This window comes from Anolis sagrei, chromosome 2 (genome assembly GCF_037176765.1).
Source record: "Anolis sagrei isolate rAnoSag1 chromosome 2, rAnoSag1.mat, whole genome shotgun sequence".
Lineage (NCBI taxonomy): Eukaryota > Metazoa > Chordata > Lepidosauria > Squamata > Dactyloidae > Anolis > Anolis sagrei.
This window is the reverse complement of record NC_090022.1, coordinates 19,207,794-19,279,882: the sequence shown is the minus strand read 5'-3', so window position 1 is coordinate 19,279,882 and position 72,089 is coordinate 19,207,794. Positions and strand designations below refer to the sequence as shown.

The 72,089-nt window shown below is 41.9% G+C and overlaps 2 protein-coding genes across 2 annotated transcripts; both read left to right on the top strand.

The window, feature by feature from the left end:
• The first annotated feature begins 12,141 nt into the window (after positions 1-12,141).
• On the top strand, positions 12,142-41,405 carry LOC132766769 (von Willebrand factor A domain-containing protein 7-like). The gene is made up of 18 exons (XM_060761076.2): positions 12,142-12,391; positions 13,587-13,709; positions 15,074-15,253; positions 16,728-16,803; positions 17,186-17,277; positions 17,825-17,989; positions 20,204-20,413; positions 24,335-24,473; positions 25,784-25,920; positions 28,477-28,743; positions 28,882-29,097; positions 30,501-30,673; positions 33,768-33,882; positions 35,045-35,249; positions 35,555-35,636; positions 36,979-37,199; positions 39,738-39,856; positions 41,245-41,405. Exons 1-17 carry the CDS (start codon positions 12,142-12,144, stop codon positions 39,841-39,843), a joined length of 2,757 nt encoding a protein of 918 aa, XP_060617059.2. The 3' UTR covers positions 39,844-39,856; positions 41,245-41,405.
• An 8,609-nt stretch (positions 41,406-50,014) lies between these two features.
• On the top strand, positions 50,015-67,044 carry LOC132765228 (von Willebrand factor A domain-containing protein 7-like). Its single transcript, XM_060759459.2, has 9 exons — positions 50,015-50,329; positions 53,229-53,351; positions 55,045-55,224; positions 56,660-56,738; positions 57,483-57,574; positions 58,526-58,690; positions 63,037-63,246; positions 65,990-66,131; positions 66,822-67,044. The coding sequence occupies exons 1-9, from the start codon at positions 50,086-50,088 to the stop codon at positions 66,964-66,966; spliced, it is 1,380 nt and encodes a 459-aa protein (XP_060615442.2). The 5' UTR covers positions 50,015-50,085; the 3' UTR covers positions 66,967-67,044.
• Positions 67,045-72,089: the final 5,045 nt, after the last annotated feature.

The window sequence follows — 72,089 nt, the reverse complement described above, 5'->3', positions numbered from 1 at the left end:
AAAGAAGGAGCCTCCACCACACTCCAGGGCAGAGAGTTCCACTGCTGAATGGCTTTCACAGTCAGGAAGTTCTTCCTCATGTTCAGATGGAGTCTCCTTTCTTGTAGTTTGAAACCATTGGTCCACTTCCTATTCTCTAGGGCAGCAGAAAACAAGCTTGCTCCCTCCTCCCTGTGATGTCCCTTCGCATATTTCTACATGGCCCTCATCATGTCTCCTCTTAGCCTTCTCTTCAGCAGGCTAAACATGCCTAGCTCTTTAAGCCGCTCCTCATAGGGCTTGTTCTCCAGACCCTTGATCTGCAATTCATCTTGCAATTCGAGGCCATGGCTTCCCTGATTGAATCTAACACCTGTAATGTGGTCTCACTTGTTTCTGATAGTCTTCTATCTTGCTGAGCTTCATTGTCTTTTCTCCTGTCATGTTTATTAAAAATACGCCCCAACAGTTGCAGCTTAATTATCTCAAGTCTAAGTAAAGGTAAAGGTTTTCCCCTGACATTAAGTCTAGTCGTGTCCTACTATGGGAGTGGGTGCTCATCTCCATTTCTAAGCCAAAGAGCCAGAGTTGTCTGTAGACAACTCCAAGGCCATGTGGCCGACATGACTGCATGGAGTTCTTTTACCTATTGATCTACTTACATTTACATGTTTTCATGGGTTATCTTATCTCACTGGGAAGTGAGTTCCACAGGTGGGGGGGCCACAGTCGAGAAGGCTCTGTCTCTCGTCCCTGCCAAATACATTTGCAAAGCTGGTGGGAGCGAGAGCGGGGCCTTGCCGGATGGTCTTAAACAGGACGTAGAGGGAGGTGCGTTCAGACAAGTAAGGTGCGCCAGAACTATATAGGGTTTTAGAGGTCAAGACCAGTACTTTGAATTGTACTCAGAAGTGGACCGGCAGCGACTTCCGGTAGCGGCAAGATGGCGGGTGCCACGGTTTGTTGAGGCTCCTCAACAACCGTTCCTGTCGCGACCCTTGGTAGAGCACTAGCTCCCCTAACCCAACAGCGAGAGGCGGGTTGGAGCGTCCAGCCAGTAGGCACTACCTGCTGCAAACTTATTTCAGACTCGGCAGGGGTAATTAATGCCAACTGGCTGCGCAGGGAAAGGCAAGGATACCCAGCAGGTCAAGCTGTATGGGGTAGCACCGGTCGCTATTTTTAACCTCAAGAACCTCAATGAAAACAATCATACAAAGAAAGAAAGGAATCTGGACAGCCACAATCATCGTCGGACAAATAGGAATTCTTACAAACCCAGAGAGAAGAGGCCTCCGAAAAGTGCCTATTCGGGTTGGCGTGTTGGTGAGGCCCCTCCCGGACGGAGAAGTAAGGAGGAGGAGTAGACGCGGCATGGCGCGGAGCCCGAAGTAGAAAGCGAAAGCAATTCAAGACTCCAGCCAGACGCCAGACGCCACAGAGAGCCCGCGGAGAGCCCGAAAGCCGAGGGGTGCTGCAAAGCGCCGTAAAGCGCAGCGGAACACAGCGGAAGAACTGTAGAAAACTACAGAGCTACAGAACTACAGAAAAGCCGCAGCGTGGATAGAGAGTTGGCGTTGTGAAAGTGGAGACTCAAAGACTCAGAGTAAACCGCAGGCAAGTTGCGAGTTGAGCCGCGGGACAATACAGGCGACCATCTGAAACAACAACAACAATGGGACGAAGAGATGCAACAGACACCCAGAGGGAGAATCTCCATTAGGACAACACAAGCCGCAACCAGCGAGACGGGAATTTCCTGCCCCTTTGCTCCAGACACATCGTGGAGGATCCAAGAGGGGCAAGTAGTAAAGAAGGAGGAGGAGGAGTAGTGAAGAGGGAGCGGCGTTCATTCCACGCTAAAGTACCCCCTTTTGTTCAGAAGAGGCGAACTCGCCAGCCGTAAGTTGTACTTGTTGATTGGGTGTAACTGTTAAATAATTGTTATTACAACTGCAGTCTGCGAAGCTGCTACCCAAACGGTCACTGGCATTGATAGTGATCGAGAGGAATCGGACTAATCTAGATAATAAAGACCGCTCCCGGACCAGGAGTAGCAGGAGCAAATTGACTCTGATTTAGACTGCATTAAGACTATAGAACTTAATACTCTATTGAAGACTCACTATTGAAGACTCACTAGTTGTACGTTGTGTGTGTTTCTGGTTTGACTATTGATTATTGTTGTTTATTGTTGTTGAATGACTGCTAATACTGCTTGCTGTCTCATCTGGGACTCAAACTAATTTTGGATAAGGTTGAACCAGATCAAAATAGCACAAAAATTGACTATATATTTAAAGACTTGGAAGACTTGGAATACCAAACCCCATAAATACTGGGAGCCAAGAACAGACTTTGCTCCTGAAGGCTACAATATCGTATGAGCTTCCATCTGGCTCCAACCCGACCTGTTGCAGATGCATACGAACATTTAGCTACTTGACTACTTGACTGCGACAACGGAAGCTATTGTTCTATTTACCAGATATTGTGATGGTCTGACTCCTATGTACCTCCTTGTTACCCCACCCTAATAGTCTCCAGTTAGATACCCTGTCTAGTCAGGATTGTAAAGAGTTATCTCCTTTGTGCTTCCCGACTACCTCCACCTCCCTAAGAATTTTTTTTCCTTTTCTTTTTTCCCTTCTTTCTTCTCCTTCTCCCTTTTCTCTCCTTCCTTTTCTTTCTTTTCCTCTTTTCTCCTTTCCTTCTCTCCTCTTCTCTCATCTCTCCTTCATTGATTGTACTTAGAAGACACTGTGGAAAGTCTAGACTAATCAAGACTACGACCTATAGATAAGCATTGTACATAGGTCCTTAACGTTCTAGCAAATGAACTGTTGTACTTACTGCTAATATAATAAGTTCCACAGTAGCACTTTTCCAGCTAAAGAGACGAAAAGTGCACATGACAAATAATGACAGTATTTGGTCACATCTAAGAGAGATGTTAAGTGGTTACTGTTGTACTTAATGCACTGCAGATCGACGCTACTGTACTGATTTATCTCCGATGCCCCTCCCTAAACCCCTTCCTAATGCTTTCCCAAAATTTGCTAGACGTACCTGCACTGTGTAGCGACAGCTAGAGTTATTGCTTAAACTCAACTGCTTTAGATAGTTGCAACCCATTGAATTATATAACAAATAACGACATTCTATATCAATTGTTGCTTTTCTGGTATTAAGACTCGACTCCCATGTACCTCCCTATTACCCCTCCCTAACAGCTCCGCTATTTGACCATTGCTTCGATTGCTAGTATATATCTACAAACAGAGAAAGGAAACAAAGGTTAGCAGCGCAACAATGGCTACTTTGCAAAAGGGAAAAATAGAAAAAGAGAGGGAGAGGGAAAGGGAAAAAGACAAAGAAGTTGAAAAAAAGACCCCACTGACCACAAGAAAAGGTTCCCTACCCGAGGAACCCACAATAAAAGACCTCATGAAGGAACTGCTCAAGATACAAGCTGAAATTAAGACAATTAAAGATAACCAAGAGGCACAAAGCAAAACCAGCAAGAATGAATCTGAAGCAATGAAGAAGGATATGAAAGATATGAAGGAAGAGCTACAATCGCTACAATCGTTGATGAAGGAAGAAATGACCACTATAAAAAATGAAGTGGGAAAATTAAAACAAGACAACGTAGACCTAACTAAAGACAATACTATAATCAAGAACCATCAGGAAATAGTAAGGAAAAAAATGAGAAACATGGAAGAATCAATGGAAAGATTTCAGAATCAGCAGGAAATGATAGAATTTAGGGAGAAAGAGACTCAACTCAGATTCAGAAATGTTATAGAGGAGGAAGAAGAAAACATAAGAGAAGTAGTAGTGGACTTAATTACACAATTAACGAAAAAAAGAAAACCAGACGTTGAAGCAGAGGTAGACAGAGTTTTCAGGATACAAACATCATACTCTAGGAAATTCAAAACCCCGAAGGACATTATTGTACAACTGACAAAGAAAAACACACGGGATGAAATACTTAGAGAACATTCTAATTCGCCAATACAACACAAAGGAAGTAAAATTGTAATTCTTAAGGAGATACCAACATCAATGCTCGAAAAAAGACGCAAATACTACTTCTTGACAGATGAGCTGAAAAAAAGAAATATAAAATTTAAGTGGGAAAAAAGGGAAGGCTTAACAACAACATGGAATGAGAATAAGTATTGGCTAACCTCCGAAGCTAAAGCAAGAGCTTTCTGGGAGAAATATCTGAAGAGGAAGAATGATAACAAGAGGGGAGATGAGGGGGAGGGGAGAGGGAAAGGCGCAAGCTACAACAAAGAATGCACTGACAGCGTAACCAAAAGACTTGATCTACTGGACGAGGAGGATAATGAGAAGGGAAGAAAAAGAGCAAGAGAAATATCACCAGGAAATTACACCTTCCAAAAAGAAACAAAAAAGATAGATATAGACCAATTATTTAACAAAAATGACAATGATGGCAAGAAAAATTAGAATTTATTCAAACAATGTTAACGGATTAAACAACCCATGTAAGAGAAAAAAAATTTGGTACCATCTAAAGAAATGTAACCATGACCTAATTCTTTTGCAAGAAACACACATAACCAATAAACATATATCACACCTGGAATGTAAGGCGTTGGGCAAAAATTATTATGCGTCCGGTCTAGAGAAAAAAAGAGGCCTGGTCACATATGTTAAGGAGAATATCCCTTCTGAGTTAGCATTTAGAGACTCCGAAGGTAGAATCCTAGGAGTCCTTATTAAAATCGAGGACAAAAAGATCCTGGTTTGCAACATATACGCCCCAAATGAAACAAAAAGTAACTTTATAAAAACTCTAAGAAAATATATTCTAGGAACTGAATATGATGAGCTAATACTTATGGGGGACTACAATGGGGTGGTCGATATAACAAAGGATAAATCAATTAATGTCTCAAAAACAAGACAAAGTCAATCGGGAAGCCTCCCAAAGAGCTTTATAGAACTCAAAGAAGAACTGGGACTAACAGACATATGGAGATACCACCATGAGAAAGAGACTGATTACACGTTTTTCTCCAACAGACACTCTACGTGGTCACGTATCGACATGGCCTGGGTAACAAATACCATCATACCAGATATAATTAAATCTGCAATATTACCCATGATAAATTCCGACCATGCGCCTGTAGAGCTACATATTCAAAACCAAAAGGATGAAAGGACCACCTTCAGATGGCGACTAGACGAAAAAATACTCTCGGATCAGAAAGAAGTTGATAAAAACAAAAACCTACTTAGAGAATACTTTAATCTGAATACCGAAAAAGACACCCCCATGAGGACCATATGGGACGCACACAAAGCAGTTATAAGAGGCTATCTAATAGAACAAGCCGCAAGGGCGAAAAAATTTAAGAATGAAGAACGAAGAAAATTAGAAAAAGAACTTAACAGTCTCGAAAAGAAACTAAAGGCAAACCCTAATGACAACAAAACAAAACTCCAATTAAATATACTCAAAAAAAATATGGACACACTCCTACTAGAAGAGATAGAAAAGAAGTTGAAGTACACCAAGCAATATTATTTCGAAAACGCGAACAAAATAGGAAAAGCACTTGCCAGGAAAATTGCAGTTAAAAAACAGAGCAGGCAAATAACAAAGATAATGGACGGAGACAAACCACTATACAGAACAAGGGAAATTATAAACCAATTCGCAAGATTTTACAACAATCTATATAAAGACGAGAACATCCCCAAAGAGAAAATAATGCAATACTTAGCAAAACAAACCATACAAAGAATCACAGACGACCAGTGAGAAAAATTGAACAACCCAATAACCCTTGAAGAAGTCGTAGCAATAATTAAGAAATTACCATCTGACAAAGCTCCTGGCCCGGACGGCCTAACGACTGGGTATTATAAGACCTTTCATGATATATTAGCCCCTCATCTGCAAAAAGTAATGAACAAGGTCATGGAGGAGGGACATCTGCCGGATACTTGGAAACAGGCCACGATTTCATTAATCCATAAGAACCACACAGACAACACACTAGCAAAGAATTACCGTCCTATTTCACTTCTAAATATAGACTATAAAATATTCACGGCAATACTTGCATCTAGATTAACTAAGATACTAACAACAAGAATCGAGGAAGACCAGGTCGGCTTTCTGCCAGGAAGACAACTGAGCGACAACATAAGAACAGTAATCAACGTTATTGATTACTACGAAAAGAACATCCAAAAAGAAGCTGCTCTTATGTTCGTCGATGCTGAGAAAGCATTCGACCAAGTCAACTGGGACTTCATTATATGTCTATTCAAAGAAATGGACATAGGGCATCAATTTCTAAATGCGATTACCTCCATCTATACTTCCCAACAGACAAAATTAGTCATCAATGGGCAATACTCCGACAACATAGAAGTTCAAAAAGGTACTAGGCAGGGGTGTCCCTTATCCCCCATTCTCTTTATAACAATTCTAGAAGTGCTTCTGCAGAGAATTGCGTCCAATAAGGAGCTGAAAGGGCTAAAAGTTAAGAATCAGACATTTAAAACAAGAGCATTCGCAGACGATCTTGTCTGCTTTGTAGAGAATCCACTAGACAATATCAATAAATGGTTAAAAGAAATAACTGACTTCGGTGAGGTTGCGGGCTTTAGAATAAATAAGGACAAAACTCAGATAATAACTAAGAACATGAACAGAAAAAACAAAGAGAAACTGCAGAACATCTCAGGAATTAAGACCACAATTGAAACCAGATATCTAGGAATAACAATAGCATCGAACAACGCCCATTTAATAAGAAACAACTACGAAAAAAAATGGAAAGAAATTAAGAAGAAAATTAACTCCTGGAATTCGCTAAACCTCTCCCTACTTGGCAGGATCGCCACGATAAAAATGAATGTCTTACCAGAGGTTTTATTCTTGTTTCAATCCTTGCCAATCTTAAAATCAAAAGCCCTCCTCAACAGCTGGCAGAAAGAAATCTCCAAATTTATTTGGAAAGGTAAAAAACAAAGAATAAGTCATAGAAACATGATTGACGATAAGAGAAGGGGAGGCTTAGCCCTCCCCGATTTCCAACTATACTACGAAGCAGCAGCTATAAGATGGATAAAAGATTGGGCGACCCTAAACAAACGCAAAATCCTGTCATTAGAGGGTTTTGACCTACATCAAGGCTGGCACGGCTACCTATGGAGAGGCAAAGCCGAAAAAGAGAAATGCTTTAAAAACCATCCAAGTAGAGCCGCACTGCTTAAAATCTGGGACAAATATAAGGATAGATTCTACAGGAAAACACCCTTATGGTTTTCACCGAATGAAGCCCAACATCTGAGAGACCTGCCGAGAGAAAAATGGCTTACCTATGCCCAACTTTTGAAAAAAGATCCCCGCGAAATCAAACTAAAATCCCAAGAAGAACTTAGACAATTTGATGAATCCATCTCCTGGTTTCAATACCAGCAAATAGTAGAGAACTTTAAAATTGACGTCAAAAAAGGATTCCAGACTCAAGAAACTTTCTGGGACAAGATACTTAAAATTGAGACCAAACTGATTAAAAGAACCTATCAACAACTCTTATTATGGGCAACGGAAGTAGACCAGGTCAAACACAACATGATTCAGTGGTCTAGAGACATAGGCAGGCCAATAAATATGACAGAGTGGGAGGAGGTATGGCACCAAAAAATTAAATACACATACTCAACAGAGATGAGAGAAAACTGGTTTAAACAATTCTACAGATGGTATTACACTCCAGACAAGATATCCAAGTTCAGCAAGGGGAAAATTAAAAATACATGTTGGAAGTGTGAGAGACACAAAGGAAGTTATATCCACACATGGTGGAAATGTAGGAAAATCAAAAGTTTCTGGCAAAAAGTAAATAAAAACATACAGATAATACTAGGAGAGAAAATAAAACTTAAACCGGAAGCAATGCTGTTGGGAATCACAGAACCTCTCCAAAATAAAAACTCTGATAAACTGTTCTTTTATTTTACAACAGCAGCCAGAATAGTTATAGCTAAAGTCTGGAAAACAAAGGAAATCCCCTCGGTAGACCATTGGTTGTTAAAAGTATGGGATATAATGAACATGGACATCCTAACACATAAAATATCTCAGAATATACCAAAACCACCAAAAACGAACTGGAATAGTTTTATAGATTACATTAAAAAATCTAACAAAGAAGTTAATATCAGTACGGAATAATGGAAATTCTCGAGGGTATAAATATTAGCCACCCGACGTAAGACGAATGCATAGAGTAGAAGGGCAAATCCCTGGCTAAAACGATAATTACTGTCCAGATTATCCTTGGAAGCTCTTTTATTGTCACTAGGGTTATTTAAGGTGGTGGGTATAGACCTAATTAAGTCCCTCATCTCCCCTCCCCAGGTAATCCAACCCTTAGGATTTAAATACCTTAATGCACTTTCTATTTAGAGCTAGAACTCGGACTTTTAGCGAATCTGTCTCCCCTACCCCCCCAGTACCTTTCTTTCACAACCTCTTAATACTGACAAGGAGTAGAAAAAAGAAAGAAAAGGAAAGAAAAGAGGAAGGAAAAAAAAAAAGGAGGAGGTAGCAAAAGAGAAAAGAAGAAGAATAAAGATGTAACAAAATTAGGTATCTAGCAATACTAACCAAGGGGAAAGGACTAGGGAGAGATAATAAGAAACTCAAAATAAGTAAAATATAAGTATATATACACTAAGTTAATGTTATATAAGAAAGTTATGCTAAGTTTAGTAATATGTTAACTCGGGCAATTTGTTGTTTGTCATGTCTGTCGTGCGTTACAGTCTGTCATGTGCACTTGTACTATGTGTCAATGTATCATTATATGTTTAATAATGTTGAAAAACCAATAAAATCAATTAAAAAAAAAAAGAAGTGGACTGGCAGCCAGTGGAGCTGACAGAACAGGGGGTGTTATGCTCCCTGTATGTTGCTCCAGTTCGTAATCTGGCTGCCGTAAATTGGACTAGTTGAAGTTTCCGATGAGTCCAGGATCGCTCCCAAGTTGCGAACCTGCATCTTCAGGGGGAGTATAACCCTGTCCAACACTGGCTGTAACCCTATGCCCTGTTTGGTCTTTCGACTGACCAGGAGGATCTCTGTCTTGTCTGGATTCAATTTCAGTTTGTTAGCCCTCATCCAGTCTGACACAGCTGCCAAGCACCAGTTCTCTTTTCAGTGTTCAATTCATGAGCCATAACCAGGTGTTGTTGTTGTTATATGTGATGAAGTCCTAAAACAGTATTACTTGCCAATCTCTTCCGTTAAACATATCAAAGATAACTGTTGAATTATGTGTTTTAAATTATGAATCAATTGTTTTTATTATGTACTAGCCGTCCCCTGCCATATGTTGCTGTGGCCCAGTCAGGTGATCTGGGAAATGAAGTAATGAGAGAGTGTTGATTTCTAATATATGTAATTTCTTTATGCTTGTTGGGTAAACAGTATTTCTTGCTGTTTCTTTGTCCATGTTGATGTGGAGATTGTCTGGTTTGCCTACTCTAGAACATTCAACATATAATTATCCTTCTTTAGGGGTCCCTTTCAAATCTATCTCTCTGTGCGTGAATCATATATATCTATGGCCGGATGGCTCTTTGTCAGGAGGGCTTTGATTACGTTTTCTTGCCCAGGTGAAGGGAGTTGGACTGGATGGCCTTAAGTATTTTCTGTTGGTCATGGGGGTTCTGTGTGGGAAATTTGCCCCAATTCTGTCGTTTGTGGGCTTCAGAATGCTCTTTGATTCTTGGTGAACTATAAATCTAAGTAACTAAACTCCCAAATGTCCCAAATGTTCCCCAAACTCCATCTGTGTTCATATTTGGGCATTTTGAGTATCAGTGCCAAGTTTAGTCCAGATCTATCATTGTTTGAGTCCACAGTGCTCTCTGGATGTAGGTGATCTACAACTCCCAAACCCAAGGTCAATGCCCACCAAACCCTTCTAGTGTTTTCTGTTGGTCATGGGAGTCCTGTGTGCCACTTTTGGTTCAATTCCATCATTGGTGGAGTTCAGAATGCTTTTTGATTGTAAGTAAACTATAAATCCCAGCAACTACAACTCCCAAATGACAAAATCAATTTGTTTAGTGACGGTCACTCCCTGGGTTAATAGGTGTCTTTTGGCCAAATTTGGTGGCAATTCATCCAGTGGTTTTTGAGTTCTGTTAATCCCACAAACGAACATTACATTTTTATTTATATACATGTTCTTTTAACCAGTTATACTGCTTTAACCGATCATAGAATCATAGAGTTGGAAAAGACAACATGGGCCATCTACTCCAACCCCCCTGCCATGCAGGAAGAGCACATCGCTCACGCTTGAGGCTCAGGCGTCGGCGGTGGCCAGGAGGGCTTTTGCACAACTGAGACTTGTGCGCCAGCTGCGCCCGTACCTCGCTAAGGCTGATCTGGCCGGGGTGGTCCATGCCTTAGTCACCTCTAGACTGGATTACTGCAATGCGCTCTACGTGGGGCTGCCCTTGAAAACGGCTCGGAAATTCCAATTGGTCCAACGGGCAGCAGCCAGGATGTTAACTGGGGCCCATTACAGAGAGAGGTCAACTCTCCTGTTTAAGGAGCTCCACTGGCTGCCGTTTATTTTCCGAGCCCAATTTAAGGTGCAGGTGCTTATCTACAAAGCCCTGAACGGTTTGGGACCACCCTACCTGCGTGACCGCATCGCTGTCTACGAACCCACGCGTTCACTCCGGTCATCAGGAGAGGCCCTGCTCGTGATTCCGCCCGCGTCACAGACACGTTTGGTGGGGACGCGAGACAGGGCCTTCTCTGTGGTGGCCCCCCGCCTCTGGAATGCCCTCCCGAAAGATCTCAGACAAGCCCCTACTTTGGCGGTTTTCAGAAAGAATCTGAAAACCTGGCTGTTCCAACGTGCCTTTTCAGATTAGGAACCCCACTACCAAATCCCAGAAGCACTTTAGTAGAACCAAGATCACCGCTCACTGCACACTGCACTTATATTTTAATCCCATATCCCTCCGACACTTCAGCACTTTTTAATCCTGTACCCCTACTCCGGCCGGCTCAGTTTTTAATAATGTCTTGTTGTATTGCTATTGTTTATTGTTTTCTGCTTAACTGTTTTATTTGCTATGTATTGTATTGTTGTATTGTGTTGGGCTCCGGCCTGTTGTAAGCCGCATCGAATCCCTTGGGAGATGCTAGCGGGGTACAAATAAAGTAATAATAATAATAATAATAATAATAATAATAATAATCAAAGCACCCCAACAGATACTGTTTTATTTTAACAGGGTTATTAATTTTAATGGGTGATATATGTCCATTTGTTGCTGTAAAGTCAACTTATTCCTGGACTTCACATTCATATGTGAAACCATGAATAATAGACAATACTATTGAAATAAAGGACTTCCAGACCAAGAATAATACGGAGTCATGCTGCAGGACCTAGAAAATGCCTGGAAATGACATATTTTGTCAGATGTGGATAAATGAAACCACAAATACAAGTCCCATGAATTTGTTTCCACTTTGATCCATAGTGATTTGAATGTTGGCCTTCAACTCTGTAGACCAGGAGTCAGTTTCCCAGTCTACCATGTAATTCCACTAGGTAACCTTGGCCAAGTCACAGTATCTTAGGCCCGGAAAATCCCATTTTAAGTTCACCATAAGTGTAAAGGACTTAGAATCACAGAGTTGGAAGAGATCTCCTGGGCCATCCAGTCCAACCCTCTACCACGAAGCAGGAAAATTGCATTCAAAGCACTTGAAAGCACACAACAATTCTAGAGAATTCATAACCACATTTAGGTAATCTGAGCTACAATGTAGGATGCCAACTCAGAGTAACAGCAGCTGGGTTGTTTGTGAAGAATGACTTTGTGTCATCTTAAACTTCATGGCAGCAATCAAAATGCCTAAAATCACAAGGCAAAAAAGAAAAAAAGAAAAAAGGAGTGAGCAGGTAGGCGGGTTCCCTGAGAGCTGCCTCTGCTATTTATCTGGAAGGGCGAGCACCACGCTCCACTGTCAAAGGCAAACTGGCAGGCACATCAATAGAGACTGGAGGATCTGTCCCTTCTCTATCTTTCATCTGATCCCTGCTGCAAAAAGGAAAAAAAATGCGTCTCCCCAGAAATTTCCCTCTGCTCCTCTGTCTAAGCATTGTGAATGGATTCCTTCCCAATCATGAATCGGGTGGGATTGCAAGTGATTTCACGGATGCTGATATTACAGAGATGGGGGTGCTTCGGGCCGTGGCATCATACATGGAGAAGAACCCTCTGCCCGGAAAACCGGCCTCAACCCCAGGGATGCTGGAAAACATGAAGCCACTGACTGCCAGTGGGCTCTTCAAGGCCTATTTCCAAGGTAGGTGAAGAGAAAAGATAATATGAGGACTTTCCAGGCTCCTGGCAACTCATCATCATTGTCTTCCTGGAGATTCACACTTTACACCTATTGTGAATTTTGGTTGTTTTCTTCTCTATGTGGTGGGATTTTTTTTTCTGTGTCAGGAGCGACTTGAGGAACTGCAAGCTGCTTCTGGTATGAGAGAATTGGCCGTCTGCAAGGACGTTGCCCAGGGGACGCCCGGAGAGTTTGATGTTTTACCATCCCAGCATTATTTTTTAAATTTTTAATTAGTACATTTGGCCCTACCATAGGTTTTTAAACCTATTTTCTGTTTATGAGTTTTATTTATTGTTTGTATTACTGTTGCTATTGTTTTTATTATTGTATTGTGGGCTCGGCCTCATGTATGCCGCACCGAGTCCCTTGGGGAGATGGTAGCGGGGTACAAATAAATATTATTATTATTATTATTATTATTATTATTATTATCCTTGTGGGAGGCTTCTCTCATGTCCCTGCATAGGGAGTCGGAGCTGACAGAGGGAGCTCATCTGCGCTCTCCCCAGATTCGAACCTGTAACCTGTCGGTCTGTAGTCCTGCCGGCACAAGGGTTTAATCCATTGCGTCACCCATGTGGTGGGATGGGAAGCAGGAAAGTTTGGAAAAGTTACTTTCTATGATCCAGAAAATGTAAGTTTAATGAACTAGTTCAGAACTTATATTGAAACCCACTGCTCCAATCCCTGTTCTACGAGGCACGGGCAACCAGCACTGACTTACTGGATTTTACTGCCCCCTTCTTGGTGAGTTGGATGTCATCATGCATGGACCTTGTCCCATAATCTTCCCCTAAAAATCTGGAAATCTCCCTCTCTGCACACCCTAATTCATTATGACATATTTTCTTATGCCTTGCAATGTTGTTATCTTTTCTGCTCAGAGATCCTTGTCTATCCTTATCACCCTACCTTGTTCTGGGCTTTCAAGTTATTTAATTTAAGACTTATGACAGTCATAAGGTGAACAGTTCATGAGGGTTTTAGAGCTGAGAGTGTGTGACTCACTCAGGATCACCAAGAGGCTTTGATGCAGGGTCCTGATCGCTCTTCCTGTACATCAATCTAGTTTGTAAAAAAATGTAAGTTTGCATTTATGGATTTAGTGTTTCGATAACATGACCTGTGCCCCACCTTTTTTTTCCTTGCCCAGCTGATGTCTCTCCCAGTCGTTTCACGAAAGCCCTTCAAGAAATTATCAATGGGAATAATCTTGTGGAGACCCGCTACAGAGAGGAGAGCTCCTTCTTCTTCTACTGTGAAGAGATCCCAAAAAGTAAGCAGGTGTTCAGGGGTGCTGTGGACTTTGGAGCAGGCATGTAGCCGGGGGGGGGGGGGACTTGAGGGGCTTCAGCCCCCCCCCCCCCCCGAAATTCTCATGGTGGTTTGCGAAAAGGCCTTACTGGTGCATTATTTAAACTGTTACGTTTATTCATATCATGATCTGATCACCCTACTCAATATATCCTATATGCATGGGGGTATTGGGGGTAACGATACAAAAGGTTTACTAGGGTAGACCCTCTTTCACTCAGACTCAGCCCCCCCCCCCCCCCGAAACAAACTCAGCCCCCCTCCCCCCCGAATCGAAATCCTGGCTACGGGCCTGCCTTGGAAGATCACTGCTTAGGGTTGGGTGCAAGGAAGAATCCAGTTGTGAACTGGAATTGTTGTCGTGTCTTATTGATTTCCAATCAGCGAAGCTTTGAAGCTACAGTGTCATTAAATGCTAATCAAAGTGACCAATTGCAACATTCACACTTGCCTCAAGCACTTGCCTGGATATTCCACAGATATATAAATCCCATTTTCCTAGTTTCCAACAGACCTCACAACCTCTGAGGATGCCCGCCATAGATGTGGGCAACACATCAGGAGAGAATGCTTCTGGAACATGGCCATGCAGCCCGGAAAACTCACAGCAACCCATTGTTTTTATATGTGACTGTAAAATCAGTATGCATTCCATCACCTAAATTCTCATGAGGACAGTAGTTTGAGATTTCCAGAGTACATCACTGCACAGTATTAAGGGGGATTATGTAGAGTGGCATTTGAATTGATTGGGATGAGCCAGCCTATCATAGTGCAATGAATCAAAACACAATTTTCTAAACATAAGAATGTAATGTGATGGGGGTCAGTATGCATCTGATAAGTATTCATCCAGTCCTTAAAAATACGGAATGCATACTGACAGGGGCGGCTCAACCCATTACGCAAAGTAAGCATTTGCAGTATAGTTCATTTTGCCCAGGGGCGCTCTTGGGGGAAAATAGACCTTGACATATGCTAGTTACTGGGATGTATAGTTCACCTAAAAATCAAAGAACATTCTGAACTCCACCAATGATGGAATTGAACCAAATATGGCACACAGAACTCCCACGACGAACAGAAAATATATATCAGTGATTGGTGGGGGGAGGGGGGATACTTTTGCTTACCGTTGAAAATTACCTAGGGCTGCCTCTGCATACTGATATAAATGGAGTATATCTCAATGTGATAAGATCCTAAATCTAGAACTAGAGCAGTAAATGCTATTTCAGACTGAAATCCTGCCTGGTCCTTTTCATGTTTGAATGAAAAGATGGAGGAATTGGTATCAACAAATTCTTCCATGTTATCAATTCCTAGGTATCACCCAACTTCGAATCCAGAGGGACTCCATGCTGTCTAGTCTGAAAGGTTCTCCGACTTTGTCTGCTTTGCAATCAGCTCGCGAGAGTGCTGGGATAGCCCTTCATATCCTCCAGAAATTCTACAGCAACACCAACTGGGTTGAAATGGGAAACAGCAAGCCTTATGAATATCTGTGTAAGTCCTACTGAGTACACGTTTGCTCCCCAACATCTAAGATAAAGAAGATTTCTTTGGAAATTGCAAAAAAAAAACCCAGTAACAATAACAATAACAATAATGCATTTGATATACACTTCAGATTTCATCTTAAGAGCTCAGGTTAATTAAAACACAATTGAAACCGTACACTGCAAATACAGTAGAGTCTCGCTTATCCAACCTTCGCTTATCCGACATTCCATCTTACCTGATGCTCTTATCCAACTCCCCCTTTTCCTCCAGAATTCCCCCTTCAATTAAAGGAGTGCTCCCCAACTCTCTCTCCATTCCCAATAAGTGAAAAAGGCAGGACAGGAAGGAGGAGGAGGAGGAGAAGGAGGAGGAGGAAAGAGGCAAGGCTGAAAGCAGAAGCATCCTCTCTCCTTCCCTCTGTGATTTCCACGCTCCCCTTCCGCATCCGGGCACTTCCTGTTAGGTCGCTTTATCCCTGATGTATTGCCCTGCCTTAGTCTGTTCAGTATTGGAACTCCCTGCCCCAGAGTGCAGTGGAGGCGCCTTCTTTGGAAGCCATTTGTCAGGGGTGCTTTGAATGCTATTTTCCTGCTTCTTGGCAGGGGTTGGACTGAATGGCCCACAAGGTCTCTTCCAACTCAATGATTCTATGATTCTAACCCTTTGAATCCCTGTTGTTAGAATTCTAGGTGTCTAGCACTGCATCCAATGGGTAACAGTAGGAAACTCCGTATTATCCAACATTTTCGTTTATCCGACGTTCTGCCAGCCCGTTTATGTCGGATAAGTGAGACTCTACTGTATGTCCTGCTATACTAAAACATAGTTAAATATATCCTTTAAATGCAAAGGCAAAATACTTTTCAATAGGTATTCTGTTTAAATTTATTTTTACAATCAGATACAAATTCCTCACTCCATTATCCAATGAATGAGCTTAATCATATGTAGCACTTTCCAATTACTTTCCAGAGAAGAACATAACGTAAATCTGTGAAAAATGATTGAAAGAAGTGCAGAAAGTGCCTTTACTGACTAACAACATTTTGGTGCTGTCAATGTTAGCCCTGTTTCTGGGTATATTTGACCTGCTGATTCCAAAAATGGCACCAGTTTCCCCCTACCCTCTCTAGTTTTTGACATACAAAACATATGCCATCTATCTACCAGTTGCCATCTGCTCACCCACAGACAATCATGATAACCATAGCTAAAAAAACTAGAACTGATGTGATCTGTCCAATGTAATTTTCTGAATCAGTGCGCCAAAGAATTCCAGAAATAGACTTAATAACTGAGACACCAAGAAAAAATAGTTTGGTTCTGTTATTGAACAAATTGTTAAAATCTCTGTCCCATGTTTGTTTGTACTTTTTTTAACTACAAAAGGACCCTAAAGTCAGCTAGATTTCAGAAGAAAGTGCTATCCAATTGTTTCTCTAAAATGGAATTTCTCCTTTTTCTTTTTGCCTTACAGTAAACGAAGCCAGTCCGGCCTTTCCAGTTACTCCAAAAACCACGAAAACATGTGTCGACTGTATCAGAGAGCCAGAGTAAGACCAATACAAGGCTAATTTGAGAAAATACTGCCATTGATAATTATGACGGGGGAGGGGGCTAACAGCATCTAGCACTGTGATCCCTCAAACAAATAGATGCTCTCCCTCTCTTTAGCTCTTAGATCTCTTCTGCACTGCCATATAATCCACATTATCAAAGCAGACCATTCACAGTGTCCGATTAAACTGGGTTATATGCAGAGGCATCTATGGCAGGCACCCTCAAAGGTTGTGAGTCCTCATAACCTCTAAGGATGCCAGCCATAGATGTGGGTAAAAGGTCAGAAGAGAATGCTTCTAGGACATGGCCATATAGCTCAAAAAACCTACAAAAACTCAGTGAAAGCCTTCGACAACCTATCTTTTTGTTTAACAGTGGCGGATATTCATGTGATCAAAACCTGATAGTGAAAGACATGCTCACAAGTGGCTTCTTCACATCAACAACATGCAGGAGGAAATTACCAGGTAAGAGCACTTGTCACCACTTGGAGAGAATTGGGCTGGGGAGATAGATAGATAAATAAACAAACAGAGAGACAGACAGACAAGGGGGGAAATTACCCTGGTGGGCCATATCTGGCCAGTGGGCCATAGTTTGAGGACCCCCAATTTACACTTCTTTTTAAAAATCGTAAATTGCTTTTGTCTGGATCTTGGGACAATAGTGGGATATAAATAACATTGTTCTCATCATCAACAACATCTCATTCTCATTTCTGCCCCTGCATTATGGAATTCCTTGCCGCCCTATATGACAGACAGCCATGCGTGAGTTAGGGCCTTTTACCCTAGCACTGAAGACCTGGCTTTTTACTAGAGCTTTTGATCTCTGTGAATTTTATCAGTATCTGTATGTATGTATTTTTATCCTTTACAATTTAGCTTGTAAATCGCCTAGAGCATCTTGGACGGAGGGTGATTAATAAGTAATTAAATGATGATGGTGGTGCTGATGATGATGATGATGATTATTATTATTATTATTATTATTACTATTATATTCTTTCTGCAGGCAAATGTGGACATGGTGGGATAAAGGATGTGACCCAGAATTTCCCTTCGACGGGTGGTATCAACAAAGAGACTTCAGACCCCAAATTTTCTCCACACTATCAGTTACACAAGGAAGCTGCTGAACTGGCCATACAAGCCACAAGAGACTTCTTTGTGGGAGAAGGTAAGCCCCTAGCCTGAGTCACTGACAACCAGTGGGATATGCTGCCCCAAAGTGTGGTAGTGTATACTTCTCTGGTCCTCTTTAAACAGAGGCTGATTGGCCATCTATCAGAAGTGCTTGGATTGTGTCTTACTGCCTGCAAGAAGGGGGTTCTACTGGATGGCCCTTGAGGTCTCTTTCAACTTTATGATTCCAGTCACTGTACTCCAGACTGTCTCTACTTAATTTTATCTTCTCTGAGTTGTGGCCAACCTTCCCTTCCTCTCTCTCTCCTCTTCTTTCTTTCTCTCCTTCCTTCCTTCCTTCTCTTCCTCCCCCCCCCCCTTTTTTCCCTTCCTCTTTCTCCCCTTTCTTCCTTCTCTACCTATTCTTGGACTGCAACTCCCAGCAGTCCTCCTGATCAATCTACCTACCTACCTATCTCTATCTAATCTATCTATCTTGAGGATAGCTGGAAATTGCAGTCCAGGAATAGGAAATTGGAAATATGCAGGGATTGGGAGCCTCTCAAAGAAATTCAAGGAGAAAAAAGCTTGCATCTTGGAAGCAATGCATTTGGATCATCCTCCTCTCCTAAAGGGCCTGGTCTATGGGATGCTGGGAGATGTAGTCTGGATAAGAGTGTGGATATGCTATTGTGTGTTTTGTTTGCCGGGGGAGTTGTTTTTGCGCATGCGCTGTAGTGTCTTTTGCTTTTTTGGATTTTAAGTCCTTTCTGCTGTGTTTTTCAGTGTTTTTATGAGTGATGGTCACTCGTTGGCCTGATAGGTGTATTGCGTCCAAATTTGGTGTCAATTCATCCAGTGGATTTTCAATTACCTTAATCCCATAAACTAACATTACATTTTTATTTATATAGATGTGAGACAATTAGAATAATGGTGGAGGAAACAGAGCTTGCAAATAACCATTTGGGTGTAATGACTCCACCTATGACATGCTGCATTTTTGAGATAACCATGATCCAGCATTCCTTTTACAAAATTTGTAATGACTCATAATGCTTTTTGAAAACTTCAAAATCACAGAAAAGCAAAATTAGGAATCGAGTTATAGTTCAATATTGAAAGCAAAGATTTCTATGGACCTCTTCCAATTGGGGGGGGGGGGGAGTGAGGGAATTTTGGGGCCCCTTGCCATGATCCGTCTTTCCCATGCTTTCCTTCCCTCCATTATACCATTCTACAATACCAGTGTTCTTATGAGTGAGTCTACACTGCCATGTAATCCAGTTTAAAGCAGATAATCTGTGATCAATTACTGGACTGGGTTGTGGTGCAGTTGATTGGGAGTCAGATGCATTAAAATCACTACTGAGTTCATGAGTTCGAAGCCAGCTTGGGTTGGAGTAAGCTCCTGACCATTTGTCTAGCTTGCTGTAGACCTGTGGTTCTCAACCTGGGGTCCCCAGATGTTTTTGTCCTACAACTCTCAGAAATCCCAGCCAGTTTACCAGCTGTTAGGATTTCTGGGAGTTGAAGGCCAAAAACATCTGGGGACCCCAGGTTGAGAACCACTGCTGTAGACCTTTTCAGCCTGAAAGATAGTTGCATCTGTCAAGTAGGAAATTTAGGTACCGCTTATGCGGGGAGGCTAATTTAACTAATTTACGATGTCATAAAACTCTCCAGCAGCGTGCAAAAGAATAAGGAAATACTCCATCAGTGTCACAAGTGGACGATGAAGCGATAGCTCCCCCGGTGGCTGGAATTCAAAGCATACCCTCATGAAGCTGGAAAGTTAAATAGCCTCTGTGTGTATGTCTACATATGTTGTGTGTCTATGGCATTGGATGTTTGCCATGTATATGCGCATTGTGATCCGCCCTGAGTCCCCTGCAGGGTGAGAAGGGCGGAATATAAATAAATAAATAATATAATATAATATATGGCCTTATAGATAGGGCCTTCTCTTTTAAGTTCTTTGTTCTCAGCAGCTGACATCAAGCACAATATACCTCTCTGTTTTCCCTCAAGTGGAAGGGTGCCCAAGGGGTGTTCCAGCTCCCTTTTGAGAAAACACAAATGCAATCTACAGCACTGTCACTATCACACGTTTTCTCCGTCTGGGAGTGTGTAACTTGCCCAGGTTCACCCAGTGGGTTTCCATGGCTGATTGAGGAACCAAACCCTGGTTTCCAAACTCATCGTCCAAGGCGCAAACCACTATATCTGCAGCATAAACATATTCTGATTTTGCTCTGTATTTGCATAGGATACGGACTTCTAAACCAGGTTGGCATTGATACTTTCAAGAAGTTTTTCAACTTGGAAGGTTATTCCGTCACCTTCGTAATAGACACAACCGGCAGTATGTCAGATGACATCGAACAGGTCAAAACCGAGTGCATTAAAAAGCTTCGAGAGTATTCTACCTCTTCTGATGCACCCTTTAACTACATCCTCGTGCCCTTCAATGACCCAGGTGAGAAAGAAACCGAAAAAATAGCCTCACTTGCCTATGTAGTTTGAAATTGCCATTCTTTGATCACTCAGTGTTGATGAGGAATCTAACCCCACTGTAGCCAATCTGTCTGCTTTGTGTATTTGAAGAATTTGTGTATTTGAAGAAACCGGGAGCCCCCAGTGGCACAGTGGGTTAAACCCCTGTGCCGGCAGTACTGAAGACCGACAGGTCACAGGTTTGAATCCGGGAAGAGGCGAATGAGCTCCCTGTATCAGCTCCAGCTCCTTGTGCAGGGACATGAGAGAAGGCTGAGAGGAGATATGATAGCCATGTATAAATATGTGAGAGGAAGCCACAGGGAGGAGGGAGCAAGCTTGTTTTCTGCTTCCTTGGAGACTAGGACGCGGAACAATGGCTTCAAACTACAAGAGAGGAGATTCCATCTGAACATTAGGAAGAACTTCCTGACTGTGAGAGCCGTTCAGCAGTGGAACTCTCTGCCCCGGAGTGTGGTGGAGGCTCCTTCTTTGGAAGCTTTTAAGTAGAGGCTGGATGGCCATTTGTCAGGGGTGATTTGAATGCAATATTCCTGCTTCTTGGCAGGGGGTTGGACTGGATGGCCCATGAGGTCTCTTCCAACTCTTTGATTCTATGATTCTATGATTCTATGACATGAGAGAAGGCTCCCACAAGGATGATAAAACATCAAATCATCCAGGCGTCCCCTGGGCAACGTCCTTGCAGACAGCCAATTCTCTCACACCAGAAGCGACTTGCAGTTTCTCAAGTTGCTCCTGACACGACAAAAAAAAATGAAGAATTAAAAAACCATGAAGACAGAAGAAAGATTAAAGCAGTGTAAAATATCACAGGAAAATGGGAAAATAATGTTTCATTTTACTGGATAGTCATGTCAAGAAATGATAAGTCCACATTTTTCCTCACTTGAGGTGAAATGTTAGGATTTTTTAAAAAATGAAAATTATCCCAATCTAGATATTTCAATTGCATTTCAAAGGCAAGTAAAAGTTGTTTTCTATGACATCTCTAATGGTCTCTTCTTCAATAATGATACCGTTTTTGATATATGTCACTTAAATGTGTCTTGCTTGTTAAGTTCTTCTTTTCTGCAGAGAGAGGGTGCTTGAGATAGATCCAGTCTTCTATTACAAGACAAACCTGCTGCTCAGAAACATTTTTATTAATTGCATTTCCCAGTTCTAGTTTCAGTATCAGATAAGTGTATTCTGGTCAGATAAGTGTATTCTGGTCAGGGAACAAAGGGTGGCAAGCTAGGGCTAGATCTACATTGTCATATAATCCAGTTTCCTGATTACCTGATTTGAACTGGATTATATGAGTCTACACTGCCAAATGATCCAGTTCAAATTGGAAAATCTGGATTCAGAAACTGGATTATATGGCAGTCTGAATGGAGCCTCAGTAAAAGTGGAGCAGTGCTGTTTCTTGAGTCTGTAAGATTATGAATGCAGAGGATGCGAAAGGAAGCTTCTAATCAAAGTTACAGGGGATATACAGTAGAGACTGGCTTATCCAACCTTCGCTTATCCAGCACAGTCTGCCTCCCACCAGGATCCACAGATGTTTCTCTAGGAAGTCAATGTTATCAATACATTGCAAAGTTTTGGTGCTAAATTAGTAAATACAGTAAATACTACATAACATTATTTATTTATTTGTGATATTTATATGCCAATCTCTCACCCCAAAGGGGATTCAGAATGGCTTACAAGTTATATGAACATACAATATATAGCAGGGATCCTCAAGCTAAGGCCCGGGGGCCGGATGCGGCCCTCCAAGGCCATTTCCTCGGCCCTCGAGCAGGGTCAACCTAAGTCTGAAACTATTTGAAAGCACACAACAACAACAACAATCCTATCTCATCAGCCAAAAGCAGGCCCACACTTCCCATTGAAATACTAATAAGTTTATATTTGTTAAAATGGTTCTTCATTTTAATTATTGTATTGTTTAAGTGTTTTTTGCACTAAAAATAAGATATGTGCAGTGTGCATAGGAATTCATTCATGCTTTTTGCAAATTATAATCCAGCCTTCCAACAATTTTGGGGAGTATGACCTGGCCCTCTGTTTAAAAAGTTTGAGGACCCTTGATATATAGTATTAGCATAGCACAACATTAGTATTATATATTACTATATTGTACTATACCACTATACTGTAATATTATTAGTAATATTACATGTAATATAAAATATATAATTATTATATTGTATTTTTATTAGTATTGTATTGTATCACATTATAATATTATTATCAATATTATATGTGTATACAATATAAAATATAATATACAATATATCATATTATAGCAGAATAATATAATTATTATATTATTATTATAAGTTATTATAATGTACATTATTAAGTTATAATAATATACATTATTATTATATATTAAATTATTAGCAGAATTATTTATTTATTTATTTATTATTTACTATATTTATATACCATCCCTCTCAGCCCTCAGGCAACTCGGGGTGGTTTACAATTGGTGCCAAGACCATAAAATACAATTTCAATACAATAAAAACATTCGGATAATAAAACCATAACAAAATCAATAAAAACATGAACATTAAGGTCTCCTATTCAAAACATTGTCCAATTAATTATAATAACTTGTTATATTATTACAAGTTATTATAATTAAAATTATTAAATCATAGTAATATACATTATTATATAATTATATTATTATACGTTACCATGTATTGAACTGCTTTTTCTGTCGATTTGTTGTAAAACATGATGTTTTGGAGCTCAATTTGTAAAATCATAACATAATTTTATGTTTAGTACGCTTTTCCTTAGTCCCTCCTTATTATCCAACATCCGCCCCATTTATGTTGGATAAGTGAGACTCTAGTGGATATCATACAACTAGTCCAATGTGTCCAACGTGCGGCAGCCAGAATGCTAACACGAGCAGGGTACAGGGAGCATACTACTCCGCTGTTACGCCAGCTCCACTGGCTGCCAATTAGCTTCCGAGCACAATTCAAAGTGCTGGTGTTAACCTATAAAGCCCTAAACGACTCCGGCCCAGTTTACCTGTCCGAACGTATTCTCCCCTATGAACCATCTGGGTTGTTAAGATCATCTGGAGGGGCCCTGCTCTCGGTTCCACCAGCCTCTCAGGCGCGTCTGGTGGGGGCGAGGGACAGGGCCTTCTCGGTGGTGGCCCCTCGACTCTGGAACTCTCTCCCACTGGAGATCAGAACTGCCCCCTCCATTCTGTCGTTCAGAAAGCGGGTGAAAACCTGGCTATGGGGTTTGGCTTTCGACAAGTGAATCAATATTTCTGTAATCGGATAGATGACGATGAATGATGGACAACGAATTCACTATGACGACTGACCATTGTTATTATGTGATTGCATTTTGCTGTTATAACGTTTTAATTGAATATGTTATATGATGTTTTTAATGATTGTTTTGTGATTTTATTGTTGGAAACCGGCCCGAGTCCCCCTATAGAGGGGAGAAGACCGGTATACAAAATTGCTAAATAAATTAAATAAATAAATAAATAAATACAAGGCATGCTTCTGATTTCACATTGAAGCAAGATCTTGGCTATGGTCATGAGCACTGCTAGATCAACCCACACTGCAGTTTGTATACATTTATTTGAATTCGCTCATATAGACTGTCAGCCTTACTCTCTCTACTTTGTAATGTTTGCATTGCAATATTAGATTTACTTTTAACTATTGCCAGCTTCCAAATCCTCTGGTTGGACTGGATAGCCCTTGTGGTTTCTTCTAACACTATGATTCCATGGTGCTACAAAAGCACAGAAACAAATCCTGCTAAATAAATTCTATTTTCAGCCATCGCTAACAGTCCTCCATGCTTGCATTTCTCTCGCTCATGTCTCTCTTGGCAGTCGTTGGACCAGTCATGAAGACCGATAAAGTGGATGTGTTTTCATCCTACATCTCTAACCTCAAAGTTCATGGGGGTGGTGATTGCCCAGAGATGTCATTAGGTGGTTTGAAACTGGCACTGCAAGAGAGCTTGCCAAGGTAATGTTCCCCTTGCCTTTCTCTGCTTACTTCCCAGCAAACTTATTCCTTCTTCCTGCTGTAGATCTGATCTTAGTCTCCGATGATAGTGGGTTCCTCCCATTATCTGAGCAATACAGCTTGGAAGCATGCTCTTTTTCCAGAAAAGAAAGGGTTAATGAGATGTTGGGTTTTGAGTTATGAGAGTCAGCTTTACTGAAGACTATGAGAGGTCGTGGAGGCAACCAACCAGTGAGATGACCAGTTTGGGAAACCTTCCAGATGGTTTTGAAGGGAAGTCATAAAACCCAAAGGGTCTAGTCTAACCTCAAGCACACTTCCATAGGTGCACCATGTACCAGTTTGACATTGAATTGTAGTGCCTAGAAATAGACACAGTGTTATTCCAGGTGAGGTCCAACCAAAGCAGAATAGAGAAGAATATTATGATGCATAATATAGATCAGGGGTCCTCAAACTAAGGCCCGAGGGCTTGATACGGCCCTCCAAGGTCATTTACCCAGCCCTCACTCAGGGTCAACCTAAGTCTGAAACGACTTGAAGGCACACAACAACAACAACAACAACAATCCTATCTCATCAGCCAAAAGCAGGCCCACACTTCCCACTGAAATACTAATAAGTTTATATTTGTTAAAATTGTTCTTAGTTTTAATTATTGTATTGTTTTAAAGTGTTTTTGCACTACAAATAAGATATGTGCAGTGTGCACAGGAATTCATTCATGGTTTTTTTTTTTTTCAAATTATAATCCGGCCCTCCAACAGTTTGAAGGACTGTGACCTGGCCCTCTGTTTGAATAATTTGAAGACCCCTGATATAGATACTCAGTATAGACACTGTGATCCTATTTTCGATGCTGTTCCATTAGCTGGGTGGAGGCCACTAGGGGGCACTAGAGAGAGAAGGATAGTCCATTTTATGGTGGGGGGGAGGTTTGAAGGAGGAAAACAATTTCTGAGTTTTTTCTGGTTGTTCCCCCTCCCCACTTCCCATGTCATGAATGAAAATTGGTTCCATGATGGTGACATGGGTGAGGAGAATAACATGGGGACATGATTTCCTCCTTCAATCCACCCTCTATCCCCGTAAAATGGACTATCCTTCTGTCTCTAGTGCCCTCTTGTGGCCTCCGCCCAGATAACAGAACAGTACCATGTTTGGGTTGTTGTAGGTTTTTCGGGCTGTATGGCCATGTCTCTCCTGACATCTCTCCTGATGTTTCACCTGCATCTATGGCAGGCATCTGCAGAGGTTGTAACCACACAACAATAATGAGTGACTGTTTGGGTCTATTTCCCCTTTTCCAGGTCAAAAATCTTCTCCTTTACTGATGCTGGGGCGAAAGATGCATCACTGAAGGATGAAATCAAAGTCCTGGGGGATTCGACTGGATCTACAGTGAGCTATCTCCTCACCGGATACTGTTCCAGCCGCAAACGGAGAAGTAAGTGAATCCTGGCAGAGAACTCTAGAAGACAATAATCTGGGGCTTCATCTACACTGCCGTATAAAGTCCAGATTATCTGCTTTGAAGTGGATTACATATCAATGTAGACTATCTTATTTGCACTATATATAATCCAAAGCAGATCATCTGGAATATCTGTTATGATAATCTAGAGATTATACGGCAGTGTAGCTCCAGCCTCAGGTTATCTGCTTTGATTATCTGCTTTGAACTGTATTGTTTATTTATTCATTTATTTATGACATTTATATGCCGTCCTTCTCACCCCGAAGGGGACTCAGAGCAGCTTACAAGATATATATACATACAATATATTATATTATTAGCATAGTACAATATCAGTATTATATGAGTCTACACTGCCATATAATCCAAAGCAGATAATTTGGGATCAGAAACTGGATTATATGGAAGCATAGATCCAGCCTAAATTGAAGAGACCAGAGGGAACACTTGAAGCAATTCCTTAGAGTGGTTTGTGAGAGATATTGATATTACTCTCGTGGTCCCAATAGAAAGTGTTACCCATCTCTGTGGATTATCAGATTTGATAATTTGGGTTATATGGCAATGTATATCCATTTGGAGGAGTAGAAATCAATGGAGACATAAATCAATTCTTACTAATTGGGAGGGAAACAGTAGATAACTCAAAACATTGGCCCATAATACTTAATCAATCCTGAAACAAAATTATCATGCCTGCACTTTTTAAAATTTAATTTAATTTAATTTTAGCCAAAACAGAATCAAAGTACTATAAATGTGTAGCATGAAAGGGCCTTTAGTCAGTTTACTGCAGATCTGTATGGCAGGAGCAGAGGCCAATTGCCAATTTCGTTCATAGGAATTTTTTCCCTTTGTTTTGTGCCATTCTCTTGTCAATAGGCAAGTTTGGAACCTACCTATCTTCATGATCACATCTTCCCTTAAGAACCTGCATGATCTCTAAGATTTTCTGGAGAGGCTCTCCTCTCGCTCTCACCTCCATCTCAAGCGAGGTTGGTGGGGACGAGAGAGAGGACCTTCTCAGTAGTGGCCCCTGGCTCTGGAATTCTCTCCTCAGAGAGATCAGGCTGGCTCCCACCTTGTCCATCTTTCGCAAACATCCAAAAACGTGGATGTTCCACTGTGCTTTTGATTAGGTGGTTCCCCAGAAATTTTGGCCTCCAGCTATGACCCAAAATTCAGTCCCTGCACTTTACTATTGTCTCCTGCCCAGAGATTTAGGGTCCCACAGCATATTGTGCTTTATCCTCAGTTTTGTCCTCTGGTACTTGCACTTTATCTATCAGCCCTTTCCCCACAACTATTTGTTTCAGCTCCCACCCGCCCAAGCCCAGAATTGTTTTGCTACTTCAGACTACTGGATATTTATGATGGTTGCTTTTATAGTACTTTATACTCTTGTTTGTTTGTTTGTTTGTTTGTTTTTATTGTATATTGCTGTTTTATTAATTTGTTAAAACACATTAAAATTAAATGTGTTAAAACACAAGGAGATTCCATCTGAACATGAGAAAGAACTTCCTGACTGTGAGAGCCGTTCAGCAGTGGAACTCTCTGCCTCAGAGTGTGGTGGAGGCTCCTTCTTTGGAAGCTTTTAAACAGAGACTGGATGGCCATCTGTCAGGGGTGCTTTGAATGCAATATTCCTGCTTCTTGGCAGGGGGTTGGACTGGATGGCCCATGAGGTCTCTTCCAACCCTATGATTTTAACTATGTTGACCGGGCTTGGCCCCATGTAAGCTGGCCCAAGTCCCTTCAGGGAGTTAGAGGCAGGGTACAAAAATAAAATTGTTATTATTATTATTATTATTCCTAATATCTAATCCTAATATTATTCCACTTCTTTAATTGGAGCCTAAAGTATCTGAAGAAGCAGGTTTATATCCACAAATGCTTGTGCTAAAACAAAACCAATTAGGTTTTTGTCACACTGCCACTATGCTGCTGATTGAACTGGATTATGTGGCAGTGTAGACTCAGTGCAATTCAATCTGCATTATATTATTATTTATTATTTCAGACATTTATGGGGGGGGGGGGGACTCAGGTGGCTCACAACCACCAAGCATTAGATGCTAAACAAACAGTAGCAATAAAATCACAATTAAAACATTAGTTTAAAACAACAAATTATAAACATCCATTTACAAGTTAAACAAATCCAAATCCAGAGTCATAATCCAAGGTTTGTCCAGTGTCAATCACATAAATCATTGGCATTATTATTGCTGTGTCTGCTGCTCAAATGCTTGGTCCCACAACCATGACTTAAGCTTTTTCCTAAAGGGTAGGAAAGAGGGGGCCGACCTGATTGTATTAGGGAGTGTGTTCCACAGATGGGGGTCTGCCATGAGTCTACACTGGCGATATAATGCAGTTCAAACTGAGTAATGATGTAGTAAGGGTAGGGGGAGTGTAGATGTGCAAACAGATGGTGTAACAAGATAACTGCAATATGTGAAATGTTTTGAAATTAGTAAGTAAAACTTTTAAAATGGAATAATAAACAAAAAATCTCCACAGGTATTGCTGCCAGAACTTACACTAATATCTACGAAGAGCTAGCTGCTTATACTGGTGGCTACTATGCAAAAACCACGAAAAAACAGCTCTCGCAGATCCTAGGTGTAATGGAGCTCTCCCTAAATGCTGCCCCAGTGAAAATTGCTCACAGTCTCATAACTGGGACGCAGCTCTCCTTCCCTGTCGATGAGACCATCACAGAAATCACTGTCTCTGTCAAGAGCTCAAGCTCCTCTGCATTCAGCATCGCTGTGTTGAAGCCTTCAGGTATGTTGGCCTGTGATGCAAAGGATGAAGGAGGGCCTTCGCTGCAAAGGGATAGTGGGGCACAACAACCCTTGGGTCACTTGCCATCTGAACTTCTATCCTCTAACTCTGTCCACCTTTTGTGTCATCCCACGGCAGGTGCCACATCACCCTCCAGTGTTATAATCAACACAGCCGACCACAAGATTGTGAAGGTATCTCCTGTCAATGAAAGGGGTTCTTGGACTGTGAGGGTCTCTCCCAGTGGCTCCTATGAGGTGGAAATTGGGGGCAAGAGCTTGCTGGACTTTTCCTACCAGATTATGCAAAAGCAGAAAGAGTATGTGCTTCCTATCCAAGGACGACCTGTGAGAGGTAAGAGGCATGTTTCTCCCTCTTTGAAGGAAGAATAGTGCATTCTAGAGCTTTGAAATATTACCAGATTTTCAGGGTTTAGGGATGCTTTGAAATATCTCCAGATTTTCAGGGTTTAGGGATGTAGGATTCCCACAAAAGCGAATTTAAAAAAGTGATGTATTTTACCCTAAGAAAACACCTAATTAGGAATTGCTACCTCAGTGGTGTCAAACTTGTAGTTCTCCAGCTGTTTTGGACTTCTACTCCAAGAATTCCTGGCTATTGGTCAAGCTGTCTAGGGCTTCCGGGAGTTGGAGATCCAAACATCTGGAGGGCCACAAGTTTGACACCTCTGCTCTAGATCCTCACAATGGTTCCTAACCTTAGGTGTTTTGGACTTCAGCACCCAGAAATCCCAGCTACTTTACCAGCTGTTAGGAAATCTGTGACTAATCAAATTTACAGATGTCTAAACTTGCAACTGTGAGGGAGTGAGCCATTACTGTGCCTATGCTACTCTGCTGCTGAGTACGCATGCCCGGTGTGGAACACATCCCACCACACTAAAACAGTAGATGTGGCTCTTAATGAGACATGCCGCATTATCACGGGGTGTCTGCGCCCTACACCACTGGAGAAATTACACTGATTAGCCGGTATTGTTCCACCTGACATCCGCCAGGAAATAGCAGCCAATAGTGAAAGGACCAAGGCAGAGACATCTCCAGCTCATCCCCTGTTTGGGTATCAGCCAGCATGTCAACGACTTAAATCTAGAAATAGTTTTCTAAGATCTACAGAGACACTCACTGGAACACCTCAGCAAGCGTGAGTCCAAAAGTGGCAGGCTCAAACCCAGAACCTCAACCAATGGCTGATACCAAATGAGATACTCCCCCCTGGGCACACAGAGGACTGGGCGGCTTGGAAGGCGCTGAACAGACTGCGCTCTGGCACCACAAGATGCAGAGCCAACCTTCAGAAGTGGGGCTACAAAGTGGAATCCACGACATGCGAGTGTGGAGAAGAGCAAACTACAGACCACCTATTGCAATGCACCCTGAGCCTCACCACATGCACAATGGAGGACCTCCTTGCAGCAACACCAGAGGCACTCCAAGTGGCCAGCTACTGGTCAAAGGACATTTAATCAACTACCAAGCTTGCAAATTTTGTGTTTTGTCTGTCTGTTTGTTTGTTTTGTTCTGTTAGAATTGTAATACAATTGACTGGTTGCCCTGACACGACAAAAAAAAAATTACTGTGCATTGTGATAGGGCTCTGGCTAAACATTGTGCTCAGAAAAAACATGCTTCTTTCTGTCTTTGAGAAGCAAACAGGAGGAAAATCCAAATGCTTCATGGAGTAGGCAGTGATAGGGAAGTTGTTGCTCTGCTACTCTCATGCATTTTTTTCCTCAGGTGCAAACTACACATTCTCCATGAAGGTGATGGGAGATGCTAACGGTGCCAAGGTCCACCGCCTGGCCTACATTAATGGTCAAGGGAGCCCCATAGGCTCTGTGGCTTTGACCCAAACCTCTGATGCCTTTGGCAACATCTTGGCCATTGCCCCAATTATCTTGAACGCTCCGGTACGTGCCCTTTCCTTCCCAGAAACTAGAGATATGATGAATTACTACTTTCATTGAAGAGATTGATAAATTAATGGCTTGTGATCAAGGATATTAGAAAGAATGGTGGTACAGGCAGTCCCCAAGTTACAAACAAGATAGGTTCTGTAGGTTTGTTCTTAAGCTGAATTTGTTTGTAAGCTGAAACAAATATATTTTAAGTGTAACACCATCAATATCGATATCGAGAGAGAGAGAGAGAGAGAGAGAGAGAGATCTACCGTTTTGGAGTTTGTTTTGCTGTCTGTGATCCTGTTCAGAAGATTTCACCTCTACTTTATTTATATATTAATAATAATACTTTATTTATATTCCGCTCTATCTCTCCAAAGGTTTTCATATATGTATTTTATAATTCTGTTTTTATTTATTTATTTATTTATTTTATTTTATTTACTTTACTTGTATACCGCAATTTCTCAGCCTTGTAGGCGACTCAACGCGGTTTACAACAAGAGCAAAAGTCAATCCAACAGCATACAAAATGTAAAAACCATTAATAGCATAATATACAAAATGACACATCAATAACAACACATTAACGTCTCGTAACTAGAATCGTGATCCAATTCATCTTCCATAATTCAGTTTCCTATATTCATCATGTACATTGCATTGTTTAACCGAACGCCTGTTCGAACAGCCAGGTTTTTAGGTTTCTTCGAAACACCATTAACGAAGGGGCTGATCTAATGTCCATGGGAAGGGCATTCCACAGCCGAGGGGCCACCACAGAAAAGGCCCTGTCCCTCGTCCCCGCCAGCATTGCCTGTGATGCAGGCGGGATCGAGAGCAGGGTCTCCCCAGAAGATCTTAGAGTCCTGGTGGGTTCATAAGCAGAGATACGTTTGGATAGGTAGCTTGGGCTAGATAGATAGATAGATAGATAGATAGATCTACCGCTTTGGAGTTTGTTTTGCTGTCTGTGATCCTGTTCAGAAGATTTCACCTCTATTTTATTTATATATTAATAATAATACTTTATTTATATTCCGCTCTATCTCTCCAAAGGTTTTGATGTATGTATTTTATCATTCTGTTTTAAATGTTTGTTGTAATTTTTACATTGTTTTAATAGCATCGAATAGCTGCCTATGTTGTGAAGCTGCCTTGAGTCACCTTGGGGTTTGAGAAAGGCAGGATAGAAATATCATAAATAAATAAATAAATAAATAAATAAATAAATAAAATTCAATGCAATGCCATATAATCAAGTTCATGGCACTCCAAAGTGTCACCACTACTGCACAGAGAATCATGGGTTGCCCTCTTTCTCCCCTCTTTGGAAGAACTTTCTAAGCCCAGCAGCCTTAACAAAGCTCAGAGCGTCCTTGGGGGATCCATCTCACCCAGCATATTCTTTTTTTTTTTTTGAAGTATTGCCACCTGGCAGACAGTACAGGGTGACAAAGACAAGGACAAACAGACTGAGAGATAGCCTTTATCCTAGAGCTATGACTATGTTGAACTCCATGGTTTCACATTGATGTGGCATTGAGGGTTGTGCAGTGGTGGTTGAGGTATGGAGAGATGGGTGTGTTGTTTTTGTGGTGTGTGCTGGGGAAGGCATTTAATTTTGTTGTGCAATAGTACAATGCTAATACAGCTATTATATTATATGAATCTGCATTCTGAAACTATATGGCAGTGTAGATGGGACCAGGGGCGGCTCATCCATTACGCGAAGTAAGCGGTCGCAGAACACTTTTTTTTGCCAGGGGTGCAGAGGCGCCTCTGTAAATGCCCCTCAACCGCCACTTGAGGAGCGCCCCCTCAGCTCACAACAGCCCTAGCAGTCCGGGGGGAGCCTTGGCTTCCTTGCCTCGCTGCCGGGCGATCCTCTTCCCAAAGGGGCCGGGCCCTTGACCCTCGCCTAGCCCCTCTCATTCCTGCTCCACCCGTCCACCGGGTACTCGAGCAGAGCCGGCGCTCAATCGTTCTCCGCATTCGATCCCTTCCCCATGACAGGCTTCCTTTCCCAATCCCCCGGCACTCCACCGGCACTCCGCCTCCCCTCCTCTCCCCAATCCGCGGGTGGGCCAAGGGGCGGAGCCGCCACGTCTGGCCCGCTTCGGGTCTGGAGGCGTGTCTGAAGACTCCAGCGTGCGCACCAAAAGTCGCCTCTTCTCCTGACTTTCTCTTCAGCCATTGGGACCAAGAGAGGGAGAGAGAGAGAGAGAGAGACCCTCCGTCTGGAGGTATCTCCCACCTCCGCTCCCTCCTTTGTTTTTGTGCCTACCTTCAGGAAAGGTGGGCATCTCCGCCTCTCTCTCTCTCTCTCTCTCTCTCTCTCTTGGTCCCAATGGCTTAGGAGAAAGTCAAGAGAAGAGGTGACTTTTGGTGCACACGCCGGGGTCTTCAGGCATGCCTCCAGACCCAAAGCGGGCCAGGCAAGGGAGCAAATGCGGCAAGTGTAGTTACTGGGATGTATAGTTCACCTACAATCAAAGAGCATTCTGAACTCCACCAATGATGGAATTGAACCAAATATGGCACACAGAACTCCCACGACGTACAGAAAATATATATCAATGATTGGTTGGGGGGGGGGGGCACCAAAATACTGTTTGCTTACCGTTGAAAATTACCTAGGGCCGCCTCTGGATGGGACCTGAATGGGCCCCTATTATGGTGACTGGAAATCCCCCTGGAATATTAAAAGAGTAATTAAGGGTATGGATGGAATGTGTTATGGAACAGTGTGTCCAGCCTTTGGTCTGCCAGCCACTTGGGACTTCAACTCCCAGAAGCCCCAGCTTTGCCAACTAACAAGAATTCTGGGAGCTGAGATCCCAAACACCTAGAGGACCAAAGGTTGAGGACCATTGTTTTTTAGAACAAAATTTAGAACTGCAGCTATCTGCTTTGAAATCTGGTCTAGAATCTGGAATAGATTCACCACTGAACTGATCTAAAAGCCACCAGCCACTGCAGTATCTAACCATAGATCATGGTGAGAGCCTTTCTCATCAGTTTCTTACATACATCAAGGTATACAGGGACATTGTAAAAGATCTTCAGCAACATTTCAGTTTTCTTCTTTGTCAACTTTTAGACTACCCTGCTGATCGTAGAAGGCCTCTCTCCAGGCGGGCTTCCTTTTTCACGAGTGAGCGCTGAACCCATCAACACGGAGTCAGTCCAGATCTTGCCCTTGCCAGGTCAAAATGGTGAGTTGGAAAGGATAACTCTTGAGTTCCTTTCATTCTGTTTCCACATCAAACATTAAATTTCAGCTACAGAACTGTCTGCAGTCAGATTTCAAAATGCTTCAATGTATGTTGAATTTTGGATATATTTTTTTCATATTTTGGAATATTTGCCTATACATATTGAGAACTTTGGGAGATGTTGGGACCCAAGTTCAAACATGAACTTCCTAACTGTTTCATATACACTTTCTACACATAGCCTGAAGATCATTTTACACACAATATTTTGGGTATTAAATGAAATAAAGTTTGTAAACACTGTCCAAAAAAAACCTGACCAAAAATATCACTGTCTCAACCACAAGTATGTAAAGTTTGGATTTTGGAGGACTTTGGATTTCCAGATAAGGGGAATTCAACCTGTGTAGGGTTAAAGCAGTATACCAAAATGAACTGGCATTATAATGTTTTATGTAGATCACATGTGTAAGGCCCCCAGGCCAAATCCAGCTCACCATGTTATTTTATCTGCCCGGTCAAACTTTGAATGTCAGGGCAATATAGTTGTATTTATATAGTCATCCAATTACAAATAACATTTTAAAGGCAACCACAAGGTTGATGTGACCCATGGTGAAAATGAGACACTCCTAGATATTGTATAATTATTTGTTTAATGGTTATTGCATTAATTGTTCATGTAACTGCATCGAATTGCTGCCTATCTAAGCCGTCCTGAGTCCCCCTTTCAGGGTAGAGAAGAGACGGGATATAAATACTAGAAATAAATAATAAATAATGTTGTCCTTTTGATTTTTCATTTTACCCTTCTATTTGTGTTTGATTTTATGGAACCCCTGAAGAAGGCCACTGAAATATATGCAATGCCTGAAACACCCTGGGCTTTTGCCAAAAAGAAAAAGAAAAAAAACAACCATCCACTGAGAGCTTGGAGATGCATCTCCTGTGGACTTCATGAAAATCCATACATATCTCCCTGCAAATTGATACTGATGCATCCAGTTTCACACAGTTTGTATCAGTTTTGCTGATACGAAAAAAGATCAATGTGGGAACAACAAACCATCACCCACCATCTTAATGCTGAGTGTGGCATCTTGCAGTCTAAGCAAAGTATTGTGCTGCCTACCTTGTGAACATGCTGTTCTGCTTTTCTTAGGGACACTGTCACCTGGAGAGACCTTGGAGCTCTCTGTCGTGGTGGTGAATGATGGGCCAGCAGCTTCATTCTCTTTCAATGTCTTGGATGACCTGGGTTTCCTGAAAAGCTTCAAACCAGCATCAAGCTCTTTGGCTGAAGGAAAAAACATCACACTCACTGCAACTTTCATGGCATCTGGAACAGTCAGTGGCTTTGCTTCCAGGTAAGTTTGCTATGAAGGAACTAGGCAAGGTTTCAAGGTGTATCACTGAACACTAAAGTTGGGTTGTCAAGGCGACCATACTGGCCATTTCTATTTATGGTTGCGAAAACTGAACAGTGAAGAAAGAGAAAATCATCTAGACAGGGCATTCGAGTCTGATGGATTAGGATGTGATAACACTGAGTGTTTGAGCTGTGTTTCTGGAGTGTACTAGGTGACCTGGTACAGTAGATGCCACTTTGTACATACACCTCACCTATGGATACACACACACTATTCATATAAACCCTTACATGTTCTTCCAGCATTGCAACGTTCACTGCAAAGAGCCCAACAGCCCAGAACTACCTGAAGCTGCCCATCACAGTCATTCCTGAGACAGCCCTGGTGAGTTTGATCTCTGTATTGCCTCTTCGTGATTACTGCTAATACGTTCAGATAAAGGTTCTTAATTTCAGTCTCCCAAAAACTATGTCACACAAGTTGCCATGTTAGGGTTAGAAGGCATGATCACCAAGTTTGCAGATAACACCGCATTGGGAGGGATAGCCAATACTCCAGAAGACAGGAGCAGAATTCAAAATGATCTGAACAGATTAGAGAGATGGGCCAAAACTAACAAAATGAAGTTCAACAGAGTCAAATGCAAGATACTCCACTTAGGCAGAAAAAACGAAAGGCAAAGATACAGAATGGGGGACACCTGACTCGAGAGCAGTACGTGTGAAAAAGATCTTGGAGTCTTCGTGGACAACAAGTTAAACATGAGCCAACAATGTGATGCGGTGGCAAAAAAAGCAGATTATAGTATACACATAAAGACAAACATTCAATGCCTTTTTACACAGTGAACAACAATATACAATACACAGACAAAGGTAAAGACCTTCCCCTTTTCATCTCTGGCGTCTGGAGGCGATACTCAACTCCGGCCATGGGGAGGTGCTCTTGTTCAATTTTTCCATGCTGAGGAGCCTGTTGTCCAGAGACATCTTTGATCGTGTTGCTGGCATGTCTGCATGGGCGCCCTTTTACCTTCCCACTGAGGCGGTATCTATTGATCTACTTGCATTGCATGCTTTCGAACTGCGAGGTTGGCAGAAGCTAGGGCTAACAGTCGGGAGCTCACCCCGACTTGTGGTTTTGAACTGCCAACACTCTGGTCAGCAGATTTCCTGCTGCAGTGCATTGGAATTTAAAAAAAAAAGTACTATGCAAACGAACACACACACAACACAGCCCAAAAGGTCCTTTCCCCAATGCAAGCTAACCTTTAAAAAGGTAAAGGTAGTCCCCTGACATTAAGTCCAGTCATGTCTGACTCTGGGGTGTGGTGCTCATCTCCATTTCTAAGCCGAAGAGCCAGCGTTATCCGTAGACACCTCCAAGGTCATGTGGCCGGCATGACTGCATGGAGCGCCGTTACCTTCCCACCGGAGTGGTACCTATTGATCTACTCACATTTGCATGTTTTCAAACTGCTAGGTTGGCAGAAGCTAGGGCTGACAGTGGAAGCTCACGCCGCTCCCCGGAATCGAACCTGCGACCTTTCGATCAACAAGCTCAGCAGCTCAGTGCTTTAACCCACTGCGCCACCGGGGGCTCCATAAGCTAACCTTACTAATACATAAAAGTAAACTTACAAAGTCTCTTCAAATATATATTGTGTGGACATTGATATGCACTGATGGGGGCTACTCACTCATGAGTATTGCTAACTCACCAACAGGAAACAGACGAGACTCCTCCGGTCTACAAGCTGCTAGATTTCTACATGCCTTGCACTGTCAAACTCCAGCAAAAGCCCGTCTGCTCTGGGCACAGTTGGCGAATGAGGTTTTCTGCTATGGATGCTGAGAGTGCCGTCACTGTCCGAGTCAATGCAAACCCCACCAGTCTGTCATGCAGCCCCCAAGGAACCGACGGCAAAGATGTTATCTGTCACTATCAGTATGTACATCTATTGTTTTCAAGAAATCCGACTTAAGATTTTGTTTTTAAAGTATAGTTGCATAATACTTTTAATTATGATCCACTATAAGATATAAGATATAAGATAGTTAGCTGAAGGTTCAGTAGAGAAAAGAGATCTCAAAGTTTCATCCTATAGGATTACTGGTTACCATTTGTTTATTTTATTGAGGCAGAATATAAATATTATTAGATAGAGGTATATATATAGACTTTCCTATCTTTGGCATCTTGGAGGTTGTGCTCAGTTCCGGCCACTAGTGCGGGTGATATTGCTCCAATTTTCCTGCCAAAGAGCATTATTCATAAACTTGATTGAATTGCTTGCATTTTCCTGGCATTTCTTCATGGGTGCCTTAAATATCTCCCCTTTATTTATTTATTTATTTATTTACGATATTTATAACCCGCCTTTCTCAACCATATGGTGACTCAAGGCGAGTTACAGGTTGGCACAATTTGATCCCATGCATTCATAAAATGCAGTTTAAAACAATCAACATAACAATATAAAACATATATAAAAACCATTAAAACATATAGTCATCGGTGTCATCTTGTTAAAGCATCCTCCAATCACATCATCTGGCCATTCCATGTCCATTGTCCATAGTTTCATGTTATCTATTCTGCTGCAATCTCAAAAGCTTGCTCAAAGAGCCAAGTTTTTACCTTTTTACGGAAAGTCAGGAGGGAGGGGGATGATTTAATATCCCTGGGAAGGGAGTTCCACAGCTGGGGGGCCACCACTGAGAAGGCCCTGTCTCTCATCCCCGCCAATAATGCCTGCAATGCAGGCGGGATGATGAGCAGGGTCTTCCTAGACGATCTTAAGCTCCTAGATGGTTCATAGGAGGAGATACGTTCGGACAAGTAAGCTGGGCCAGAACCGTTTAGGGCTTTATAGGCTAAAGCCAGCACTTTGAATTGTGCCTGATAGCAAACTGGCAGCCAGTGGAGCTGATGCAACAGACCCCATGGATCCACTAATCTAGTGCTTCCAGGTGTTGAAATTCTTCTGATGGTGAATTTCTCTTTTGCTGGCTGATTGTGGTATTTTAAATGGCACATGTTCAAAATAGAAAAACAACACCCAGAGAAGGGTAATATGTGTCCTTTGGGACCACTAAAGTAATATCAATACCTCTCACAACCCACTCTGAGGAACTACTTCAAATATTCCTTCTTCCCACTGGTCTCTTTTCTAAAAATTAGCCAACTGCGCCCTCTTGAGGTTAAGATCTGCTCAGCAAAGACAATCAGCAAAAATGCATGGCTTGGCTTTGCAAAAATGCTTGCTACCGTATATACTCGAGTATAAGCCGACCCAAATATAAACCGAGCAACCTAATTTTAACACAAAAAACTGGAAAAAATGTATTGACTCGAGTATAAGCCAAGGGTGAGAAATGTAGCTGCTACTGGTAATCATCAGTAGGTTAAATGTTTTTGAGTATTCACATAAAACTGTAATTTAAGATAAGACTGTCCAACTCTGATTCAACCATTATTTTAACCTCCTTCAATGTAAATGTGCTTACCTATTAACTATAATGATAGAATAAAATAATAACATGGAATAACATGGAATAAAAATAATAATAGAGTAAATAATGGAAATTTAATAATAATAGTAATGGGTTGTTGTAGGTTTTTCCGGGCTATATGGCCATGTTCTGGAGGCAATTTTTCTCCTGACGTTTCACCTGCATCTATGGCAAGCATCCTCAGAGGTAATGAGGACCTCATTACCTCTGAGGATGCTTGCCATAGATGCAGGCGAAACGTCCGGCCATGAAAGCCTTCGATAATACAATAATAGTAATAATAATAATAAAGTAATAAATGTAATAATAACAATAATAGAGTAAAATAATAAATGCAATAAATATAATAATACATTAAAATAATGTAAATGTAATAATAGAGTAAAATAATAAATGTAATAATAGAGTAAAATAATGTAAATGTCATAATATTAATAGAGTAAAATAATAAATGTAATAAAAATAATATTAATAGCAGAGTAAAATAATAAATATAAATAACCTTGACTCAAGTATAAGCCGAGGGGATTTTTTCAGCCTAAAAAAGGGGCTGAAAAACTAGGCTTATACTTGAGTATATGCAGTAATTCTGGCTACGGTGAAAGTTAAGGTTTACAATTATCTCTCCTAGGCTGGGTTCCTAGTATATCTGGTCATGTTCCCTGAATCTTGAACCACATTTCTTCAGGGATTTTATTTATTCTAGTTTCATTGCTTCCAGGGTGTAGAATGAAGGTACTTAAACATCACCGTCACAGCTCAATGCTCTGGAATCCTGGGAGCTGTAATGTTAGCAGGTCTTTAGCCTTCTTTGCCAAAGGATGCTGGTGACTCATCAAACTACAATTCCCATGATTTCTCAGCATTGGCCATTAAAGTGATGCCAATGTATATTACTTAATGTAATGTCTTTCCTTCTTACACTTGAGCCCTTTATTTACCTATCTCCCACATTTTTCCCAATTTATAGGTCAGACTGCTGTTCTCCATATGCAGAAGTCCAGATGAGTGATGAAAAAGGAAACACAGAGACTCTCAAAATAGACTACCGGCGCTCACGTTCCTCAGCAGCCTAATGGGTTGCAAAATGTATGAATCTATCTTTGTTTATTTACTTAATACGACTACTGCTAGTCATCTTCTCCTAGTAAAGACCTCAACATCTTTTTGGGCTTCAATGCTATACAATTCAATTGACTATGTGCTTATTACGAATGGATTATTATTTGTTTGGTACTGTATACAGTCATAAGTCTAAAAATTGGACCTCCCAAACATAGACAAACTTATTCATAAATCTATATGAGTACTATCCCTTAATTTTTATCAAGGGAGGGAGGGAGAGAGAAGAGGAAGAAAAGGAAGAGGAGGAGGAGTATAGAATCATAAATTCATAGAGTTGGAAGAGAGCTCATGGGCCATCCAGTCATCCAGGCGTCCCCTGGGCAACGTCCTTGCAGATGGCCAATTCTCTCACACCAGAAGCGACTTGCAATTTCTCAAGTCGCTCCTGACACGATAAAAAAAATCCAGTCCAAACCCCTTCCAAGGAGCAGGACAATCACATTCAAAGCACCCCTGACAAATAGCCATCCAGCCTCTGCTTAAAAGCCTCCAAAGAAGGAGTCTCCAGCACAGTCCAGGACAGAGAGTTCCACTGCTGAACAGCTCTCACAGTTAGGAAGTTCTTCCTAATGTTCAAGTAGAATCTCCTTTCCTGTAGTTTGAAGCCATTGTTCCATGTCCTAGTCTCCAGGGCAGCAGAAAACATGCCTGCTCTCTCCTCCCTGTGACTTCCCCTCACATATTTATACATGGGTCTCATCATGTCTCCTCTCAGCCTTCCCTTCTGCAGGCTAAACATGCCCAGCTCTTTAAGCCACTCCTCATAGGGCTTGTTCTCCAGACCCTGGATCATTTTAGTCGTCCTCCTCTGGGCACATTCCAGCTTGTCAACATCTCCCTTCAATTGCAGTGCCCAGAATTGGACACAGTGTTCCAGGTGTTCAGGAGGAGGAGACCTAAGCATCTGGGGTGGGTTGTATAGGAAAAGGTGATCCTGTAGGGAATGTGGGCACAAACCATGTAGGACATTAAAAGTCAAAACCAACACTTTGTGCTTTGCCTGGAAACTAATTGGCAACCAATGGAGTGACTTTAGTATCCGGGTAATATGCTCACTCCTGGATGTACCTGTTACTAGTCTGTCTGTTGTGCTTTGAACTAATTGGAGCTTTCAAACTTGGTACACAGCTAGCCAAAGTAAAGCACATTGCACAAGTCCAACCTCGAGGTTACTAACACATGTACTACCACCTTTAGGTCCTTCGGTTCTAGGAAGCAGCGCAGCTGGCATTTCAGTCAAAGCTAGTAGTGAGCACTCTCTGGGAGTCTTATTAATGTAGTAGAGAGAGGAAGTGCCATGACACATTTTTTCACACCTAATCAATTTCTCCTTTTGTTCCTCATTCTGGCAGGTGACATCTATGACATAACAACACCTACAGCCAGTAGCTTTTTATGGATCATGTTTCTGCTTTCTTGAGATCATTTCTACCAGCAAGGAAAGGTTATCCAGAAGTGGTTAGTTCCCTGTTTACATGCCTTCCCTATTGCACACAGAGTCAAATAAAATAAACTTCAGGTAGCAATTATTTCTGTTTCTAATTCCTCTTAAAATATACTTAAGCTTAGAATAAGGTGGTTTGAAAGCCCCAGGTTTGGATATTCAGGTATGCACCCTCCTGTTTCCAGGGTGAAAGACCTTCTAGCCGCTCACCTTACGCCAAGAAAACCAACCTGTAAGAGAAGGTGTCTTCTTCCTCTCCCTGCTGAAAACAGAGAAAGATATCACTTCCATTTCACTCTGGAGATGCTAAAAGAGCTCCCTTGGTGTAAGATGGAATCCATTGTTGCACCTCAGAGTAGATTCACCTTGCTGAAGACACCAAACTGCACACAGCCAGAAATCTTTATAGTTAAGATAAAAAGATAAAAAGTTCTTAAAGGCAAAGGTTAATGTTTCAACAGATCAATATAATATAGCACTTGAAGCTTAATCTAAAAAGGCACAAGCAAAGCAAAAACCCAAGAGAACATGACAAAGTCCTGAAACCATGAACACAAGAACCGTAGGATAATCCAGACAAGCAAAGGCAAGCTTCTTAGTTGAACACAAAGTTGCTTTGACAAAGGTTTGGTCTCAAACATGAAGGCGTTTCTTTGGCCTCTGGCCTCCCTCTTGTTAGCTATTCTCTCACTCCTTCGAACTCGAATTCCAAATGGTTAGCCCGATCTAAGGTTCCCATTTCGTCAAGGTCAGTAGGTTGGTTAGTGTCAGCCTGTTTCCCTGCTTGCTCATTATCAGGCTGAGAACTGCCTTCCTTCTCTGAGTCAATCTGCACCTTCACCTGGCTATTTTCAGTATCAACACTCATGCCTTGCTGTGGGAAACTGCACTTTTTCATTGTCTATAACAGGGATATCTATAACAGGGACATCTTGAACCAAACTGTGAACCTGAGTCCCATCATCCTCATCAGAGACACTCTGTGATTCCAGCTGAGTCACAACATCCATGGGAGATGGGGCTGTAGTGTTTGTGTATGTATATATGTGTGTGTATTACTAGAGGGTGTACATAATGGTACCAGTTCTGTTTGGATCTTGAAAGCTAAATGTTCAACCCTTATGAGTACTTGGATGAGAGGCCACCAAGGAACACCACGCCTATATTTCAGGGGAACTCTTACAGTATTCCATGCCTTTAAGACCCTATGATATTCTTAGGGTCACTATAAGTCAGCAGGTGACTTGAAGGCACACAAACATATGTACGGTATTGCAGGATGAAAGTATTGGCTCTAGATAGGCCAGATGAAGGACAACAGCTCTCTCTAGGATGGGGTTATTGTTGTTACTGTCATCGTTGTGTGCTTTCCCGTCATTTTCAACTTATTCAGAGGCCCCTTCTTCACTGCCATATAATACAGTTTCATAATGCAGATCAACTGTGTTGAATTGACAGTGTAGACTCATATCATCCAGTCCAAAGCAGTTAATCTGTTCAAAATCCAAAAGCAGTGCACACTGAATTAACTTGGATTGTGTGTGTCTTCAAACTGACTCTTAACTTATGGTGACCCTATGAATTTTACTGGATTTTCTTAGTTAAGGAAGGCTCAGAGGTGGGTTGCTCTTCCTCCCACTGAAATATAGCCCCAGTATGACGTATTTTTTTATCGCTTCCCATTCAAGAACCAACTGGGTTTGACCTTGCTTAGCTTCCAAAATCACACAGAATCTGCTGTGTTTGGGATATGTGGGTCCTTGCAGTCTCATTAGTCTCAGGCAAAAGTAAAATGTTACAGCCCCTCATAGCCTCAGGTTTTTTTTTTTCATTCATCAATGTCTCTGACAACTTGACCCCACTTGTTGCTAGGTTTTCACCTATGAAATGGTGCAAACAGTTTTCTAACCCAGAATAGCCTGAAGTGAACAACCGTCTTACTCCCATTTCAATGGAATATTGGCAAAAATAGGAGAATAGACTCATAAAATACCAACAGGTTGCAAAGTCCACTAAGTTGCAGAATCAAAGCCTATCTGATGCTATAGGAGTTCTTCTTCGGAACTAGATGTGTTTGAATTGGAATCGCTACAAACCAGTTGAGAGGGCAAAGGCTGGGATTAAACTAAGCGTAATGATCCAAAGAGACAACATAGTGCCAAAAATGAAGAATACACACTCAAAATACACTCAAATGCTGAGAAACAGGTCCCATGGGAACAGAGAATGAGGCTCCTATGACAAGAGAACCAGAAGACGGAGGAAAACCAGAACAAGGGCAGGAAATAGCATTTTTCCAGGCAAGACTGTCATTGGGTAGTTTCCCTACTACAGAGTTCACAGTAATTTATTGAGAAAACTATGCTTATGAAATGTGAAGAAAGTTGAAGGGGGAGAAAACCAACATACACCAATACCTTGAGTTTAGAGTTTAGTTTGATCTGTGACAGAGCTCTTAACCCAACTCACTCTTATCTCAAATCAAATTCCCATTGAATGCTATTAATCTGTTCTGGCCCTCCAAAAACCACACCATTTTTCTTTGCTACATGAGTTAAATAAGAAAATATACTTTATAAACAACAAATAATGTATAAATATAATGACACAAGGCAAAGCTTGCACATTCACATGAAACAAGAAAAAGGAAGTTCAACTTTAAAATAGTAGAAGCACAAAGTTGTGGCGAGGAAGCACAAAGCACAAAGTGAAGAGGCAGAAGCATCATTTTCTTCATGCAGTACTCATTCCAGCCCTCCTCCCTCTCTTGCTCTCAGCCCTCTCTCTCCTCATGAAGCCAAGCATACCAGAAATAAAAACCACACAAAATAAACTAACCCAAAGCTCCTCAAAGTGGACAAGAGCAAAATGGACAGCAATCTCCCAAAGCGGACAAGAGCACAAGACATGGAAGCTGCTTCCTTGAAGCCTTAAAGCCCTGTACCCTCGCACTAGGGCTCCCTCTGAAGCTAGTGCATAACTCAAAATGTTCCTCATATGTCAAAGCGAAACCCAGGCCAAGGAACTGCTCATAACTCACAATGCTCTTAAGTTGGGATGCTTGTAAATTGGGGTTCCACTGTATTTCAAACATGGTGCTGGAGAAGACAGCTAAATAGAGAAATGTGGGCCTTGGGGTCATAGAATCATAGAATCAAAGAGTTGGAAGAGACCTCATGGGCCATCCAGTCCAACCCCCTGCCAAGAAGCAGGAATATTGCATTCAAATCACCCCTGACAGATGGCCATCCAGCCTCTGTTTATAAGCTTCCAAAGAAGGAGCCTCCACCACACTCCAGGGCAGAGAGTTCCACTGCTGAACGGCTCTCACAATCAGGAAGTTCTTCCTAATGTTCAGATGGAATCTCCTCTCTTGTAGTTTGAAGCCATTGTTCCGCATCCTAGTCTCCAAGGAAGCAGAAAACAAGCTTGCTCCCTCCTCCCTGTGGCTTCCTCTCACATATTTATACATGGCTATCATATCTCCTCTCAGCCTTCTCTTCTTCAGGCTAAACATGCCCAGTTCCCTAAGCCGCTCCTCATAGGGCTTGTTCTCCAGACCCTTGATCATTTTAGTCGCTCTCCTCTGGACACATTCCAGCTTGTCAATATCTCTCTTGAATTGTGGTGCCCAGAATTAGACACAATATTCCAGATGTGGTCTAACTAAAGCAGAATAGAGGGGTAGCATTACTTCCTTAGATCTAGACACTATGCTCCATTTACGCTAGAGACTTAATGCAGTTTGATGCCACTTTAACTACTTTGTCTCAATGTTATGAAACCCTGGCCATTGTAGTTTGATGAGGCACCACCACAATTTGGCAGAGAAGGCTACAGCCATCTCTCCACTTTCATGAGTTTTACATGCATGGTTTTGATTACTAGTGAACTTGTACCACCCCAAATTCAGCATCCCCATTGCCAGGAGATGAAGGGGGGTTATTGAGGAGTGTGCTGTCGCACGCTGGGCCTGAAATAATGTCTGTTTACAGGACGTGCCCAACGGGATCCCAGGGTCCTCAGCTGAAGGGCTCCTTAGATTTCCCAACACAAAGTTCTATTGAGGCTCAAAATAAATTCAACAAAGTTCTTTATTTGGGCTTAAATCTTCAAACAAATGAATTAAATGCTTTATAACCTTGGAAAACCGGTAGCTTTCTCAATCTGCCAACAAGGGGCAGGCAACTGGTGGTAAACTGTTCCTTTCTTCCTTAGGGAAATCTTCTGACCCCTCCCTGGGCAATCTTTCTTTACCTTGCTGGCATGAGGCCCCTACTCCCAGCTCCAAGCTATTTTATGGATAGCCAGAGTGGTCCCTTACCAGACAAGATTTCTATAGATCTGCCAAGCTGAAAGGTGTCCTTTAGATTTCTCCACAAAGGCTGTAGGACTGTCCTGTTGCCCCAGCAAAGGCTGGCTGTATTCTCCTAGCAAAAGCTGTGGAACTATTCCTTTGTTCCCCCAGCAGAGCTGTGAGAAGTGAAGCCTTTGTGCAGGTGGGATAGAGAAACCCACACATCCTGCTGTTGGGCTTCAAACAGTGAGACTGAACAAAAGTCATCCTTTGCCTCCAAAACCCTGGGAAAAGGGCAGGTCTAAAGACTCTAACGATGATTGCCAGGTTGCTGGCCCTATGACTGCAACCTGGGGAAGCTACCTGATTGCAAAATGCGTGGCTTAAATAAATTCATACAAACTAGCAGTGCAAGAAAAAGAGGTTCAAATCTCCTGGCACTGCCGTGCCAGCACAAGGAAGCAGGCATGCCATATGTTTTTGTTTCTCCTGGTACTGCCCTTCCATTGCCCTGATGAAACAGATACTCTTAGCACTTAAGAAGAGGAGAAGCTAGGCCCGCTCTCCACTTCTCTTATTCTACTGATCTGGCTCCTTTTCCTCTTACTATGTGCACTTAACCATCTATTTCGTCTTGGCAAGGGAGGGGAGATACCAAGAGGAACAGAAAGACATAGCACATGTGAAGAGGAACAGGAGACATATCCTACAACATATCCTGATGTTGCAGAAACGGATGGGGCTGGTGGTTCCCCAGCCTTTCTTGTTTGTGATGGGTTTCTGCTGCTCCCAGCAGTTCCTTTCCTTTGCCTCAGAAAAACAGACACTCCCAGCAAACAAAAAGAAGAAAAGGAGCCATATCATCAGAGTTGGTGAAAGTGCATGAGGTGTCGGCTCCTCCTCCAATTCCGTCCAGGATTATGGTGGATAGCCCCCATCACGAACCACATCAATGATGCTTCATTCCCTCTGTAGAGATATTCATGCGGTTTTTTTCTCCAACTTTCAAGGAAAGTTTGATTTTCCAGCTTCTGTTGAAGATTCACACTGAATTCATCAGTTCCAAAGGCTGCGAAATCAATCGGGATGTCCCAGTGTCAAGGTCTCATTGGAGATAGGGGAGTTCTTCAGAACTAGATGTGTTTGAGTTGGCTCAGATCACAGCTGGACAAGCCAAGGGTCAGGAGGGAAAATAGTCCTGTACACAGAGCACAGTGTCAACAAGGTGGGAAAGGGGGAAAGTCAACTGTTAAGGAGACAGGGCCTTCAAGCAGTGGAAGGTTAAACTCTTCTGTTACCTGTGGAGAGAGTCTTTTTCTTGTTTTAAACTGTTTTAGTCTGTTTATATTGATTTGATGTATTGTCGAAGACTTTCATGGTCGGAATCACTGGGTTGTTGTGTGTTTTCCGGGCTGTATGGTCATGCTCCAGAAGCATTCTCTCCTGACATTTCGCCTGCATCTAGAGCAGGCATCCTCAATGGTTGTAAGGTCTGCTGGAAACTAGGAAAATGGGGTTTATATATCTGGCGCAGTGGGTTAAAGCACTGAGCTGCTGAGCTTGTTGATCGAAAGGTCGCAGGTTCGATTCCGGGGAGCGGCGTGAGCTTCCGCTGTCAGCCCTAGCTTCTGCCAACCTAGCAGTTCGAAAACATGCAAATGTGAGTAGATCAATAGGTACTGCTCCGGCGGGAAGGTAATGGCACTCCATGCAGTCATGCCGGCCACATGACCTTGGAGATGTCTATGGACAACGCTGGCTCTTCGGCTTAGAAATGGAGATGAACACCACACCCCAGAGTCAGACATGATTGGACTTAATGTCAGGGGACTACCTTTACCTTTACCTTTACCTATATCTGGAATATCCAGGGTGGGGGAAAGAACTCTTGTCTGTCTGAGGCAAGTGTGAATGTAGCAATTGGCCACCTTGATTAGCATTTAATGGCCTAGCAGTTTTCAAGATCTGGCTGCTTACTGCCTGGGGGAATCCTTTGTTGGGAGGTGATAAGTTGGCCTGATTGTTTCTTGTCTGGAACTCCTCTGGTTTTGAGTGTTGTTCTTTATTTACTGTTATGATTTTAGAGTTTTTTTTAATACTGGTGGCCAGATTTTGTTCATTTTCATGGCTTCTTCCTTTCTGTTGAGATTATCCACATGCTTCATGTGTACTTCAGTGGCTTCTGTGTAGCCTGACATGGTGGGAGATGGCCTTCTCGATGGTGGCCCCCCGGCTTTGGAACTCCCTCCCTAGGGAGATCAGACAGGCTTCCACCTTGTTCTCCTTTAGGAGGGAGTTACAAACCTGGATATTCCATTGTGCCTTTTATTAGGCAGTTCACCAGAAAACTATCTTGTCCCTACTTTAAATTCTGCACCTTATTTCAGCCTTCTTATTGGCTATCTTGACACTTTTGACAATAGTATTCCCCTGCCCTTGTTCATTTGATTTCAGCACCTTCCATGAGCTCCTTTTAGGAATTTTCCACTCAAGAGAGTCTGAACTCAGCTATGTTCCCTTTATCTTAGCCATATTTTTATGATGTTGTTTTATGACTGTTTATTATTTTATTTGATTGATTTTAATTGTGTCTTTGTAATTTTCGGGCTTGTCCCTTTGTAAGCCTGAGTCCCCTTGGGGAAATGGTGGTGGGGTATAAAAATAAAGTTATTATTATTATTAAAGTTATAAAGTTGTTATGTTTAAAGTTGTACTGGTGACATTTCACCTTCTTCTGAAATGGCTACAAAAAGTTCCTAGGAGTGATTGTCTCAAGACTGTTTACCATCTAATCTAGACAGTTTCCACATTGAGATGTTATAGTTCTTCTTCCAGCTAGAATGGTCCAAGCTATCTGACATACCAAAAGTGCATCTACACTGTAAAATTAATGCAGTTTGACACCACTTTAACTGGCATGGCTCAATACTATGGACTCCTGGGAGTTGTAGTGTGATGAAGCACCAGCACTCATTGCTAGAGAAGGCTAAAATGTTAAAAACTACAACTCCCATGACAGTTAAATATCTAGATCCATCACTGCTACTCTAATCTCTGTTTGCCATAGAATCCTGTTCGAGGATCTAGAAAGCCCCAGAGAAGTGTTATTGTTTATATGTAAGTTATATTAATTGTACTGTTTTATTTTCTTGCTCTTTTGTTTTTACTGATGTGTTGTTGGGCTTCGCCTCATGTAAGCCAGCCCAAGTCCCTTGGGGAGATGGCGGCGGGGTATAAATAAAGTATTATTATTATTATTATTATTATTATTATTATCTCTAGGAAAATCTAGGTCCTTCAGTGTAACACTGTTACAGAAGTTGACTATAGAGGACCTAGAGCAGTGGTTCTCAACCTGCGAGTCCCCAAATATTTTGACTTACAACTCCCAGAATTCCCAGCCGGTTTACCAGCTGTTAGGATTTCTGGGAGTTGAAAGCCAAAACATCTGGGGATCCACAGGTTGAGAACCACTGACCTAGAGATTTCTAGAGATAACATATTAACCAATTTCATGAACATAATCAAATTGGTAGTGCCACGAGTTAAACCGGCTGAACTTGCTGACCAAAAGGTCAGTGGTTTGAATCCAGGAAGCGGGGTGAGCTCCTTCTGTTAGGCCCAGCTTCTGCCGACCTAGCAGTTCAAAAACATGCAAATGTGACTAGATCAATAGGTACCACTCTGGCATGAAGGTAATGGCACTCCATGCAGTCATGCCGGCCACATGACCTTAAAGGTGTCTACGGACAACACTGGCTCTTCGGCTCAGAAATGGAGATGAGCACCATGTTGGACACATCTAGTCAGGGGAAAACCTTTACTTTTATCTTTACCACAAGAGTGAAAGCTACAAATATGGAGAATTGGCTGTATTCTCATTTTATGCTATCATTCAGGAACTCATCACAAAGGCCCATGGATTTGATCCATGGGCTCCTGGTGAGAGGGTGTGCAGAAGCCTACGTTCTATACCCCACATTGCATGACTTGCCTTGCCCCTCATTCCATGGGGGGGAAGGGTTGCCGCCTGACTTCCCCCCATTGATGCTAAAGCAAAACAGGACGGTTCCCATGTTGCCGTAGTGGCGGTATATGCTGCTTCCTCTCCTCCTTCAGCATGGATCCCGGCTGGAACTCCCTGTGCATTCTCTAATGGGCTCCATTCTGAAAGTGCAGAGGAAGCAGCGTACAGAAGTCATCTTGGCACGTGTCATGAGGCAGACAATCTGTGGGGGGTTTTTTTCTACTTATACTGCTGCTCAACGCAAGGTCAGAGTTTGCAAAGCAAGCTGCCCTGAGTTCTCTGCCCAGTCAAATATGTAACAACATGTTTACTAGCTAGCCTAGTGACCCACTTCTGCCTCAGCTATATATTTGGGAGGCAAGCAGATCCCATCACAACAGTTTACCCTATACCTTCTGATCATTGCAGCAGTCCCAAGGAAAGCCATGCTGTTTGCCAGAGCAACCCTTTTGCTCCTCTGGATGGGCGCTGTGAATGGATTCCACCCCAACCACGAATCAGGAGGCCTTGATCCGGGCGACTTCACTGATGCCGACATCACCGAAAAAGGGATACTGAAGGCTGTTTCTTGGTTCATGGAGATAGTTCCCCTTCCTGGAAAATCTCCCAAAGCCTCAGGAGAGCTGGATGATAAGAACTCAACTGAATTGTTCAAAGCATATTTTGAAGGTAGTAGTTTTGGGGCTGGGGAAGGGATACAAGGTCTTTCCTTACTTAACAGGAATAAACTTAGAAAAGTTGAATGTATTGTCGAAGGCTTTCATGGCCGGAATCACTGGGTTGTTGTAGAACATGGCCATAGAGCCCGAAAAAACCTACAACAACCCTTAGAAATGTTGCTTTGTTGAACTGCAGCTTCCCAAATCCCCCAGCAATACAAGGTTTGAACTAGAGAATCCAATACTCTGCCGTTCCTCCAGCAAGGAATTTGGCCCTAAGTCCCCACAAGTACTCCCAGAATATGCTCTAGGTTTTGGCTGAACTTTTTTTTAAAAAAACCAGTTCAAGCTGCTGAAATCAATGCCCAAGATAAGTTCAGTACTTTGGATAGTCTCTTTAAAAGGAAAATAACTTTTATTAATTTTTTTAAGTATACAAAGATAAAATCACGAGTCTTATCTACAAGTGTTTAATAGAAGATTAAAAAGGAAAAGGGGGAAAAAACATAAAAGAGGTGGGAGTGGTAGAGAACGATAGGGAGGGAAAGAAACGAAGCAAAAAGAAAGAAAGGAAATAGAGGAAGGAAAGAGAAGAAGAAGAAAGGGGGGGAAAGAAAAAAGGGAGAGACATCAGTAACAAAACCTCCCCCCTTCCCTAATGTGGCTTTCAAGATTTCTCTTGCAACAGCTCTTCGGAGTTGTTTCTTTTCTAGTTTGCAGGCATCAGTGTTTTCACTTTTCTTTCTTTCTCCTTTCCTTCCCTTTTTTCCCCTCCCATCTCTTCTCTCTCCTTCTCCATTACATCCTTTCTTCCTTACTTCTTCTCTTCTCTTTCTATCTTCTCTTCTTCTCCTCATCACTCAACTTGTCTTTATTTCTTTTCTTTTCTCAGTGTTCCTCTTGTTTTCTTTTTATTATTATTATTTTTCTCTTTCCTTTTTCTTCCTCCCTTTTTTCCTTTTCCTTTTCTTCTCTTTACTTTCTTCTTTCTTTTCCTTTGCTTTCCTTTTTTTTATTATTATTCTTTATTTATCATATTATTATTCCTATTCCTCTTACTATTAGCTGAGATCATATTAATATCTTTATCTTGTTTTCCTTTGGATAGTCTCTTGACAGTCTGGTCTAAAATGGGGAGGGGTTCCCTGGAAGCCACCAGTCACTAAAAAGCATGAGTTAAACAGTTTTGAAATGTCTTGCGGAAATGCTCTTACATTGTGTTTAAAGGTACTTCATTTGTATGATCGCATTCCAAGAAATAGGTTTTGCAGGGAAGGGTTGGTTAATGTTTAGTAATACATTAACCAATCCTGAAGACCTGGTTGTTCGAACAAGCATTCGACTAGGCAGTGTAATTGAATATAGGAACACGGAATAACGGATTATGAGATTGGATTCTGATTCTACTGATGAGACGCAAATGATTTGTTATATTGGTGTTTAATTGTTATTATGCTACTGTTTTAACTGTCCCCCAATTGTTTTATGATGTTTAGTATTGAATTTTTGCTGATGTTGACCGCTTTGAGTCGCCTAAGGGCTGAGAAAAGCAGTATATAAATGAAGTAAATAAATAATACTTAGGCCCCCTGTTAATGCAGCAGGTTAAACCACTGAGCTGCTGAACTTGCTGACCAAAAGATTAGCGGTTCGAATCCAGGGAGCAGGTTAGGCCCAGCTTCTGCCAACCTAGCAGTTCTAAAACAAGAAAATGTGAGTATTTATTTATCGTGTCATCAGCAACCATTGTATTACAATTCTAACAGAGCAAAACAAACACACAGATTAAAAAGAAAAAGAAAAAAAACAGATTTTGCAAATTTGGTAGTTGGTTAAATGTCCTTTGACCAGTATCTGGCCACTTGGAGTGCCTCTGGTGTTGCCGCAAAAAGGTCCTCCATTGTGCATTTACTCCATTGTGCATTGTCCAATGTGAGTATATCAATAGGTACCACTTCTGCGGGAAGGTAACGGCACTCCATGCGGTCATGCTGGCCACATGACCTTGGAGGTGTTTATGAACAACACCGGTTCTTCGACTTAGAAATGGAGATGAGCACCACCTCCCAGAGTCGGACATGACTAGACTTAATGTCAAGGGGAAACCTTTACCTTAACCTTTTAATGTTTCATCACTGAGATAGAAATCTAATTCATTTGCATGGTATGTTGGGGAGATAGGGGGTGATCAGCCTCATTCAGCAACTGTGGACGAGGCAGAATAGCCTCTCTCTCTGACAAACAGCATCCAAAACTTCAGCTGTTCCAAGCTGGGGATGCGATTTATCAGGGGATCTTGGCTGTTCCAAGGATTTTGGGAGGCAGCTTCTCTATCCCCATAGTTATCTGTGGTTTTCCCACTTTGATGGGGTTCCTGCACCCCTAACCTCTGTGAACATGGAGGGCCAATTGTCCTTCCTTTCCTCCCATTGCAGGACACTGTGAATGGCTTCTCATTGCACCTTGTCTCCCTGCTATTTTACTAGGGATTGTAAACTCCTTGAGGTTCAGAACATAAACAAATGGTGGCACAGTGGGTTAAACCACTGAGCTGCTGAACTTGCTGACTGAAAGGTCAGTGGTTCAAATATGGGGAGCACAGTGAGCTCCCGCTGTTAGCCCCAGCTTCTGCCAACCTAGTAATTCAAAAACATGCAAATGTGAGTAGATAAATAGGTACCACTTCTGCAGGAAGGTAATGTTGCTCCATACAGTCATGCTGGCCACATGACCTTGGAGGCGTCTACGGACAACACCGGCTTGTTGGCTTGGAAATGGAGATGATCACCACCCCGCAAAGTCAGACACGAATAGACTTAATGTCAAGGGGTAACTTTTGCTTTATTATTTGAAGAGAAAGAGAGATAATGCTAAAATCATAATTGGATTTGTCTCTTTTCTGTCCCCAGCTGATGTGCCTCCTGATCGGTTTGACAAAGCCCTTGAGGAAATTGTCAAAGGGAATAACCAAGTGGAGGTTGATCACGGGGAGGACAGCAGTTACTTCTTCCACTGTGGAGAAATTGCCAAAAGTAAGAAGGGATTTTGTGTGAGTTTTGTTTGTGTGTGCGATAGAGTGAGAAGCAGTACTTGGGAGGTAGATGAAGGCAGCAAAATCTTCTTGTTGAGTTTTGCCCAAATTTCCTCAGTGTTTCTATAAGTGCTTTGAAAGGGTTTTGGATTGTTCTCTTTTGCCCTTTTGTGTTGGTAAATTCTAATATACAATCCAACCACAGAATTACCATGTAGAATAGAGTTATCATTCAAATATGTCACTTATCTAAATTTTGGGAGTCCCACACAAAACATGAGCCAAAATTATGATTGAAAGTGTAGGCTGGAATGCAACACAATAAGTCCTCGTAACTGCACAGGAACACATAATTTATTTATTTATTTAAAACTTTTATATCCCAATCTTCTCAACCTCCGTAGAGGGACTCAGACTGGCTTACAGCAAGGATTCAATGCTAACAAGTACAATCTAAAAACATCATATAATAACGAGTTAAAATAGATATCGATTAAAATTACAAATAAGCCAAATTGCCAAGATAAAATCATGTCCAACTCAGTCCGTATGTGTGGTCGATAACTTTGTTCTGTAGCCGGTTTCAACCATTACTCTGGGAATGCTTCCTTCCATAGCCAGGACTTCACCAGCCTCCTGAAGGACAGGAGGGAGGGGGAAGATCTGATCTCAATCGGGAGAGAGTTCCATAGCCGAGGGGCCACCACAGAAAAGGCCCTGTCTCTCGTTCCCAACAAACGTGATTGCGAAAGTGGTGGGACTGAGAGCAGGGCCCCACCAGAAGATCTTAATTGCCTTGGTGGTTCATAGGGGAGAATACATTCGGACATAACAAAATCCTAGAGAGTATACTCTTCTAGGAATCTTTGCATCTTCCTATTCAACAGTGTGATAGTTTGAGACCAAAAACTAGACAATTTAATGCCCTATGGCTGTACCTGTAGTTTCAGATAATCACAGTCCAGCAAGGAATGTATCCCCTATATATACAGGGGTCCTACCATATTACAATTACAGGTATAGGTCTGTAATTGTTCTGTATTCATTAAAAGTGTGCTGTCTTCCTCAAAGGCTTTGTAAATCCCACTCTCAGCCACCTTAACAACAAGCAGGTAAATCAGGCAAAGGAGGTTTGTGGTTTCATTTACCTGTGCCTAATGGGAAATGGTCTCTGGGAATTTGCTAAGTCTTCTGAATGCTTCTATGGCATGCTATCATAAAACTGCACAGGAGGACATAGCAAAATCCTAGAGAATATGACCTTCTAGGAATCTTTGCATCTTCCTGTGCAACTGTGTAATAGTTTGGGACCAAAAATCAGGCAATTTAATGCCCTATCACAACGTATAGTGACAAGGCCAAGCTGCAGCAATGATGCTTCCCCACATGAGGTGGAGAAGTATCAGCTGTGTGTGAGATGGGGGACTGGGATTGCCCTGCTGCCCCACTGATTTGCCGTGGGTGGTGGCAAATCTTCCCGTAGAACCTCATTCACATGATGAGGTCCTTAGGCTAGAGAGCCATGCAAAGAGAGCATGTTTTATAGAATAATTGTCTTCTGTAAAACATGACACGTTTCCATTATTTGCCAGCAATTCTTCTGTTCCGATACAGGACTCATGGATGGCCAACAATGCCATTAATTGAGATTCACTCCAAAAGGTATTAAAATCCAAACTGCTTTTCCTTCTCAGGTATAGCCCAGCTTCAAGCCCTGAGGAAGGCCATGCTAGCGAGTCTTGTAGAGCCTGTGACCTTAGCAGGCTTGGAGTCAGCTCGCCTAAATGCTGGGAAGGCCCTCCATGTGCTCCAGAAGTTCTACAGCAACACCAATTGGGTTGAAATGGGAAACAATGGCATTTACGAATTTCTGAGTAAGTCGCGTTGGGTATAGAAAATGGCAAATAGGTTTTACTTGTTTTTCTGTGGACATCCCACCAGTTGTTTCCTGGAAGGAGAACAATCCTTGAGAGGCTGCTATAAAAACGTTGGCCACAGTTGTAGATCCTGCCTTCTACTCCCCAACTACTTTACAAGGTTTCAATTGTATGTGGAAAAGGAGATCCTTTCTGCTATTTGTAAGCACATGACTGAATAATTTCTGGCATGTTTGGAGACTGTTGGGAGGTATTCAGACCAGGGACCTCATCACTAATGTCTGGGAATCTCTAGACCCTCCAGTGAGATTCTATGGTCATACCTTGGAATATTACCCTTACACATATCTGTTCTTTCCATGTTATTTCTGCCTCTGGTACTAGATCCAGCCTACTACTCACCCAACTACTTTACCAGGTATCATCTGTATGGGGAGAAGGAGATCCTTTCTGCTATAGTTAGGCACATGGCTGAATTGAACTGCAATGTATGATCAGTGCAGTAAAGCCAGAGCTGGGAAAGAATGGGATCCTAATAGAGCCGATTGTGCTATAGCCCTATGTGCCTGCATACAGCAGCCAAGCTAAATAGTAAACTGCCTCCATAATTCGTTACTGAGCATGCCTAAATAGTTGCCCTTTCACGTTGTGGGTGAAAGGAGCCCCTGGTGGCACAATAGGTTAAAACCTTATGCCGACAGGACTCCTGACTGACAGGTCAGCATTTCAAATCTGGGGAGAGCAGGTTGAGCTCCCTCTGTCAGCTCCAGCTCCTCATACAGGGACATGAGAGAAGCCTCCCACAAAGATGGTAAAATATCAAACATCTGGGCATCCCCTGGACAAAGTCCTTGCAGACAGCCAATGCTCTCACACCAGAAGTGACTTGCAGTTTCTCAAGTCGCTCCTGACAAGGAAAAAAAAAACGTTGTGGATTTGATTTTTGTAGATTTGATTAAAATGTTCTTTCTGGAAATCTCTAGGCCCTTCCAGTGAGATTCTATGGACATGTTTAATTTGGAATATTACCCTTATCTCTGTTCATTCCATGTTATTTCTGCCTCTGGTACCACATGTTCTGTTACAGAAGTAAATTCCAGGAACACGTTGTCTTCATTAAAAGAGTTATGCCAGTATTATCTGCCATAATACAGAACAGAGTGACCAAAATGATGGTAGCATTGGATGAATTGTACTGTTAGCTTAGATGGAAAGTGAATGCTATAAGCCAAGGCATAATTGAAGTGTATAAAAATCACCCAGAGAGATGACAAAAGGAGAGAATATTTTCTCCTGTTTCATAATATGTTTGTTCATTGGATAGTTCATTAATTTGTAAAATGGATACAGAAAAGTATCAAAGTAAAGTATCTGAATTTTAAATATATGGATGATTCAATTAAAATGCATGTCTTTCTCTTGTATTTTATAGTAAATGAAGACAGTAATGTTACGGTACCCATTGCCCCTCCTTCTATAGCAACATGTAAAGACTGTGTCAAAAATATCAGGTAAGACACAAGGAGAGGGACAATGGAATGTATTTGTGGGTGATATCAAGGCTGACCAAAGAGACTATGCTGCCCAAAGTAAAAAAATTTCTTCATGTATCATATGGAATCTGCTCTATCTACTCCTCTGGAATGTGTCCAGAGGAGGGCGACTAAAATGATCAAGGGTCTGGAGAACAAGCCCTATGAGGAGCGGCTTAGGGAACTGGGCATGTTTAGCCTGAAGAAGAGAAGGCTGAGAGGAGATATGATAGCCATGTATAAATATGTGAGAGGAAGCCACAGGGAGGAGGGAGCAAGCTTGTTTTCTGCTTCCTTGGAGACTAGGACACGGAACAATGGCTTCAAACTACAAGAGAGGAGATTCCATCTGAACATGAGGAAGAACTTCCTGACTGTGAGAGCCGTTCAGCAGTGGAACTCTCTGCCCCGGAGTGTGGTGGAGGCTCCTTCTTTGGAAGCTTTTAAGCAGAGGCTGGATGGCCATTTGTCAGGGGTGATTTGAATGCAATATTCCTGCTTCTTGGCAGGGGGTTGGACTGGATGGCCCATGAGGTCTCTTCCAACTCTATGATTCTATGATTCTATGATTCATGTATCAGTCTACAAACTTTAGCCAAAAAACTCCACCCAATAAACCTGGGCTGACAGTTGACAGATTGGGTTGACAGATTGTATAGTTGCTATTACATTTGGATGTGTTCATTCCAAAGCAGTTCATTAATCTACTTCTACATTTAATAGTGGGGTGTACACATGTGTGGACAACATACTTGTGAAGGACATGCTCGTAAGCGGATACAAGATATCAGGAACTTGCAAGACCAAACCAGAAGGTAAGACCAACTCCTCTTGCTAGGATTCCTTGCCATGTAGAGCATGAGGATGAGGATAGTAATAATAGTAATTAGTTCCTGGGGAAATTGAGAGCAAAATTGACAAAGAAAAACCATGAATGTGGCTCACAAGTGGAACTTTGAAAAAGGAGACGGAGGGCCTGATTCTGGCAGCCCAAGAACAAGCCACTAGAACAAATGCCATCAAAGCCAAAATTGAAAAGTTGATGACAGATCCCAAGTGTAGACTCTGCAAGGAAGCAGATGAAACAATAGATCACATCCTCAGCTGCTGCAAGAAGATTGCGCAGACAGACTACAAGCAGAGGAACAACACAGTTGCTCAGGTGATTCATTGGAACTTGTGCCACAAATACCATCTGCCTGCGAAAAAGAACTGATGGGATCACAACCCTGAAAAAGTTACAGAAAATGAATACGTCAAACTACTCTAAGACTTCCGAATTCAGACTGACAGAGTTTTGGAGTACAAGACTCCTGACCTCACAATTGTGTTAAAAAACCAAGTATGGATCATCGATGTTGTAATCCCAGATGACAGCAGGATTGCAGAGAAACAATTGGAAAAGCTGACATGATACAAGGACTTAAAGATCGTACTGCAAAGACTGGCACAAGCCAGTCAAGGTGGTCCCAGTGGTGATCGGCACACTGGGTGCAGTGCCTAAAGACCTTGGCCTGCGCTTAAACACAATTGGCACTGACAAAATTACCATCTGACAGCTGCAAAAGGCCACCCTACTGGGATCTGCACGCATTATTCGCCGATAAATCCCACAATCCTAGACACTTGGGAAGTGTTCGACATGTGATCCAATACAACAGCCAGCGGAGTGACCTTGTTTGCTGTGTACTAATCTTGTGCCGGTAGAAATAGGTCTTAAGTTTCCAGTGATCTCCTCTCCTGTCTCTGCTTTTTTTTTTCTACAGGCAAATGTGGGCACGGAGGGAAAGATGATGCCACTCAAGACGTTTATCCCACTGGGGGCATCAACAAAGAGACTTCTGACCCAAAGCTCTCCCCTCATTTTCACCTGCACAAGAAAGCAGCTGAACTAGCTATTCAAGCCACAAAGAACTTCTTTGTAGACGGGGGTAAGTCTACAGGCAATCCTCAAGTTACGAACAAGATAGGTTCTGTTCTTAAGTTGAATTTGTTTCTAAAACGGAACAAGTACATTTTTAAGTGTAAGACCAGTCAATACGTATATATTTCTGTTTAAATATTTGTGTTTAATTCTGTTGTATTTTTTGTATATTTTAGATTCCATGCTAATGCTTTTATGTCAAGCCGCTTTGAGTCCCCTTTGGGGAGGTAAAGCAAGGTATAAATATAATAATAATAATAATAATAATAATAATAATAATAATAATAATATACTGGCATTAGCTTTGGATAGCAAAGGGAAGAGTTACCACCCCTGTGATGTTTGTTTTGCTGTCTGCACCCCTGTTGAGAAGATCTCCCTTCACTTTCTGTCCCTGTGATAACTGGATTTGGAAAAATGTGGCTTGTTGTGGAAATAAGGATTGGTAGAGAAAGCTTCAGAGGAGACACCTTTTCCCCATGATAATATATAATCATAAAACTTTATTTATATTCTGTCCTATCTCCCCAAGGGGACTCAGGGCAGATTCCAATATACAAAAGAGCAAACATTCAATGCCACAATAAAACAAAATGATCCAAAATAACCTAACAAAATAATACAGGATTACCCCATATATTACAAGTACGTTTGGCGGAGACGAGAGACAGGGCCTTCTTGGTGGTGGCCCCTCGGCTGTGGAACCAGCCTCCCTTATAGATATTAGATTGGCCATCTCCCCTTTAACATTCCGGAAAAAAGTCAAAATGTGGCTTTTTGAACAAGCATTTGCAAATGCAGAGTAACTGACATAGGAAAATGGAACGACTAGACAATCCGGACAATGTTTTTAACAAGGAGACACGATGAATTTATATTTTATTGATTTTTTAGTTTTTATTATATGTTATGTTTTTGATTGTATTTATGACATTGTAAGCACTGAATTTTGCCCTGTTAACCGCCATGAGTCACCTACGGGCTGAGAAAGGCGGTATACAAATACAGTAAATAAATAAATAAATAAATAAATAAATAAATAAATAAATAAATATGAAAACAACATTAAAGCTTAACATCAATAAATTAAACAAAATTTAATCAAACAAAATTATATAGTGATATAGTGGGAGAAGATGCAGATCAAGAATAGGGCTCCACAGTCACCTACAGACCCACTACCAGTCCATCTTCCTCGGACAATGAGGGATTATAGTGATATAAAATTTAAATAAAACATCTACATTGGTTTACAAAAGCCAACCAAAGTTCACAAAGTCATATGGATTGAATATGTGGCTGGTGATGACTTCTGGGCCAACATGGACTAACAGAACCCACATACAATAATAGTTCTCAACCAGAGGTCCAGTAGTATCTCCCCTTACGAACTACTGAGGACTTTAAGATCATCTAGGGAGACCCTGCTCTCGGTCCTGCCTTCGTCACAAGCACGTTTGGCGGGGACGAGAGACAGGACCTTCTCAGTGGTGGCCCCTCGGCTATGGAACGCCCTCCCTAGGGAGATCAGATCTGCTCCCTTCCTCTTGACATTTTGGAGGCAAGTTAAAACATGGCTATTTGAGCAAGCGTTTACAAATACAGAGTAGCTAATATAGGAAATCGAATGACCTGACAATGGAATTGGACAATGCTTGAGAATAATGAGACGCTGATGATGTTGCTTTTATTGCTTTTGTGATATCTTATACTGTTTTATGTTTTTTATCTATTATGTTTTATGTATTCTGATTTGTTGGAAACTGCCTTGAGTCGCCAATTGGCTGAGAAAGGCGGTATACAAATACAGTAAATAAATAAATAGTGATCTCACATTATCTAATCCTTCTCCTCTCCATATGCTAGTGAGCAAAAGTGAGTCTTCAGTTGTTTTTTGAAGCGGAGGAAGGAGGGGCCATCTTTATTTCTTTAGGGAGGAAGTTCTAGAGGTTGGGGGGGGGGGCAATCACAGAGAAGGCTCTCTCATTCCCACCAACCATACTTAAGATAGGGGTGGGACTGAGAGCAGGGCCTCCTCCGCTGACCCCAGTTCCCAAGTTGGCTTATAGGAGGAGATACGGTTAGTCAAATAGCCTGGACCAGAGCCAGGCTATTTGCCTTCCAGGAGTGAAATTCCCTTCCAAGAGGTAGATTTTTCTTGCTTCCTGTTGTCTTAACTATCCATCTCATCACATGGGGCTGCCCTTTACAATGCTTTGGGGACGGGGCCCGCCAAACACCATCACATGACGCTCACCCCATTGATCCTCGGAGTGGTGAGAAAGCGTTGCAAGACGCTTCCTTGGCCTCAACACTTTGGTAAGTATTTTTTTGGCAGCTCTGAGGAAGCTACTCGCATTTTTCACCTATTTTTCCCATCTGATGGGGGAAAGGGGAAAGGGCAATGCAGCAACGCACTCTTTCCCCCATCTGATGGGAACAGGGAGCCAACACACCTTGTCCCATTTCCCCAATGAGATAAGGGAAAGAGGGAGGAAGTGCAGTGCACTATAAGATGCCCTACACACCTGCCGTTTTATCGAAATTGAACAAATAGGGTGGGGGTCTCATCTGTATGACGTGGTCCTCTGAGTCATTTGTAAGTGGGCTTCCGAGCACAATTCAAAGTGCTGGTGTTAATCTTTAAAGCCCTAAACGACTCCGGCCCTGTTTACCTCTCCGAACATATTCTCCCCTATGAACCATCAAGATTATTAAGATCGTCTGGAGAGGCCCTGCTCTCAGTCCCACCGGCCTCACAAGCGCGTCTGGTGGGGACGAGGGACAGGGCCTTCTCGGTGGTGGCCCCTCGACTCTGGAACTCTCTCCCACCGGAGATCAGAACCGCCCCTTATATCCTGACTTTTAGGAAACAGGTGAAGACGTGGTTATGGAGACAAGGCTTTTCATGAGTGAGACAACACCCTAAGACATGGATGGAAGATGAAGTATAATTGTTTTTTAGTATGACGACTGACCACTGTAGTTTTGGATATATTTGTTGTTTTAATGTGTTATTGTAATATGAACTATGATGTTTTTACCGATCATATGTGTTTTTATGGTTGGAAACCGGTCTGAGTCCCTCAAAAGAGGTGAGAAGGTCGGTATATAAAACTCTGAAATAAATAATAAATAAATGTTTTAACTCAACTACCTGTATAAACGATGTTATATTAAGTGACTTTTACAGTAGTTGCTATTTTGTCATTAATTTTGAGAAATATTTTTTAAAAATAAAGGCATTATGGAAACAATAAGAAAAATGAAATATATGTACTCCATATTCCTTTGAAACGTAACTGTTAATTATTTTATTTTATTTATTTACCACATTTGTATACTGCCTTTCTCAGCCAGAGGTGACTCAAGGCGGTTCACAGTCAGCAGCGATTCGATGCCATAACAATTATAAAAAATACAGTTAAAACAATTATAAAAACAATTAAAACATTTAAAATGTGATATAAAAAACAATACGGCCTGTAAAAACAAAATCCTCGATGTCTCCTTACTAAAATCATTGTCCAATTGCATTGTTGGTCATTCCATATATTCGTTTTTGTCTAATTATGCTCCAGTAGTAAAAGCTTGCTTGAAGAGCCAGGTCTTAACCTTTTTGCAGAATGTTAGAAGGGAGGGAGCCAATCTTATATCCCTGGGAAGGGCATTTCATAGCCTAGGGGCCACCACTGAGAAGGCTCTGCCTCTCGTCCCTGCCAAACGTATCTGCGAGATGGTTCATAAAGAGAGATACATTCGGAGAGGTAAGCCGGATCGGAACCGTTTAGGGCTTTATAGGCCTCATTCACTCATCACAATAGATAATGAATCCACTTTAAATCTAGTTGCTGCCTCCTGCAGAATTATGGGGTTTGTAGTTTAGGGAGGAGCCTTTAAACAGCCTCACTAAACTACAAACCCCAGAATTCTGCAGGAGGCAGAAACCAGATTTAAAAAGGATTCATTCTCTAGTGTAGGAGCCCCCGGTGGCACAGTGGGTTAAACCCCTGTGCCGGCAGGACTGAAGACCGACAGGTCGCAGGTTCGAATCTGGGGAGAGGCGGATGAGCTCCCTCTATCAGCTCCATCTCCTCATATTGGGACATGAGAGAAGCCTCCCACAAGGATGATAAAAACATCAAATCATCCAGGCGTCCCCTGGACAACGTCCTTTCAGACGGCCAATTCTCTCACACCAGAAGCGACTTGCAGTTTCTCATGTCGCTCCTGACACGACAAAAAAAAATTCTCTAGTGTGATGAAGTAGTAAGAAAGTATAGAAAATGTAGTTAATTTCCAATCTCTAGGTAAAGTGGCATGGATGCAAATCTGATTTTTGCCTTTTTTCAGATGCCAGCCTCCTCTCCATGGTGGACGAAAACATCTTCCGGAAGTTTTTCAACCTAGAAGGCTACTCTCTCGCCTTTGTGATAGACACCAGCAACAGCATGACTGACGATATCGCCCAGGTCAAAGAAAAAAGCATCGAACTTATCCAGAAATTTTCCACCTTGCCAAACGCACCCTTCAACTACATTGTGGTGCCCTTCAATGATCCAGGTTAGAACAATCTGATATTGCATTCAGTGATTGCACATAATCCAATTGATTTTGCTTCCAAATTGCTGCATTCCCCAGTTTTTTGGGCTGTGTTCTTCCATGCCTTTAGAAGAATATACTTGTGATTTCAGAATGAAGATAATAAAATACAATACAATCTTCTTTGATATTGTCTCCAAAACACTCCTAAGACTTTTTCAGCATTTCCAGTGCTATGGAATAATGGCAATTGTAATTTTAGAAAGTCTTTAACTTTCTCTGCCAAAGGGTGCAGGTGCTTCAGCAAACTACAGCTCCCATGATTCCATAGCACTGAACCATAGTAGTTAACATGTTTATCAAACTGCACATGTTAAATTTAGCACACATGTATCAAACTCTAAACTCGCAAGCTGAATCTGGCCTGCCATGCCATTTTATGTGACCCTCCAGATGCTTGACTACAACTCCTGTATTCCACATCATTAGACGTCATGACTAGAGCTGATGGGAGTTGTGATACAGTAACATCCAGAAGGCTGCAGTTTGTTCTGAGATTGGAATGTAGATACAAGGCTTGTGGATATGAAGGTCGCCTGTGCACATTCAGAGGAAGACCTACAAGCCACTCTAAACACCTTCACAGAAGCATACAAGAAGCTCGGCCTGTCATTGAACATCAAGAAAACCAAAGTGCTCTTCCATCAGTCACCAGCCAACCCATCTGCAATGCCAGAAATACAGCTTATTGGTGTAACATTCGAAAATGTTGACCATATCCACTACCTTGGCAGCCATCTCTCCACAAAAGTCAACATTGACACTGAAATACAACACCGCCTGAGCTCTGTGAGTGCAGAATTTTTCCAAATGAAGCAGAGAGTGTTTGAGAACTGGGACATCCATAGGGAGACCAAGGTGCTTGTTTATAAAGCTATTGTCCTCCCAACCCTGCTATACGTCTGTGAAACGTGGACTGTCTACAGGGCCGTAGCCAGGATTTCGTTTCGGGGGGGGGGGGGCTAAAAAATTTTCAGGGGGGGTTTCGGGGGGGGCTGAGTTTCGGGGGGGGGCTGAGTCTGAGTGAAAGAGGGTCTAGCCTAGCAAACCTTTTGTATCATTACCCCAATACCCCCATACATATGGGATATATTGAGAATTGTGATCAAATCATGATATTAATAAACATAACAGTTTAAATAATGCACCAGTAAGGCCTTCTCGCGGACCACCATGAGAATTTCGGGGGGGGCTGAAGCCCCCCGAGCCCCCTCCCCCCCCCCCCCCCCCAGCTACATGCCTGACTGTCTACAAACATCACATGTAACTCCTGGAATGATTCCATCAGCACTTCCTCCAAAAAATCCTGCAAATCTCTTGGGAAGACAAGCTGACAAATGTCAATGCTCTGGAAGAAGCAAAGACCACCAGCATTGAAGCGATGGTCCTCCGCCATCAACTCTGCTGGACTGGCCATGTTTTCTAGATGCCCGACCACTGTCTCCCAAAGCAGTTGCTCTACTCCTAACTCAAGAATGGAAAATGGCATGTTGGAGGACAGGAAAAGAGATTTAAAGGTGGGCTCAAAGCCAACCTTAAAAACTCTGGCATAGACACAGAACTGGGAAGCCCTGGCCCTTGAGCGCTCCAGTTGGAGGTCAGCTGTGACCAGCAGTGCTGTAGAATTTGAAAAGGCACGAATGGAGGGCGAAGGAAAAAAATATTCTAAGAGGAAGGCATCTCAAGCCAACCCCAACCAGATGCCCTCACTGTGGGAGAAGATGCAGATCAAGAATAGGGCTCCACAGTCACCTACAGACCCACTACCAGTCCATCTTCCTCGGACAATGAGGGATTGCCTAAGTAAATAAGAGCCACAAGCACTGTTGGGTTGAGATATCTATTATCACCAGACCTCATGGCAGATAATCAAAAGTGATGGGAGTTGTTGTTTAATAACATCTGAAGAGCCAAATTAGGTAAAAACTAATATGTACAAAATTCTAGTTGACCCTCTGTATCTATGGATTCTCCACCCATAGATTCAACAGCCCTCTGAAGGCAACCATAAGGCTGATGTGTCCCTTGACAAAAATGAGTCTGATACCCCTGGTCCACAGGAGTGCATTCCAACTATGTATCTAATCCTTCAGATTAGTGCAGCCCAAATCAAAATAGACTACTTACCCAAAAATGATGTGGAGCACCGGGCAGGTGCACCAAAGCCTTTTGTTGCAACATGCCACTTAACAGGTTCTAATTTCTAAGCACAATTTAATACCTCTGTACTTCGAAGCCTCCGTTTATTCAAAACCATTTGGGGGGGGGGGGGGGAACCTACCTTCGAAGTACTTTTGAATTTAAAATGTGCAAGCTTTTCCCTAAATAGTGCCATAAGCCCATCTTTGAGAACAAGTTGTCCTTGAATCAACCTGTGCACAGGTAGGTAATTAATTATAGCGAGAATAATTTATCAAAATTTGGTTCAGATAGTGTTTGTCATTCTGGAGGAACTCTAATTATGCTTCTCATAGAATTATTCTGGGGATTTGATTAGCCATTAAAATTGGGGGTTATCCCCCCTTGGCTACAGGGTTGACTGCCCATAATCAACCTGCATTCTGAAACTGGATTATATGGCAGTGCAGATGGGTCCTTGGTTGAATTGTGGTTATTTACTTCCTCCAGGCCCAAACTAGGTAGATACAGAACCTGTTCTATCTGTAACTCTAATTCACGTTGGTTGTGATTCTCTTTCTTATAGATTACGGTCCCGCCTTTAAAACCCATAATGTGAGTGAGATAAAAAACTATATATCCAGTCTCACTGTGGCTGCTGCTGGTGGTGACTGCCCAGAAATGTCATTAAGTGGTTTGAAGTTGGCTTTGGACGAGAGTTTGCCAAGGTAATGCACTTTGTAATTCCCTACGATCATCTGAGATGGGATATGAGTCAAGTTAAATCAGGCTATAAACGAAAAAAAGTGTTGTCCAAGGCTTTCATGGCCAGAATCACTGGGTTGCTGTGAGTTTTACTAGCTGTATGGTCATGTTCCAGAAGCATTCTCTCCCAATGTTTCACCCACATCTATGGCAGGCATCCTCAGATGGTCTGTTGGAAACTAGACAAGTGAGGTTTATATATCTGTGGAATGTCCAGGGTGAAAGAAAGAACTCTTGTCTGTTTGAGGCAAGTATGAATGTTGCAATTGGCCACCTTGATTAGCATTGAATGGCCTTGCAGCTTCAAAGCCTGGAGGAGGTGCATGGTGGAGACTCCTTCTTTCGAGGTTTTTAAACAGAGGCTGGATGGCCATCAGGGGTGCTCTGAATTTGATATTCCTGCTTCTTGACAGGGGGTTGGACTGAATGGCCCACAAGGTCATTTCCAACTCTATGATTCTACTATTCTTACTATCTTTTGCTATTGTTTTTGGTGGAGCTTTGGAGTACTGAGAAATATATTAAAATCTAAATGCAACCTCATTACTCCACCCCCACAACCCATAACAACACTTATTTTCCTTTTTCTCCTCCTTGCAAGGCATGACACCCTATTGTAATCTCCATCCTAACCATCTTTCCACTTTCTCCAGTTCCAAAATCTATAGTTTTACTGATGCTGCAGCAAAAGATGAACATCTGGAGAGGGAAGTCAAGATCAAGATTGATGCTACTCTATCGGAGGTGAACTATCTCCTCACGGGGACTTGCTCAGAACGGAAACGCCGAAGTACGTGAAATCTTGGCAAAAGATAAGAAAGTTGTAGGGCTTCTTTATTCAACAGAAAACAGAAATAAAAAAGAAAAAAAGAACAATATCTGATTTATAAGAGATACAAAAGCAAGAAGAATGAAAAAAGAATTTTAAAAAACAAAAAAATTTCAGTTCACATCATCAGAAGTCAATAAGAACCTAGAGAAAATGAATTTGAGAACTTTTGAATCAGCTAACCAAACTGGCAAATGGTTAGCATATAAACTAGGAAAAGAGAAGAAAAATAAATAACTTACAGCAATAAAGAACAAAGAGAACTTAGTTACAGATAATGAAACAATACTGAAGATCTTCCACAAATTCTATACAACATTGTATAAGAGAAACCAGATTTAACATGAATATATTAACAATCATTTAATGGAGAATCAACTTCCAAAATTGACAAATGAACAAAGAGAAGATATAAATAACCAATCATAATTGAAGAAAAAAGCAAAAGCAAATAAATCCCCAGGACCAGATGGATTCTCAGTGATTTATTATAAGAAATTTGAAAATTAACTAATAAGACCTATGCAAGAGTTATTCAATTCAATTCTAGAAGCAGATAAATTTCAAATACATGGTAAATGGCCATAGTTACACTTATACCAAAAGAAGGACAAGAATTGATGGATCCAAGTAACTAAAGACCAATATAATTATTAAATGATGATTATGAAATTGTCACAACAATTCTAGCAGAAAGACTTAAAAAAATACTAGACACATTCATACAAGAAAATCAGGCAGGCTTTTTTTTCCTAAAAGACATATTCAGGACAATCTGAGAGTGGTTTTAGACATGACTGAACACTTGGATAAACATAATGAAAGAAAAGAAGCCCTAGTGTTCATAGATGCAAAAAAAAGCATTTGATAATTTCAACTGGGAGTTCTTATCTCCAATTCTGGAAAAATGGAATTTCGAACTAACATAACAAGATGGATTAGAGCAATTTACCAAACACATATCTCCAAAATTTTAGTGAATGGAAAATTGTCTAAAGAATGTATAATATAAAAGGACAGAAGGCAAGGATGCCCACTGTCTCCATTATTATACATCTTGGCATTTGAAGTGTTGTTTAAAAAGATAAGAGAGGAGGAAAAAATCAAAAGGCCAAAAATTAAGAATAAAACGTTCAAACTGAGAGCATTTGCAGATGACCTAATGAGAAGTCACCAAAATGGGAGGTATGGGAGGAGATGAGGGTATAACCAAATAGGAATTTTGTATAAATCTTAGGTATTATTGTATTGGTTCATGTATACATGTTGTTGTTATTATTGTTTATTCATTCAATCACTTCCGATTCTTCATGACCTCATGGACCACCCCACGCCAGAGCTCCCTGTTGGCCGTCACCACCCCCAGCTCCTTCAGAATCAAGCCAGTCACTTTGAGGATAACATCCATCCATCTTGCCCTTGGTCAGCCCTTCCTTCTTTTTCCTTCCATTTTTCCCAGCATTATTGTCTTCTCTAAGCTTTCCCGTTTTCTCATGATATGGCCAAAGTACTTCATTTTTGCCTCTACTATCCTTCCCTCCAATGAGCAGTCAGGCTTTGTTTCCTGGAGTATGGACTGGTTGGATCTTCTCACGGTCCAAGGCACTCTTGGAATTTTCCTCCAACACCACAGTTCAAAAGTATCTATCTTCCTTTGCTTAGGCTTCCTTATGGTTCAGCTCTCACATCCATAGGTTACTATGGGAAATAGTATTGCATTGACTATGCAGATCTTCGTTGGCAGTGTGATGTCTCTACTCTTCACTGTATACATGTATACATACATCTACACTGTATACATCTATACTGTATACATGTATACATATATCTATATAGATTTGTTTCATTGTGTTTTATGAATATGTAAACTGAAAATAAAAAATATTAATGATGAAAGTTGTAAGGGAGGGATGAAAGGATAAAATAGGCACAGCCCGTGAAATCGTGGAATTTGTACTTTGATGGAGCACTAGAGCTTTCTGGCTGAAAAAAGTTGGAAGACACTCCAAGGGCCATCTAGTTTAACCCTGTTCTGCCATTCAATAACACACAATCAAAACACTACTGAAAGATGGCCATACAGCCTCTGTTTTAAAACGTTCTGTGAAGGAGACTCTACCATACTCCAAAGCAGTTTTCCACTGTTGAACAAGTCTTGCCATCAGGAATTTCTCCCTAATGTTTTAATGGAATTTGAATCCACTATTGAACTCAATGCATTCTAGAGCAAATCAGCCCTGAACTGTATTCTTACAGGCTAAGGCCCCATCATGCGATGTGCGGGGATTGACAAATGCAAGGCTGGGGTGAAAATTGCTGGAAGAAACATTAACAATCTTAAATATGCAGATGACACTACTTTGATGGCCGAAAGCAAGGAGGAGCTGAGGAGCCTTCTAATCAAGGTTAAAGAAGAAAGCTCAAAAGCTGGGTTGCAGCTAAACATAAAAAAAAACAAGATTATGGCAACAAGAATGATTGACAACCGGGAAATAGAGGGAGACAACGTGGAGGCCGTGACAGACTTTGTATTTCTAGGTGCAAAGATTACTGCAGATGCAGACTGCAGCCAGGAAATCAGGAGATGCTTACTTGTTGGGCGGAGAGCAATGCCCATCTTGATAAAATAGTGAAGAGTGGAGACATCACACTGGCAACAAAGATCCGCGTAGTCAAAGCAATGGTATTCCCATAGTCACCTACGGATGTGAGAGCTGGACCTTAGGGAAGGCTGAGCAAAGGAAGAGAGATGCTTTTGAACTGTGGTGTTGGAGGAAAGTTCTGAGAGTGCCTTGGACTGCGAGAAAATCCAACCAGTCCATACTTCAGGAAATAAAGCCCGACTGCTCATTGGAGGAAAGGATACTAGAGACAAAGTTGAAGTACTTTGGCCACATAATGAGAAGACAGGAAAGCCTAGAGAAGACAATGATGCTGGGGAAAATGGAAGGTAAAAGGAAGAGGAGCCGACCAAGGGCAAGATGGATGGATGGCATCCTTGAAGTGACTGGCTTGACCTTGAAGGAGCTGGGGGTGGTGACGGCTGACAGGGAGCTCTGGCGTGGGCTGGTCCATGAGGTCATGAAAAGTCGGAAACAACTGAACGAATGAAAAACAACAACAACAAGGCTCCATCTACAGTGTTGCACATCTCAGGACTGCAGATGTTAGAAGCAGAGTGGTTAAACTGAAATCATAGTGCTATATTTGCTTAGTATGGAAGTACCATTGATTTTTTTATAGTTTTTGAAGGGAAACGAATTTGTCTACTTGAAAGCCTGCTTCTATCATGTCATCATTTGCTACCTCTATAACAGGCATGGGCAAACTTCAGCTCTCCGGGTGTTTTGGATTTCAACTCCCACAACTCATAACAGCTGGTAGGCTACTAGGAATTGTGGGAGTTGAAGCCCAAAACACCTGGAGGACCAAAGTTTGCACATGCCTACTCTATAAGGACCTGATCACAAAGGCCCATGGATTCACCACACATTGTGGCAAATCTATGGGGTACCCGCTTGGGGGGGGGGGGGGGAGTGGAGAACCCAATGCTCCACGCCCTGCATTAGCCACATTGACATGATCCCCATCCTATGGGGGAAGGGTAGCCGCCCAGCTTCCCGCATTACTCCTAAGGCAACACAGGAAGGCTCCAATGATGATGCCCTTGCTCTCCTCTTTTATCATGGACCCTGGACTGAAGTCCCTGGGTGTAATCTAATCGGCTCTGTACTGAAAGTGAAAGCAAGCAGCATACAATGGGCAAATTAGCCCATCTGATGAGGTGGTAAACTGTATAGTTAGGGTGATTTGACGTACATATAAATAGATATACGCAAACAACTTTTAAAAAATAACTGAGCAAACTAACTTCTGCAAGTACAGTGTTCCCTCACTACTTTGTGATTCGCTTATTGCGGACTCGCTGTTTTGCAGATTTCAAAAAATATTAACTTTTTGGAAATCATGGTATTTTCGCTGTTTTGTGTGGTTTTGCCGCCACTGCTGTCCAAGGCACTTTCCCTCCTCAGTACTCCCTCCCTCCCTCCAGCCTTGAAGGGCCTTTCCTTCCTTTCCTTCACTTTTAAGTTTAGGAAGACTTAAAATAGTGTATAACTACTAAAATAATGTATAAATATTAAAATAAATACAGTATCCCTACATCGCAGTTTTTCACTTATTGCAGGGGTTCCTGGAAGCTAACCCCAGCAATAAGTGAGGGAACACTGTATATACCTGTGCTACAACTTTACCCATACGTTGTTACAAGTAACTCTATTACAATCTACTTGATACAAGAAACTGCACAGTTACACGTTTTGCCACTTCCTGAGAAATACAAACTCAAAGCTTAGAGAGCTACTTTTTAAAAGTTCCAATATTTTGCTTTGTAATTTGTTGCAAAACTCCTAAGGGTAAATCAGTATCAATCACTTAGGACTGCAAGAAGATTCAACCATACTTCAAGAAATAAAGCCTGACTGCTCATTGGAGGGAAGAATAGTAGAGGCAAAGATGAAGTACTTTGGCCACATCATGAGAAGAAAGGAAAGCTTAGAGAAAACAATTATGCTGGGGGAAATGGAAGGAAAAAGGAAGAGGGGCCGACCAAGGGCAAGATGGATGGATGGTATCCTTGAAGATTGACCTTGAAGGAGCTGGGGGTGGTTACAACCGACGGGGAGCTCTGGCGTGGACTGGTCCATGAGGTCACAAAGAGTCAGAAACGACTGAACGAATGAACAACAATTGTTGTGTTTGGTTTATTTGGCTCTTTTTTGCATTACAAAAATACGTATTAAAAAGTTAATGGCATAAAACTTGAAATAAAATCCCCTCCTTATAGTTCTTCAAATATCCTGAAAAAGTAACCAAAGGGGAACAATAAAATGTTGTTAAGTCATTGATATGTATCAGTGGTTCCCAACCACTCTTTGACCAGGGGCCACTTGACCAGGAACCACTTGACCAGGGGCAACTAGACTAGGGATCACTTGACCAAGAACCAGTTGACCAGGAACCACTTGACCAATTGCATTGGATAGACCACATTAGCTCTAGTTTCTGATACAGAACACATGCCATCCAGTAG

Coding starts and splice junctions, on each gene's coding strand:
- LOC132766769 (XM_060761076.2), top strand. CDS start 12,142: ATGCGTCTCCCCAGAAATTTCCCTCTGCTCCTCTGTCTAAGCATTGTG. Junction 17,278..17,824: donor ATGCAGGAGGAAATTACCAG/GTAAGAGCACTT, acceptor TTCTTTCTGCAG/GCAAATGTGGACATGGTGGG. Junction 37,200..39,737: donor GATGTTATCTGTCACTATCA/GTATGTACATCT, acceptor CCCAATTTATAG/GTCAGACTGCTGTTCTCCAT.
- LOC132765228 (XM_060759459.2), top strand. CDS start 50,086: ATGCTGTTTGCCAGAGCAACCCTTTTGCTCCTCTGGATGGGCGCTGTG. Junction 55,225..56,659: donor TGGCATTTACGAATTTCTGA/GTAAGTCGCGTT, acceptor TGTATTTTATAG/TAAATGAAGACAGTAATGTT. Junction 66,132..66,821: donor TTGGACGAGAGTTTGCCAAG/GTAATGCACTTT, acceptor CACTTTCTCCAG/TTCCAAAATCTATAGTTTTA.